We start from the raw sequence: 72,089 nt of genomic DNA on the forward strand, positions 1-72,089 counted from the left end.
ACCAACATAACCAAACCAAATTTTGGTGATGAAGGGTTATCACATTATCCTCCCCTTTAATTAACACCGTCCTCAGTGTTTTTTGTCTAGGTTTATATTTTTTTATGTCTCCATGAAATCTTGCTGCATGACTTTTATTGTTTCCATATTTTAGCTTTTATGCATCATTCACGAGGACTTCACTCATGAACCTCTAACATATCCCGTGCATTCGTGGAATACTAAACAATGCCCCTAATTTGACTACATATTTCAAAATTCCTTTAAAAATCACATTATTTAACCCCCTATGAATATAAATCCAATACACCTTCTCAATTTAAAAAACCCATACCTTCAGTAGATACTTTAGGTATCCATTTTTTCATTAAATTTTTTTATACCGCTTCATATTTTTTCATTAATTTTGAGCTCCATTTTTTACACCTACCAATATAAAAAAACCGTTAACACCCTATATATCCCCCATTATATTATGTCATTTTTTCCTCAATATATATACCCCAATATGAATGCACGTGATATGATATTTCTCCCACAGTGAAGCCCGTGAAGCCCTTGTGGCATCATTGCACCTTTATTTTGAGCAACAACTTGCTTACGACTCCCTTTTTTTCTAGATACCTTTTTGATGTTATCTAAAAGAAAATTAAATCAACTAGAATGAGAGTTGTCATGTACTTTTTAACATGTAATAATCTTTTATGAAAACATTATAATTTTAAATATGACTAGAAAATACTAGTTAGCATGCTACAATGCCAATTCCACTAGTTCTATGCAGTTTTAGTATCCTACAAAACCCTTTGCATTATCTGAGAACATTCCTCTTCTCTTCATGAATAAATTTTATTTTCTTTCATTTGGGTGACAACCCAATTAAGTTGCACCAATATTTTTGCAATCCTTCCATGCCCTCTCTAGCATATATTTTGAATATGTGTTGCATAACTTCCATCTCCACTCAACATATTGTTTACATGTAGCGAATAAGGTCAACATTATTAATATATACTACCTTAATAGACCTGAGGCTGTGTACATTATCATAATTATGCCTCATTTATAAACCTCAAGATGCATTATGGTATTTTTCTTTGCACATTTCTCATAGGAAAATATCAATGAACATTGAAATATTAATAACAGGTTATAATTTAGCTATAATTTTTTCCACTTACACATTTATGGTTTCCGCTATATTTTTAGGTTATTATTATTATTATCATATCATGTAGGTGGACCCTACAATGCCCATTCAACAGTAATCTAGGTTTCAAATACTAGTGGTTAATCGGTAACTCATTGTTCACCCACAATCAACATCATGTGTTTCACACTTTATAATACCTTGTTTTCTTTATTCCCTTAACACAAAAAATTTCTAGTTTCAATTTTTTTTAGGTTGTTCCACTCTTATCTCTTCCACTAATTTAAGTTGGTTAGCTCTTATTAGTAGCTAATATCCCTTTTACTCATTAGTTTGATATTCCACTTTTGCTTCACTGCGATTTTATATATTTAAAAGTAGAACATTCTACACATAGATATCTTATTGATTTCCTTCCAAGGTTGGTTTGAGCCACTTCTGATATTATTGTCATGCATTTCCTCGCCTAGACTTTGCTATTGTTTCCCTTATATGTCTCAAATGATAATTATTTTTATAACTCCTTAACTCGACGAGCTTACTTATTCCAACTATCTCATTTTATTTTCTATATAGGTTTATATATGACAATGACTTATCTTTTATCATTGTGTTGTATTCTCCTCTCTTGCTTAATAAATTTTCCAACAAAATACTAAGTATTCCCTATTGCAATTTACATCGTTTGTTATATTATTGCGAGAACCTATAATATATTCTATGTGTTACCCACATGAGATAGCATTGATTTTATAAGGTTATGAATTCTCATTGCGACTTATTAATGGTTCCTACCTTTGGTAGATTTATTATGCATTTCTAGTGTATTTCAGCCTTCATTTCTCCTGCATAAATCTATCCAACACCCTTATCTCTTTAAAATAACATTTTTCACAGCCGATTTCATGGAGTTGAGGGATTCTCTTCACTCTTTAACATTAGGTGACTTATATTTCTTGACCCTTCACCCTTACTCAAGACTCTAGATACACATGGTGCCTCGATTTTTTTTTTCATTTAGATCCAAATGCCAACATTTTTTTTATAGTTAGATATATTTATATCAAACATTATCCCACACTTCCCTAGACATAGCATTCGGATATAATGCTCTAATAAACTTATTCTCGTATAAGGTAAATCATATACTCAATTAGTCAGAAAGAATAATGATTGTCACCTTTAATAATAAGAGATTATATTTCCATAATTTGTCATAGGTGGGAGTTAAGCTTCCCTTAAATCTAGCAAGTATCTTCCTTGTGATTGAATTCAAGCCCATGTATTTCCAAATTTTGATATTTGTGATATTCTCAAACAAAAAAATCCCATTTATAGGTTTTTATTTCAAACCTTGATCTAAGTTAAATTTATTTCCTGTAACATTTGTTAACTCCTAGATCCCTTGTCCTTCTACTAATACCGGTCAATTGGTAGTGGAAAGATTGATACTTTGTGCAAAATATGTTAATAATATTGTTTTTTATTATTCAGAGCCTATTACCTCTCTACGCATATAGTAAGTCTAAATATTTTCTTCCTTGGTTTTGGTTTACCATTTACACTTATCTCTCAAAGGTTTATTATTCCTCTAAACTAGTCCTATGTTTGCCTATCAGCATTCTTCCTTTATCGAGTGATATTGTTACAATTCACCATCGCATAATTATTTTTAATTCATTTATCTTCCAATATTGGAAGTTTATAGTAGGTTCACACTAATAATTGTAATCATCATTTTATTACATCTCGTGTGAGGTTCCCTTTTTAAAGCAGTCATACTATTGCAACTAGCACAAATTGGTACACATGTTAAATATGTGCTACTTAATTTTCACCTGCATTCACATCTTATCCACATGCTTTCAATATCTTCAATAAAATTAATATAAATAAAAAATGTGCCACCGTCATGGAATTTGCTTATTTAGGAACTGTACGACAATTAAACTTTTTTTTCTAATATAAATAATGTCGCATGTCCCTTTTTCATGGTCAAGATTATCAGTAGCTAAATATTGTATAAAATAGACAAATATTCTTCCTTTCCAATTCGATGTGCATTGTTGGGTTTCACACCCGGATGTGTTTATATACCTTAAAACATCCATACAAGTTGTTATGAATTGTTTTCTTCTATTTTGAATGATGAATCCTATGTGATGGCTCACTTATATAAAAGTAATATTGACTCACTCGATTCTACATTGTATCTTGCAAATCTCCCTTCAACTTCACCAACTTTGTTCCACACCTGGATTTCACCCTTCATAATTTCACACTTAACTCCTACGTCTTGACTAATTTATTTTTACAGTTTCTGGACTATGTAATGTCAATATTTCTGCATCCATATCACCCACTTTATAGATCCTTAACTCCTGTGATTATCCATTCCTTTCCATTCTTCTTCCTTTCCAATATATAGGTTGGAAAAATATGTTAGCAATGATATTCTATTCTGTATATGTTAATAGCTTAGGAAATATTTTGTTATGAACCATTGGACATGCTATAACCTTGATATAGATTTCCTTATGCTCAAGTTTTAATAATTTTATCTTCTATATGCTTTTACTTTCAAGTTTTAATCCTTTATATTCTCACCATGAAGCAATATTCCCAATGCCCAAGTTAAATTATCCTTCACTGTTTTCATGAACTCACAGATTTCTTAACACATCTCTAAAACTATATGGTTATATTAAATTTTGAAGTAATTATACTGAATCATACTTATATACTCCATTTAATTCTTATCAGGTTCTCTCACTCGATGTCTACTGCTTCACATTACTTCCCATTAGACCATACTTTATAGAGACATGATTTTAATGCCACTATATATATACATTGTTTTATTTTGATATGACAAAAAAATATATTATTTTGTATCTATCACTAGATGCATTATAATGCTCTATATTTTAAAGATAAACTGCACACTTCCTCCCTCCTAACCCCAAAACTTTTGTTAGTTTTTTATTTCAATACTTGGCACATTTCACCTTCTAATTTTAGTTCTTACCTTTTCACTGCCACTGACTTCCTACTAATATTGGACATCCTTAACTGCATAGATTACCTACCTATTCATTCTAACATGAATCACTTTGTACACAATGTAATTTACACATACATTACCTTTCTTGTAGATACATTTATGTACTATACTAGTACAGCATCTGTACCCTAAGCCCCTTAGGTCCAAGGGTTGATCCTATGCTTTAATACCACTTTTCATGTACCTCAATTATACAATTTTGTTTTTAAATCCACTATCTAATTCATTTGTGCTTATTGGGTTTATAGTAACAAGGAATTGCATTTGATTCACATCATTCTACTATGTTACCTTTATGCTTGTCCTACTATAAGCCTCATTAGAATTGATATTTTGATACCTCACCCTAAGGCTCATATGATAATTTTATTGGCTTTGGTACAACCTTAGTAATGTATAGCCATTACTCATTTATGATCACAATGCATAGTTTCTAGGCTTAAGAACCATAGTCCATAAAACTTATGTGAGTTCTGCTTGTTGTTTATTCTCACAAATGTGAAGTATTTAATGTTTCCTACCAATCCTAGAATGAAAATATCGCATACATTACTTCATACACTTATGTTACAAATTCTTTCGTTATCCACCTTGATTGAACATCCACAAAGACCCTATGGCTTACCTCTACTCTAAATGAAAGCTATAACACCAAGGATAATTATTGTAAGATTTACAATTGGAGATGGCTTGATCCATGAGATTAATACTGATGAAAACATTATGTTTTTTCGTATTTACTACCCTTACATTATAAGGTTGAACTAAACTTGATTTTTTTATTAACGTGACGTTTTCTTGGGTACTATAATTTATTGTAGCATACAACCATTGAGCGTGCATCTCCCAAGGTTCTCATGGAATAATCATTCTTCTCTTTATTACAAACATAGTTAATTCGAAACATGAATGTATAAACGTGTAATGTGCTTCCCTAAGATTAGTATTTCTCTGGTATGTATTACAAGCTCCACCACACAAAGTACCAAAAGGCATAAAACACTTTATACCTCGAAGGACTAACTGGCAATCCCTCTTGGAAAGCTCATTGAATGTCATGTGCACATCACATGGGTGTTGAGTCATGGATTTGTTGGTTTAGGTCGATGGCCACGATGCGTCGAATGGATATATTCCCCCACCTTTATCACTATATGTAGTTCTTTTTTATCCAAATAGATATTTTAGCTATGTTTACTCCTGTTACTTTTACAGGTAAACCCTTATTACTGTTACCTCATCGAATATGACCCTAAATAAGTTTTTTTTTCCAATGATACATCACTTCCAACTTAATTTTTACTCCTATGATTGATGTGATTACTCTAGGAATCATTCCATTTACAGATTTGGGGATTTGTGGTGGAGAGGTGGTTGGTACATGGAGGCGTACAGGTACTCTCTAATTCACAATTTATATTTCCATTAGACAATTTTTTTGGTCTAAAATAGGCCTCCTAAGAAAAATATACAAAAAAATAAAATTTATAAGAACCAATAGGATTCAAGATGGTGATTTCAACCATGGGGGATGATTCACCATTTTTGGGGTAAAAATGTAAAAAATTAGAAATAATAAAATAATAAAATTACTTTTTCAACTTATCTCACTAAGGTTTTACTCAATTTTTAAGAGGATTACTTGTTGGATGAAAATATAAATCCTCATCGAAGGAGTACCCATGTTGCACACTTTCAATGGACCCTACTATAGGAAAAGTGAGAAATACATGACAAAACGTTATTGCAATCACGTTTTTCATGTGTTTTTCATGTATTTCTCATTTTGTGTAGTAGGTCCATCAAAAGTATGCAACATCGGTACTCCTTCAATGAGGAATAAAATTATGCATCCAAAGAGTGTTCTGGCTCGAAATTTGAGTAAACCCATAGGGAGATAAGTTGAAAATATGAGTTGAAAAAGTAGTTTTTTTTATTTTTTCCCTCTAAAATTTGATGATCTAATATAATCTTATTTCATTATTTCCACTATTATTTTATAATTTCCTTAGGAGGCCCATTTCAAACCTCAAAACTACCCTAATGTCTTGAATGTATTTTAGCTATACCCTATCTTAAAGGACTAAATTCCATCATCACTAATGATTTGTTCCAATAATATAGGAGGGACAAAGATGTTAATCAAGAAACTCTTTTCACTAGGTAACCTGTATAGTTTCTCAAGTTTTATTTTCTCTCCAGTTATTCCTAATCCATTTCTCTCATGTGATTTCTCTTCTATCACATTCATGGTTGCAGCGAATTCCATTCATATGTCCACGTAGTCATCTTCATTCGAAGTCAATCCAAAAATCAACACTCCTTTTGGCATACTAACCTTCTTCTAGTCACTTTGGTAATTTATAGCCTCCTCTACTACTGACAAAAGTTATGCAGGCATATGTAGATAACTTCTTTTCGACTTTGTTTGCTTCACTGTTCAATTTCTATGTTGCCTCACATAGACGCAACACTAGGTATTGGGCTTCCTATGCTTATTAAATTTTTCATATTTTCACATATTAATAGGTTTACAATTGATACCAGCAATATGGGTTACCATGATGTGCGACATTCTTCTCAAAATTTCTGAGGTTTACAAATTCGGACGAGATTTCTATCACACTGTATGTATTTGGTGTAATGAATTTATAAAATTTGTCTCTCAGACAGAAATTTTACTTTGATATTGTAATTGCTCTTTATAATGGCTTACAATTGATATATTCTCATTTGTATTCTGAATTCACTCAATGTTTGGCATTCTACGAAAATACACGGTATCAATTTAGTTTGTTTTCCTTATACATTAGTTTCGTTACTGACACCGCCACTCTGTCATATGGCCGGGTTGTAGGAAATTTCATTCTGGTTATTTAAAGATACCTTGAGGAGTTTGTCACCCGCTTTGTAATGGATCTCATTCAATTCCCAACTCACACACTATAATTTTGAATTATGTTGGCATTCTAAAATTTAGTCATGTAACTCCCTCTCTACTTATCTCATTTTCTGTTTGGCCTCAAAACGTTTTTCCTTTTTGTATATTCCATAAATAAAGGAGTGGTTTTAGGTTTACCATTTCATATATCAGACACCCGGTTTAGGTGAACCATTATGGTTCCTCGGTAACAAAGCCACCCAATATTTTCTCCATATCATCTTATTTTATTGTCTTTTTCCAATAAATTGAAATAATTTAATAATCATATTAACTAAAGGGCTAATCTATACCCCTACACTGGTTATTTTCCATTAAGAGAATAAAATTTCATGAATAACCATTTTGAATCCTTACTCCCTGACCTATCACTTTTACATAGGAATACTCGCACTATACGAATAAAATTGGAACTTAATAACTATTTTTATTTTGTGTTATTTTCACACTACAATTCATAGCATTTAAAAATAATAAACACTATTCCCATCATACTTTCACTTCATCCTATTGCATTACTATTATCAACACAATATATATATACACACGGAGAGAGTAAAATTCTTATCTTCAGTGCGTCTATCTTGCTAAAATTAAAATAACAACTATATATATATATATATATATATATATATATATATATATATACAAAGATAACAATTAATTCTCATCAAATCAAGTACTTGGAATTATCACACCTGTTTTCCACCCAACCAAGAACTGCTTCCCCTAGTTCACCCCCCAACTGCAACAACCCCCTTGTTGATCCCTTTAACACATATTTAATACCTTTCTTTCATGATAAGGTTTCCTTTAGTGGTGTCCCGCTTTATGGATTTTCTTATCCATTGCCTAGTCATTTCCATCAAAGCCCACCTTTTTCTCACAAGGTGATTTTATACTTTTCCAAGATTACCATCTTTATCTAGCCAAGAAAATCTATCGATATTTCTCTCCCATCCATTAAGCTTATCTAGAATTTAATTCTAGAATCCTTATCATGAATTCTTACCCAATCTCATTTTCAAATGAGATTTTATTCTTTGTTTTGGCAATAATCTCGTCTATAGTTGTATGATTCCCACGTACACACATTTCATGTATTTATTCTCTAACAATTAGTTAATTACATTATTGTTCCTATATTATTCATGGATTTTCCACCAACCTAACCAAACAATATTTTTTTGATGGAGTGCTATTACAGTTTGACAATGGTTAACTATGTTAACCATGTTGAACGTAGGAGAGCATCATTTAACAATGTTTATCTTGGTTGACCACAACTTCTATGGTTTTTTTTTTGTTGATAATGGATGAAAATCTTGACCATGTTCAACCACATTAGTAAAGGTTGTTAACCATGATTGACCAACTAATGTATGTAAGGCCATGGTGAGCATGGTTGACTATATTTTAGCCGAATTGAGCTTATTGACTTACGTAGCCCTAGTAAACCTAGGTAAACTTAGTAGACCTTTTAAATAATAAAAAAATAGGTACACCTATGTCAACATAGAAAAACTTAGTCAACTTGGTAAACTAATAAAAGTAGGTTAACCTAGTAAACCTAATAAATCTTGTTCATCCAAGTAAACTTAAGTCAACTTAGTAAGCCTAGGTGAATAGAGTAAATATAATAAACTTAGGAAAATCAACCAAATCATGGTTAAGCTATAGAATTTAGTCAACCTAGTAAATTTAGGTAAAACTAATAAACATATATCAACCTATTAAACAGATGTAACCATAGGTTAACCTAGTAAGCCTAGGTTAACATAGTAGATATAGGTCAACTAAGTAAACCTTATAAAGAGAGGTCAATGTAGTAAACATAGCAAGCTAAGGTCAACCTACTTGACCATGGTTGGATATCAATTATTACTGTGTTTATGACATTACACCATTTTTTGTTCTTCATGTTGTTGTGATGTCATTTTTTTTTTGAAATCATAACCTTTTTTTCTTATTCGTCATATTATGACATTATTTTTTTCTATAATTGTGACATTGTTTGTCGTTTATCACTTTATAAATTTGTTTGTACTCATCATGTTAAGACGTTTATTCTTTTTTTCTTACATTGAGAACAATATTGATGTTAATTCCCATGGTTTTCTAAGGTAACCATGTTGATTATTGTTAACATTGATGGTCATGTTGAGTATGGTTGACCATGTTAACCATAAGCAATAAACCTTGTAAACCTTGGTTAACCTAGTAGACAATGGTTTATTAATGTGGTTACCACCATATAACATTTTTTGTCAATGATGACATTGCAATGTCATTTCTTTTTTGTCAAATCACAATATTGTTTCTTGTTCATCACATTGCAACATCATTGTTTTTCCCAATTGTGACATCATTTATCATTCGCCACATTAAAACTTTATTGTTTGTCACATTGGGGAATGCTTATTGTTCATATTGTGATTTTGTTTGTTATTTTTCATGTTGGGAACAATATTAAATTTAATGTCCATGGTGATTTATAGGAATTTACACGGTAAGTTCCTCAGATGGAACACCAAAGGACAACGCTCACAACTAGATCACAAATCAATACACGAGTATTCTTAATGTGGTTAAAACTCTCAAAGAGGGAAATATTCCATGGCTTGACCCAACACGACCAGTTTAGGAAATTTATTAATTTAAAAGAAAGAAAATTTACATGAGCTTCTCTCATGAATGGCCACCTTACAAATGACCCTCCATGCTCTTTAAATAGAGATCATGGAACAATCAAGTGTTAAGCGACCGATCAAGTTTTGGTAATGCCGAGGAGAGAAGGAACCTTCAGATCACTTCATGTCTAGAACATATCGTGACCATAATATTGTAAGTTACAAAAGCACATAGTAAAGAAACACACTTTTACCTAGCTCTACCCTAGACCAAGTTATACTTAACTATTTCCTATGTGTCGGAATATCCTAACATCCCTCCTTAAGAACAACTTGGGATGGGATTGAGGGATGTACACATATGACACAATAGGATAAGGAAGGAGGAATTAGATCATATGCCCCCCTAGTGACATCTTCTTGAACTACAACCATAAATCGAAGTTTAGTAAACTTCGCCTCTGTGAAAGCCTTTGTAAAGATGTCTGCTACTTGATCATCGGTGGAAAAATATTGCACTTCAAGAACATCGTCATGAATGAGATTTCAGATAAAGAGCATGTGTACTTCAATGTGTTTGATGCATTGATTATGGACTGGATCTTTGCATAGTTGAGTGACACTTTGATTATCACATGGAAGTGTAGTAAGATGCTACTATTGAAAGCCAAACTCTCACAGGATCTTATGAAGCCACAGGGCTTCCTTACTAGCTTCTACGACACCATGATACTCTACTTCTACCGAAGAAAGAGAAATGGCACTTTTTTTCTTAAAAGCCCATGGAATAGGTCCAGAACTAAGAGTGAACACATAACCTATAGTAGACATTCGATCATCATGGTCACTAGCCCAATCAGAATCAACAAAACCAACCAATAGAGAAGATGCTTCTGCATTATAATGAATTCCAAACCGAATTGTACCTCAAACATAATGAAGCATTCTTTTAGCTTATTTCCGATTAATTTCATGTGGGTTTTGCATAAACCAACAAATAAGGCCAACAACAAAGGAAAGGTTAGGGTGAGTATGGGTTAGATACATAATTTTTCCTACAATTTGACTATATAAGGTAGCATCATCTTCAATGGAATTACAAGTGACTGAATGTTTGACTCCAGATTGAAAGGGAGAAGAGGATGGATTACAGTCTTCCATGTGAAAGTGGCGTAGAAGATCGCATGCATACTTAGAATGGGAAAGGGAAATACCTTCCTTGGATTGCAAGACTTGAAGGCCAAGCAAATAATGCAAGTGTCCTAAGTCTATCATTTGAAACTTAATTTTAAGGGTATAATTTACATGGTTTATAAGGTTAGGATCACTACGAGTAAGGATAAGATCATCAAAAGAAAGAACAAAAATGATAAGAGACTTACCCACTTTCTTGGTGTAGACAACATTATTAGAATGAAACCTAGAAAAGTCGGTATCTAAAAGAAAGCTATCTTTTTTGGCATACCAAGCCCGAGGGGCTTGCTTGAGACCGTAAAGGGATTTCTTAAGCTGACATGCAAGGTTGGAGTCTGTTTGTATCAAGCCAAGAGGTTCTTCCATATAGAGTTCTTCATGCAAGTCCCCATGTAAGATGGCATATTTAACATCCATCTGATGGACTTCCCATTCGAAAGAGGAAGCAAGGGAAAGAACAAGGTTGGTAGAGTTCATTTTTGCAACATGGGAGAAGGTTTTAGTATAGTCAATGCCTTCAACTTGTGAAAAACCCTTAGCAACAAAATGAGCTTTATTTTTATCAACTTTTTCATCTGGTCCAAACTTGGTTCTATAAACCCATTTTCATGTAACAAGTTTTCATCCCTTTGGAGGTGGAACAAGATCCCATGTATCATTTTCCAGTAATGAATTATATTATTCATTCATAGGTGCATCCCAATGTGGATGGCCTGAAGCTTCTGCAAAGGTATGAAGATCACAATTCACTAAAGCTTGAGCTAGTAAATAAGAGGCTGTATGAAATTAAGAATGTGTATGTCGCTGATCTATAAGATCACCTGGAAGAGCACTTGTTGCATCGAGAGTACCATGGAACCATTTTGGAAATTAAGGAGATGAAGCAGGATCTTCAGAAAGTTCATCCTCACTGTCATCATCTAAAGAAGAAATATTTTTAAAGTAGAAGGGATAGAGAGAGGTGACACATCCACCGCAGTAGGCTCGTAGGCTGATATATTTTCAACAAACATTACATCTCTTCTAATGATAACAATTTTGGACTTAGGTGAAATAAGTCTATATCCTTTGACATCTTCAGAATATCCAACAAAAATACATTTTTCACTCTTAGGTTCTAAAGCTTTATGTTTCTCATCTGGAATATGGTCCCATACTTCACTTCTAAAAACACGAAAGTGACTTGCATCTCATTTAACTAAGCTCTATGCTTCTTCTGGAGTGATATACTTTAAAACCTTAGTAGGAGTGCGATTTACTATGTAATTTTCACAATTAGTTTCTTCTGCCCAAAAAATTAAGAGTAAGTCCTTTAGATTGAAGCGTACAATTACCCATTTCCTTTAAGTTGTGATTCTTCCTTTCAGCTACACCATTTTTTTGTGGAGTATATGGAAAAATATTTTTATTTGAATTACATGCTTAGTGAAAAAGTTGATGAAATTGTTGTTAACATATTCTTCTCCATTATCAGATCTTAGCTTAAGAATTTGGTGTCCAAATTTTTTCTCAACAAAGGCCTTAAAGGCCAAGAACATGTTAAATACTTCACTCTTGAGTTTTAAGTAGTATACCTAATTGTATCTCGAGAAATCATCAATGAAAGTTAAGATATACGTGTAACCAAAGAATTGAACAACTCGAAGGGGACCACATAAATCACTATGGGCAAGGCGTAAAGGGGTTGAGGCATGCCAAGAGGCACACTTTTTAAAACTATCCCAGTGATTTTTTCAGAGTACACATCTAGAAAAAGCACCACCTCTGCAAGATACCATAGGAATACCTATCATCATATTTTCTTTACATATATTTTGAAGGGAGTGATAGTTTAAGTGACCCAATCGCTCATACCAATGTTTGCTCACTTCATCATTATGAGCAACAAATACCGATGGAAGAGTTGATGACCCAATGTTGTTATACTTATATAACCTTGTAGAATCATTAGTAATGTCAGTAGATAAAATAAGTCTAGGATCTCTTAAGTCCTTAATTACAACATCGCACGGTTAAAATTCAAATATTTTACCTTCACTTGAATGAGCTATCTGATATACAGAGAGAAGGCTGCAGGATAAGGATGGAACACATAATACATCATTAAATTGACCATTTTATAGATGAAACATTCCATTCCCTACAACACTAAGAGATCTATCATCACCAACATATATATTTTTGGTGTTACAATCATTTAAAGAAAAAAACATGGCTTTGTTTCTGGTCATGTGAGAAGAAGCTCCATAATCAATGAGCCACTCATGAGAATGAGAAGAAGATGATACATTTAGTGCATAGACAAACCAAGATGCTTGACAACCACATGCATAAAAGTGTTATTCCTGAAGATGAAGTTGAAGTTGAAGAGTGCTCCAAATGGATGTTATGCTTCTTCATTGTTGCTTCCAAGGCTTCCATCTTCTTAAATCATTTGGATTCTAAGTGGCCATCTCATTTACAAAAGTTGGGATGTCTATCAATCTTATTTCCTTTGTTTTTATTTTCCTTATCATTTTGTTGAATTGATTTTTCATTTTGAGACTAAAATTGCTTAGGACCCTTGCTTGGTTTAGGAACATTGTTTTTAGGATACTGCTTCTTAGGTTCTTTGAGTTTGGTTGTTGTTGGGTGGCTAAGGCTTTCTTAGAAGAGTTTACAAGATTAAGAAAACTAAGATGTAAGAGTTTTTCTTGTTCTCTTATTAAAGAGTCATAAGAGGTATCTAAATATGGGGACTTTTAGTGTGTCCCTTGAGAAATGAAGACTTCTCTAGTAGAATGGAAGGTGGAAACAAACACATAGTATGTTTTTCCCAACTAAGTAAGAATGGAATAGATAAGGCTGCGATCTTCTTTATTAACCTTAACACCTTCCACGAGAAGTCTAAGCGCCTTGAACTTGGACAAAAAATCTTCAATGGAAGAAAAATTATCGGTGTCCAACGTAACCAACTCATTTTCAAATTGATGGGCTCTAATTTCGTTTTTAATTCCAAAAACTTTATTGAGTTGTTTCACTGCTTCATTAGGGGTATCAAGTTTTGCAATATGGAATTTAAGGTCTGGGGAAATAGACATCTATCAACCCACATTCTTGATCTTGCCTATTTCTCCATTTGACTGCCTTATCTTCATATTTAAGTTTAGTTTCTTGGCCCGAGGCTATTCTGTAAAGACCTTTACTTACAAGTAAATCCACAATGTAGGACAACCATTGGAAGTAGGTTGTGCTGTCAAGAATAACTTTGTATGCACTTTCAATTTTAAAAGAAACTGAAGCTGTAGATGTTGAAACTAAGTGTTCCAATGGAATTATTTAGAAAAATTATGCCAATTAAAGAAAAACGGCCCTGAAAACAGCTTCTGTATGAAGAAGTTATGGCTTTTTAAAGAAACGTTGTTGAAGATTCCTATGAAGTGCGTGAATGTGCGAAAGTGAATGATAATGTTATATTTTAGAAAAAAATCCGCCCCACCCATCATTTCCAAACATAATCTCATTACCTCACTTTAGAAAAAAAATTATGTGACCCACTTTTATAAATAAGTGAAAGTCATTCTTACAATGGTACTTTATGAGCTACCCACTAAATTGTAACTTAAATAAAATATAAAGAGACTTTAGAATTATAAGTGACTTACTTTTTATAATGGGTAAGAACACGTTTACATAAAGTAAGTTTAAAACAAATGTTACATGTGCTTTTTGAAAAATTAAATCAATAAAAAAAGGCTTCAACTCGATACCTCTATTATCATAAAGTAACTTTGGACCAAGTGAGCAAGTTTAAAAGGTTAGTAATTTTTGGAAACGAGGAGGGTTTTTTTTTTTGTCAGTGAATCTTTGGGGTGCTTTCTTACTTGAAAATTATATTTTTTCCTACAAAACAAAAACACACACAACCCAACATGGACATACAAGAAAACTAAACCTTATGTCTTGAAGTTAGCTTTCACAAGAAACTAAGTTTTTCCTTCAATGTTTCTAACTTTCCGAGATCACACTAATGCACAGCAAAAAAGAGAATATGCAAGCGAAAAATCTTTCCTTTATATTTCTGATTTGTCCAGACCATATAGAGTCACGGGGAAAAGACCATATATAGAAATGAAAGGTATAAATCCGGTAATAAAAAACAAAGAGATAAATAAATCAAAACAGATAGAGAGATAAATAACGAAAACTGCAAATAAAGATTGTATACCTCCAGATCTTAAAAATGATGTGGCTAGGGCTACTGGAAACCTTTTTGTGTGAAACAAAAGGGGTTCCTCTTTGGAATAGATGCTCGTAACAAAATAGAGTAGTACTCTCAGCCCAAAAGTGGTCAAAAACAATAGATCTAGGAAATGACAGTCAGATGTAGTTGTATCGGCTTCCGATTTGGATCACCAATGGATGCATACCTCAAATAGATCTAATACCATGTAGGAATTTACAGGATAAGTTCCTCAGATCGAACACCAAAGGACACTGCTCAGTCCACGGCCTCAGCCAACGAGGCCACTTTAAGAAATTTATTAATGTAAAAGAAAGAAAATTTACATAAGCTTCTCTCATGAATGTTCTCCTTACAAATGAACCTCCATGCTATTTAAATAGAGATCATGGACCAATTGGGTGCTAAGCCATGAATCAAGTGTTAGTAAAATCGAGGAGAGAATGAACCATTAGATCACTTAATGTCTAGAACATATCGTGACCTTTAGATTGTAAAATACAAAATTACAGAGTAAAGAAACACACTTTACCTAACTCTACACTAGACCAAGTTATATTAACTATTTCATATGTGTGGGAAGATCCTAACATGGTTATCATTTTCCATGGCACCCATGTTGATTATGGTTGAGTTTAGTGCTCTTGTTGAATATGGTAGACCTTTTTAACCATAAGAAACCAAAGTTAACCATAGTTGAAATGTTTTAATGTTGACCATGTTAACCATAAGAAACCATAGTTAAACATAGGTGACATGTCTTAATGTATTGATTAATGTATAGTCATATCTTTCTCACCAACCGGGACCAGCAGGATTTGGCGGCATCATAAGAAATCACGAAGGCTCACTCATACAGGCCTACTTCGGAAACATGGGGTGGGACACCAACAATTCGGCGGAGTTGGAAGGCATGTGGCAGGGGATCCTGGTAGCAAAACGACTCAATCTTCAACCGCTAATCGTAGAGGGAGATTCTCAAATCCTCATAAACATGGCTACTCGCATTCAGAATGGCTCTCAAGCCAGGAAGGTAGCAGACAGTTGGAGATTAGAGGCCAGGTTGAGCAATATTGCCCATGAATTGCGCAGTCACAATGCCCTCTCCTTCAATCACACCAAAAGAGAAGGTAACAAGATCGCGGATCTCATGGCAAACATTGGCGTAGATTGCAACCAGGCCTTCCAAGAAGGTAAACTGGACATCATCTTAAACAACCAACAGAAACAGGAATGTGAAAACATACTCCACAAGGATGTTGAATCCCCGGATGCGGGTGATGACGTGTTGAGGAAGGACGAGCCACATGCCCAGCATGTGCCGCCTCGTGGTGATCTTTATGGAGCTGGTTCGACCGTCAATGTTTAACAGTTCAGCATACATGCGATGGAATTCATTGCAGTTAATGCGCCGGGGCAGAATGCAGTTAATGCTCTGGGGAAGAGGAAGCTCAGAACTCGATTTCAGCAAACAATGCGGGAGCCTTGGCAAGTTAAATTCAGACGGATGTGGGAGCAGAGGAATTGTGAGCCGAGGGAGGCCAGGAACTCAGCTGCAGTGCAAGTTCTGGTTTGCCGCTGCAACTTGGGGTGTGGCAAAAAGCAGGGGGGGCAATTCGAAGGATTTCTGGTTCAGTGGGAGGCACGAAGGGTCAATTCGAACGCAGAAGGAGGGTGCTCGGAAATTGAATTGGTCTGGGCATACGAGGGTGGCAACGAAGAAAACATGGTTAAACTACGGGAGCGACAGCCGAGTAGACGAGGACCAGGGAGAGGGTCCTCCTCTAGAACTCCTGCAGCAGACGAACACCATCATTGCTATTGTTGCTACTGTCACAGGAGAGCCAGAGCCACACAGCTCCCATGTGGGCAATTTCTGGAGGTTGGCAGTTCGAGCGAGGGAGGGCCATTGCTGCCCGCGTTTGGCTCTGTGGTATTCACTTTGGGTGGCTCACGGGATACCACAGGAGTCAATGCCCATATCTCTGTTTTATTTACAAAAATTCCTGAAGGATTCGAGGCAGGCGCACCGGAGGGCATGGTGGAGAAACCTTCAGAAGGTTCGGGCACAAAAGCAATGGAGAAGCCACCAGAAAGTTCGGGCAAAGAGGACGCTGGCAAGGGTAGCACGGAGGAGCTGCCGTCGGTTAAGCCAGGAGATTTGGGGAAGGAAACGGACAAAGACACCGGACCATACTTGGGGCCGGCACCTCCGGGCGTGGACGAGGACAAATGGAAAGCCATGTGGGCAGGTGTCCCGGAGGGAAGGGGATGGTGCTATGTGATGGAAGACCCAAGCCTCTGCGAGGATCCGGACAGCGAGCCCCAAATCCACTCAGTTCCTCCTCTCTCCACCAGAAACGAGGACCAAGGCCCCTGCGGGTAAGTCGGTTACGGATTCAACTGTGCGTCGGTCCAGTTGGAATTTTCTGAGTCTGTCTATTTGGCCCATGTATGTCGGGTTTAGCTTTAATTTTCTTTACTGTTGTGTTCAGTCAGTCACGGTTGATAGCCCCTGCGTGGGCAGACATGATTTTGTTCAAAGCAATGAAGCTCCATAGCTTGTTGATTCTCTCTTCTTCTGGGCCTCCAGAAGCAAATAGTTTTTTGGAAAAACTCTGTTAGTTTGGTTAGTCGTCTAAGGGATAATTTTGGAAGTTTAGTCGGTGCTGCCCCTGCGAGGGAGCTTCTTGTTTCAAAGTCTAACCTTTCCAGGGTGCATCTGTTGGCCCTGGAATGCCTGCATTACTGTCTGTAATATGTTTTTGTAAATATAATAGAAAATCTTAGATAGTCTTTTAACGACAAATTTTTTTTTATCTTTCTCACCAAATTAGAACAATGTTTGTTGTTTATCACATTGAGACGTTGTTGTTTTCATGTCACATTGCAACTTCGTTGTTTGTCACATTGCAATGTTGTGTATTATTTGTTACATTGTGATGTTTGTTGTTTGTAACTTTCAAATCAATATTAAAGTTAATGCTGAGGGTGACTATGGTTCGCTATGGCACTGATGTTGGTTATGGTTGACTTTGATGGCCATGTAAACTATGGTTGACCATGTGCACCATAACTAACCATAGTCAACCACAAGCTAATGTCTTAATATGTTATCAACGAATTAATGTATAAATTTATATGATATTCATGTCTTGCAATTGTGTTAATGTGTAGATTAATATCTAGGGCAGTGTATAGATTAATGTTTATTAATATCCATGATTATTGGTTTCTAGATTAATATCCTTAATCTCTTTCATGACGTTTTGGAAAAATATATTTACAAAATGATTAACAATCATTTTTCGATACATTGTGACAATGATATTTATTTGTGATATTGGAATGTCAATTTCTGAACATTTTTATGTATGGCCAACACCAGTTGACAATGAGTGAACATTGCTAACCATGGTTGTCAATGCTTATTTATAAATGGATATGGTGGACAATATTAATCATAAATGAACATAGTGACCATGGTTTCCCATCACTTAGTTAGTTTGACCATGTATAAAATGGTTATACTATTAAAAAAATGTTATAAAAGTATTATTATTAGTAAACCTTATTAAACTATCTTATTTAAATATTAGTATTAATAATATTATTATTATTAAAAAATCAATATTTAATTATAATTATTAAAGTGTGTTAATAAATTTTATAATATTAACATTATTAGTAAATTTTGTTAACCTCAAATAATAATAATAATAATAATAATAATAATAATAATAATTATTATTATTATTATTATTATTATTATTATTATTAAAGATACATATATTTAATTATAATCAGTAGAATTTATTAATAAATCCTACATTTTATTATTAAAATTATTAATAAATGTTATTAAAATTTTCAATTTCACAACATTACTCTAATATATCGATTACCATTTCCCGCATAGTTGAAAATGTAATGTGTATTAAATTTTAAATAGATCCATAAAAATAGAGTATAAGGAAACTTCAAAACGTAATGTGTATTATATTTAAAATAAATCCGAAACGATAATATAATGGGTAAATCTAACATCGAGAGTGGACAGTGATTGGAAGGCAACATCTCATGTCCTAGGATGTGGAGGGAAGGTGACATCTCATGGTTTGGGATGTGGAGAATTTTTTGGTAGGCTACTTTGCATCTAGTAGAAGACTATCACTATGGAGGTGTCCAAGAAGATCTTGGGAGCTTAGAGCATGAAATAAAGAGGTGGTGACAACCCATAGGGTTTGGGTGGTGTATTGGGTCTGAGCAACATGTTACATTAGCAGGGTTGTACTCCTTGTAGACAGGGTCCATGGGACCAACGAGCCATTCACTATGAAGCTAATAGTGACGTAGTGGAAGAGGTTGAAAAATTAGAGGTATTTTCTCTTGGTCGAGTCTAGATGCATTCTCCTTGTGATACATCACATGAGTTCCTTAAGCCAATTACAATTATTTTGGAGGAGCTGGCTCTGAATAAGGACAAGGATATGAATGAAGCTACAAGATTCATGAACGATCTCCAACAAAACCAATGGTGGATTTTGTTTATGATGGCATCCACTGAGAGATAAAAAATGAATCCATAACATATTCATGAACCTTGAAGGTATAATGAGCATAAAAAAGGTCATGTCCATGAGGATTTCCTCTAGTTAATCAGCAGCATGGGCCAATTCCTACTCTTCATCTTCAAGAATGATGAAAATGGATTATTTTGAGATACTCAAGATTTTTTTATTATATTTGCCTATCATAATATGGCTTGATCTTGTCATTAGCTTGTTTGTAATGTTCTTTTGTTTCCATATTTTTGCCATCAAGTATAATAATAATAAGCCCTTTAGGTTTGTTTTATGGAGCCTATCATGATGTAACGTGAATGTGAATTAATAGAGAATTTTGATTTACAAAAAATAAGGGTTAGGGAAAGTAAGTCCAACATACTTGTCAATGTATTTCATTTGTTCCTAAGAATAATGTTCCCTTCCTATATCAAACATTATACTACTATATTAATCTCCTAGCCACACAAGTTTCATGGAAAACTTCAACAAAGGTGCAGGTGCTTAGGAGCTTGAACAAACCTTAAAGGGTGAGAGCTCTAGGATGACTAGGGTTAATCGTGTTCATGTCCATTGAAATTGCACTCAGCCCTCAATTAAGGGTTAATTGGTGGAACAATGCCTGGAACATGGCCTCTTAAAACACTAGGATCCTAGACATAAAATCTATATTGTTGTTATAGAATGTAAGTCTTCAGTAAAGCACATTTTATATTGAATAATTTTCTTGGTTACATAATTGTTAGGATTACAAAATGATAGAAGTGATGGTGTTTAAAGAAAGAGTTGTCTAGGATATCAATGGTCACTAAACAAATTTATTTGGAGTTTTTGTCCCAATCATTCATCAACCATCTCATTTTTTCGTGAGCTTTGATACTAGTTATTAGGGACCATAAAACACTAAGAGAAGTACTGGTTTCTAAAGACACCCATGATTGGTATCCCAATGGAGGATAAATATATTCATAGTTTTTTTGCCTTTAAATAGTGATTTCAACATGAATACCATGGGAAAATCCATACATTCTCACAAACCTGAAGTCCAAAAACCAAAATTTTGTTCACTACCATGATAAAAGAAGCCCTTTATGTATAATGCAAAGTGGCAACATCAAGGACTAAAAACTTGTGAAGTACATGAGTTTGAAAAAAATGTTAATAGATAGGTCAATAATGTATTAGTAGTGATAGTGCTAATATGGTAAATGTTTGAAGTTATAAAGTTTTTTAAATATTCTCAGAACATCCTTATTAATACTTATGAATAGCATTTAATGGAAAATTATTTCAAGAAAGAAATAAAATTCCTAAAAGTTATAAGATAACTCACCAAAAGAAATACCATAAATTCTCACAAACCTATACTCCAAAACCCAAAATTTTATTTACCACAATGGTTAAAAAGGCCTTTCATGCATAATGCAAAGTGGAAACTCCAAGGGCTAAAATAATATGAAGTACATCTGTTGATTTTTTTTTAATAGATAGGTAGTTTACCACGCATGTAATGGAGGTGATAGTGCTAATATGAGAAATGTTTGAAGTTATTAAAAAAGAGTTATACATTCTGAGAATATCCTTTTTAATAGTCCTACATAGAATTTAAAGCAAAATTATTTCCAACAATAAATAAAAGTCCTAAAGATTATAAGAGCACTCACCAAAAAGAAAATTCTTAAACATTAGTAGCATTGGTAAATCCCAGAAATGAGACAAATCATGTCAATTTCAACTTTTCCTAATCACACTACTCAATTGAAACACATAGTGAAAATGAATGATGATGATGTATCTATATAGAGTCGAGATACCTTTTCTCTCTTATACATAGGATGAGAGCCTTCACCAAATTGCATTTTTTTAGAGAAATTGGCTATGGACAAGCAAAGGCATAGGAATGAAGCTACAATGTTTATGAACAATCTCCAATAGAACCAGTGGTGGATTTTGTGAATAATGGCATCCACTGAGAGGATAAAAATAAATCCATGACAAATTAGTGAACGTTGAAGGTAGCTTGGATCATATAGAAGGTCATGTCCATGAGGCTTTCCATCATCCTTTGCCTTGAGTTAATGAGCAAGGTGGGTCAATTTTTGCTCTCCATCTTGAACATTGATCAATATTGATTGTTTTGAGCTACTTTTGATTTTTTGGCTATAATGAGTTATTAGAGTATGGCTTTATAGTGTCATTAGATTTTCGTAATGTGGTTATGTTTCCATCATTGGGACATCAAGTATAATTAGAATGAGGCCTTTAGGATTTTTTATGGATCCCATCCAACATACTTGTCAATGTATTTGAGTTGTTCCTAAGAATAATATTCCCTTCTTATATCAGATGTTATAGTTAGATATTAATCTCCTAGCCACACAAGTTTCATGGGAAATCGAATGAAGGTGTAGATGCTTAGGATCTTGAAAAAACCTTAAAGAGTGAGAGCTCTATGATGAGTAGGGTTAAGCATGTATGTGTCCATCGAAATTTCACTTAGCCCTGAATTAAGGATTAATTGGTGGAACAATTCCTCGTGCTTGACCTCTAATAGAAATAGGCTCCTAAACATAAAATCCATATTGTTGTTAGAGAATGTAAGGGTCTTCACTAAAGCAAGTTTTATAATCAATAATTTTCTTGGTTACCTAATTGTTAGGATTGAAAAATGATAGATGTGATGGTGTTTAAAGACATAGTTGTCTGGGATCTCAATGGTCACTAAACAAATTTATTTGGAGTTTTGGTTGCAATCATTCATAAACCATCTCATAATTTCTAAGCTTTTATACCACTTATTAGGGACAACAAAACACTAAGAGTAGTGGTTGTGTCTAAGGACACCCATGATTGGGATCCCAATGGAGGATACATTTATCCATAGTTTTTATTCCTTTAAATAGTGATTTTCAACATGAATACCATGATAAAAAATTAACATTCTCACAAACAAGAAGTCCAAAAACAAAAAATTTGTACACTACCATGATTAAAGAATCCCTTGATGTATAATTCAAAGTGGAAAGATCGGATACTAAAAACTTGTGAATTACATGAGTTTGAAAAAATGGTTAATAGTTAGGTCAATCATGTATTACTAGGTATAGTGCTAAAATGGTAAATGTTTGAAGTTATTAAAATATTTAAATATTGTGACAATATCCTTATTAATATTTATGAATAGAATTTAATGGAAAACAATTTCAGGAAAGAAATAAAATTCCTAGAAAATTTATAGCATCACTAACCAAAAGAAAAACCATAAATACAATGAAATCTACAATTCAAAACCCAAAACTTTATTCACCACCATGGTTAAAAATTCCTTTCACGCATAATGAAAAGTGGGAATATCAAGGGCTTAAAACTTCTAAAGTACAATACTTGAAAAACTGTTAATAAAAGACACGCATTTTATCACTCATGTATTAGAGGTGATAGTGCTAATATGTGAAATGTTTTAAGTTATTAAAAAATATTTAAACATTCTCATAATATCGTTATTAATAATATTGTTATTAATATTCCTACATTGCATTTAATACAAAATTATTTCAACCAATAAACAGAGTTCCTAAAGATTATAAGAGGACTCTGCAAAAAAAAATACTTGAATATTAATAACACTCGTAAAGCCCATAAATGAGACAAAGTGTGTCTATTTCAAACTTTCTTAATCACACTATGGAATTGACACAGCTAGTGAAAATGAATGATGATGATGTATCCAGGTAGAGTCATGATTCCTTTTCCCTTTCATGCATAGGATGATAGCTTTCATCAAATTAAATTTTTTTTCGAGCAACATTCTCGAGACAAGCACAAGGATAGGAACTAACTATAAGGTTCATGAATGGTCTCCAGCAGAACCAATGGTGGATTTTGTGCATGATGGAATCCATTAAGAGGTAAGAGATGAATCTGTGACAGATTAGTGAACCTTGAAGGTAGAAGGAGCATATATAAGGTCATGTCCATGAGGCTTTCCATCATCTTCTTCCTCGAGTTAATGAGAAAGGTACACCATTTCTGTGTCTCCATCTAGAACAATGATGAAAATGGATTTTTTGAACTACCTTGGACTTGTTGGTTATTAGGTTATCAAAATATGTCTTCCAAGTGTTATTAGCTTATTTTTAATGTGGTTTTGTTTCCATCTTTGGGCCATCAAGTATAAAAAAAATTATGTTCCCATAGGTTCATTTTATGGAGAGAGTAATGATGTAACAAGAATGTGAATTAATCGAACAATTTTATTTACAGAAAATAATGGTGAGGGAAAGTAAATCCAACATACTAGTCAATGTATTTTAGTTTCCCATATTAATAATGTTCCCTTCTTACATAAAATATTATAGTTCTATATTAATCTCCTAGCCACACAAGTTTCCTATCAAACATGAATGAATGTGGAGATTCTTAAGTGCTTGAGCAATCCCTAAAGAGTGAGAGATCTAGGATGAGTAGGGTTAAGCATGCTTGTGTCCATAGAAATTGCACTCCTCCCAAAATTGAGGGTTGATTTGTGAAACAATATCTAGCGCTTGGCCTCCAATAGCAATAGGCTCCTGAAAATAAAATCTATATTGTTGTTAGAGAATGTAAGAGTCTTCACTAAAGCAAGTTTTCTATTGAAGAATTTTCTTGGTTAAATAATTGTTGGAATTACAAAATGATAGGAGTTATGGTGTTTAAAGACATAGTTGTTTGGGATCTTAAAGGTCACTAAACATATTAATTTGGAGTTTTTGTCCCAATCATTCGTCAACCATCTCAATTTTTCATGAGCTTTGATATGAGAACATAAAACTTTAAGAGAAGTGGTGGTGTCTAAAGACACCCATTATTGGGATCCCCATGGAGGATAAATTTGTCCATAGCTTTTATTATTTTAAATAATGATTTTCCACATGAATGTCATTGGAAAACCCATAAATTCTCACAAACCTAAAGTCCGAAAACAAAAATTTTATTTAGTTTTATCATTAAAGAATCCCTTGATGTATAATGCAAAGTACCAACATCAAGGACTAAAACCTTGTGAAATACATGATCTTCAAAAAACTATTGAGAGATAGGTCAATCATGCATTAATAGCCATAATGCTAATGTGGTAAATTTTTTAAGATATTAAAATATTTAAATATTCTTAGAATATCCTTATTAATACTTATGAATATGATTTAATGGAAAATTATTTCGAGAAACAAATAAAATTCTTGAAAATTATAAGATAAAACCATAAATTCTCACCAACCTATAGTACAAAACCCAAAATTTTATTCACCGCCATGGTTGAAAAGGCCTTTCATGCATAATTCAAAGTGGCAACATCAAGGGCTAAAAACTTTTGAATTACATGACTTGAAATTTTTTTAATATACACACATTTTATCACTCATGTATGAGAGGTGATAGTGCTAATATGAGAAATGTTTGAAGTAAAAAAGAGTTAAACATTCTCAAAATATCCTTAGTGACAGTCCTACATAGCCTAATAGAAAATTATTTCAAGAAATAAATAAAATTCCTAAATATTATAAAATCACTTAGAAAAAGTAAAATAAAATTCTTAAATATTAGTAGCATTGATAAAGCCATGAAATGAGGCAAAGCATGTCTATCTCAACTTTTCTTAATCTCACTACTTCATTGACACACTCAGTGAAAATAACTGATGATAATTTATTGAGATAGAGTTGAGACAACTTTTCCCCTTGATACATAGGATGAGAGGCTTTAGAAAATTACAATTTTTTTAGAGCAACTGACTGGAAACAATCACAAGGATACGAATGAAGCTATAAGGTTCATGAACGATCTCCAATAGAACCAATGGTTTGGTTTTGTGCATGATGGCATCTAGTGAAAGGTCAAAATTGAATCCATGATACATTAGTGAACCTTGAAGGTCGAATGAAGCATATAGAAGGTCATTCCATGAGGCTTTCCATCATCCGTACCTCAAGTTAATGAGAAAGGTGGGCCAATTCTGGCTCTCCATCTCGAGCAATGATGAAAATGGATTTCTTTTAGCTACTTGGGATTTTTTTGGTTATTCTGGGTTATCAAAATATGGATTTCTAGTTTCATTAATTTATTTGTAATGTGGGATTTTTCCCATATTTGGGGCATCAACTCTTATAAGAATGAGGCCTTTAGTTTTGTTTTATGGAGCCTATCACGAGGTAACCTGAATGGGAATTGATAGAAAATTTTGATTTACAGAAAATAAGGGTGAGGGAATTAAATCCAACATAATTTTTAAGGTATTTTAGTTGCTCCTAAATATTTATCCCCTATTATATAAAACATTACATTTCTATATTAATCTCCTAGCCAAACTCGTTTCTGTTGATCAATGGTTGTCATTGAAGTCAATCCAAGCAGCACGAGGGGTTACCCTAATATTTCATCGAAATTTTGACTTGTAAACTTACTATATTTTGAGTCAAGGATCTTCTATATGGATTCTACTTGTCGATATGTTTCCATTGATATATGGTTTTCCACGTAATTTCTGACGGTTTGAGATATATTCGTGTTTGAAGTTAGTAACCTTAGTTAGTGGGCTAAAACTCTATGGGGTTGTGGCATGGCACTCATAATTGGTTGTTTTCATTGCATAGTTAATAATTAATATTTTTTTTTCTCCTAAAATCCCTCTAATGTTCACCTGTTGAGGATCCTCTCAACTCAACACATTCATATAAATAGTGACCCTCATATCCTCCTCTAGTTGAGATTTTGTGGCTTCAAACAAGTCATCATGGAATTTCCACTATAACTTATTTTCTGTGCAGGTTTAGAAGCTTAACTTAAAAGTCATTTGAGCTGAAATCATTGTGAACCATGTGACCAAATTTCAGATCTTGTTTCGCTATATTTTCAAAGATATGATCAGAGGAGGTTATGGTTTTTGCAGGCTCCTGAATTCCATCTCAAACAGGTGATGTTGAGAAAATATTCATACGTTCTCTCTGAGCATTGGATTCAAATTTCGTAAATATTCATAGACATAGGATGGATTGTAGTTTGTTGAGTAGTATTTTTAGGGCCATAGGTCACAACTATGATACGTGGAACTTCGTACACATTCACTCTACTGAACTAGTTTATAATCCCGTCATCGTTAGAGATTGGGCACAACTCTTTCACGAAAAATCCAATATTGATCGGACCTATGGGGTTAGAAAGAGGATGCAAAGGGATGCCATAGGACAAAATTTGAGATGGTGGAGGTCTAAAATGACATAGATACAACACATTAAATATCGAGCTCCTAGAAGGCAAGAAAAAGCACACATTCAAGGATCACTACAATAAGGACCATAATCAACAGTCAAGGTTAAGTCTCTGATAGGAAGCTATGTATGATTAGTGTTTACATTTGAAATATGTGTATCATATTTGACATATGTTTTTCCAAGAAAACGTAAGTATATACAGGGTATCGATTATATCTCTATGTCTCTATATGTCACAGTTAGTTTTGATACCACATTTTAGATGTCCTAATCTTGATACTACACATTTGGTGCTACATATTCTTGATGCTACACCGAGTATGATAAATATATATGACGTTGTAAGTTCATCTTACTTGTCTTTTCATAGTTTATAGAATGGTCTATGTAGTCGTACTTAGAACTTGGTCCATCACAAGTCTAGGGTCTATCATCATTTTTTATTATATATATTTTTATGTTAGTTTTGGCTATATTCTTTCTTGCATAGAACTGAGGCCTATATCAAAAGTTCGAGTACTTTTCTACTGTTGCAAAGTAAACCAAAAATGTGGCAAGCACACTTCAGGTACACATTGTAATTTTAATTTGTATTTGCTCATTATTATGAACTTACATGTGTTTTGTATGCAGAGGTAAATTGAAGGGTATTTTGTTTTCTTGGGATTGGTTTCACTGGGAAAATTTTGCATGTAGGTAGAAGAAGATTCAAGTACAACTTCAAGCAAGAATTCAAGAGCATAAGTATCAAATGAAAGGAAGCATTGTAATAGGACATCCTTTGAAGACATGACAGCCATCCGTATACTGTGAAGAAGTTTCAAGGCCAAGAGTCATCATTGTAAAGTTGTAAAAGAGTCATTTGTAAAAGTATCATCATTGGAAGAGTCATTATTATAGAAGATTCAATCTACCTAGACTTGAAAAAGAATTATTGGGAGATATAGGAGTCTCTGTTGGGATGATGTCATGGTTGGGTTGTACATCATAATGGGATTTGGTGTTGAGTAAAAATCATTGTAAATCATATTGTATCATGCATCATTGTCCCTTATATGGGAATCCACACTATTGTCTCATTTCAATCATTACAGGGTGGCAGGGAGGTGCTAGGCTAGTGCATCAAGTTGCCTACAGGTTGGAGCTTGTGAAAACTTCAGGGTGATAAGTTTATCTAGGATGATAAGGCATCCATTCAGTTGACTACTAAAGAAACCAAGGCATTGGGGCATCCTTCCAGTGGGAGCTGGAGAAGAATACCTTTCTAGAATTCTAGGAAGTTATTTCTTTCATTTGAGTTGGAGCTGAAGATTAAATAATTTATTAGAAAAGCGTTCGGTGGTTTTTGACGAGGAGGGGTTTTCCACCTAAAATTCTTGTGTCTACTGTGTTCTTTTATTTACCACATTAACATTAATAATAATTGAAGATTAACTAATTCTGTGAAAATACTTAAAAGTGTTAATTGCTAGAGAATCTTAATTTCGCCCCCCAGAGTATTTCCAACAGTTTCATAACAAACTTGAATGAATGTGGGGATTCTTAGTAGCTTGAACAAACCTTAAAGGGTGAGAGCTCTAGCATGAGTAGGGTTAGGCATGTCTTGTTTCCATCGAAATTGCACTCAGCCTTGAATTAAGGGTTAATTGGTGGAACAAAGTTTGGTCATCGGCCTCTAATAGAAATATGCTCCTAAACATAAAATCTATATTGTTGTTAGATAGTGTAAGAGTCTTCACTAAAGCAACTTTTCTATTGAACAATTTTCTTGGATACATAATTGTTACAATTACAAAATGATAGAAGCGATGATGTTTAAAGACAAAGTTTTCTGGGATCTCAATGGTCACTAACCAAATTTATTTGGAGTTTTCGTCCCAATCATTCATCAACCATCTCATTTTCTCCTGAGCCTTGATACCAATTATTAGGGACCATAAAACACTAAGCGAAGTGGTGGTATCTAAAGACACCCATGATGAGGATCCCAATAGAAAATATATTCATCCATAGTTTTTCTTCCTTTAAATAGTGATCTTCAACATGAATATGGTTGGTGGCGAGATTTTCATTTTTTCACTCACCTTTTTACCGTATTCCTTTTATCCATTTCACTCCAATAGTGGTTAATCGAAATCTTAAAATGCACAGGTATACCTCTTGTCACGTCTTTATGGATTATTGGTCAATTAAGCATATTTATAAGGAATTATTACCTAAGTGGATTGCTAATTTAGTTATTTCTGCATATTTGAAGGGAGAATGACCAGGACCATGATTCAGTGGATGATATCGTCAAAGATGGGAGCGATATACTTGGATACTCGCTGCAATAGTGAATCAAACTTTTGATGGACACACTGCTATATTTTACATTCTCTTTCATTCTGAAAACCAACATGTAAGTAATGGAAGACAATGTCATGATTCTAGGAGCTGTATTAATGACAAATTGTATAAATTAGAGTCACGGGTTGTGAAATCTATCGTTGTTAAGAGTCGTTAGTGTTACAGGAGAAATTCTCTAACTTAGAGTCTATAATAGTACACATTTAATATTTATTTGATTAATGACAATTTGATGTTGTGAGCATATTTTGATTTGTTGATCTAGCCACAACCCTGATCAGGGAGTTGGGCCCACTCTCCTGACCAGGTGCTACTAGATTAGATGTGTGTTTAGGTTTATTTATGTGAGTTTATTATTTTCTATGAATGCTTATGAGTGTGTTGTTGTGAGTCCTAATTGTTGTTACTCTTAGTTGTTGTTACAATTGTTATTTTTGTTACTCATACTTGTGGTTACAATATTGCTTGTTGTTACACATTGATGAATTTATAGCTAATGTCCAATGTTGGGTAGGGAAAATGTGGCTCGCACATACAGTGCACGATCACCTCGAAATATCTAGTAGAACCCTCGGTTGAAAATTAAATGTGGATTGGGTGAACAGCATGATTCATACTTGGACACCAACATTTTGGCACCATTTTTGGGGAGGCTATCAAAGGCATGAATGTACGACCAGTATTGACCATAGGAATGATCTCTCATCCTGGGAAAGGGAGCTTACACCTTGCGTTAGGTCTTGAGTACTAGGTCTTTTGGTTCTTTGGTTTCTTTTTTCATGTCTTCTTAGGATTGTTCTCTCGTCCTAGGGAAGGAAATTTTTACCACCTTGCTCCAAGTCTGGAGGTTTAGATTTCTTTGTTATTCTTTCTGAAGTATTTTTCTTTCATCCTTGAAAGGGAAGTTTTATTCTTCACCCTGTTTCAGGTCATGAGCTTGACTTTGGTGATTTGTTTATTTTCTTTCCTTTGTTTTCTTTAGTGGCCACTCTCTCATCATATTGAGGGAAGTTCTTATCCTACTCCAAGTATTGAGCTTTTAATTTTCTTGAATTTTTTCCTTCTATTCCTTGATTGTATGAACAGAGACACCGATAAAAGGGAAAGAGGGAGACCCTTGAAAAGAAAAGGGGTTGACTTGGGCAGAAAAACATACAGCCAAGAGATTATCTCAAGGGATGGGTCTGGAGCATCGTTATGCATTGCTGCTAGGGTAATATCTCATACGAGATCTGGGGGACAATACATTTCACCACCAAAATCTCCCTCAATATCAGAAGAGAAACCCAAGGAAGAAGAAGCAAGTAGAGGATCTGAGGAGCTTCATATTTCAAGTTCAAAGGAAGAATATTTGAGGGAATTCATGGAACATTTGATCAAGGGAGTGTTGTTAAACAACTTGAAACACCTGTTACACAACAGCTAGAGCTAGAGCCTGTTGAGGTTCAAAATGGGTATTGGCATATATACATGGCGCCCAAAACTTCTTCGATTGAATTTCCAATTGGAGATATGAGAGGTGATCTGCCTATGAAGCCTATTCCTGTGACAACACTACCTAATTTCCATGGTCTTTCTTCTAAGGATCCAGACACATTCCTTTCTTAATTCGACATTGTCTATTGGGGGTATGATTATAATTCTAATGCTTATAAATTCAAGGTATTGCCTGCTACCTTGAAGGGCACAACTTTGAGATGTTTTATGGGATTAGAAGGAGAATATATTACTACATGGGATGATATGAAGATGATTTTCATTGAAAAATATTAGGACTACTGCAATTCCTAATATGTGAAGGAAGATATTTTTAAGATTATGCATAAAGAGGATGAAAATATGGAAGATTTTATGGAACATTCTCAATGTAGTCTGCAAAGATTAGGCCACAGTGACTTGGATAAGAATATCTTGAAGATTATCTTTCTCAAAGCACTGGGGGAGGAATCTCTGGAGCTATTGAGCGTAGTAGGAAAAGGAGATATATGAAAGGAGGAACTTGATACCATCTTTGAATTATGTATCAAGTTCTCACGAGGGGCTACGAGACATAGGTAGGGATTGTAAGCTCTAAAAACATATATCGCAGTGGAGTTACAAAGGTTGAACTTTGAAATCTATTACACAACCTGAGAACCAATATTCTGAGTACATTATCATCACAACTAGAATTGTTGCAGGAGAAACAGAAATAGATGGAAGCATAGAAGGCTATTTCTATTTTGTACCCTCAATGTAGGAAGAAGCATCTGTTGAAGGAATGTTCATTAAATTCTGTGGAGACTTATGCGATATGTGAACAAAGTCATTCCACTAGTACTTGTCCGTCTCTTTTTGGATTGAAAGCAATCCCAAGAAGCATATCAGATTTATTTTGTGGGATCATGGAAACCATGGAAACCACGACCGTCAACCATGAATCAAGTTATGCCTCAATACTTGTCTCAGTATTTTAAAATATGAATTCTTGTAAGCAGTCTATACCTTTCTCACCTTCTTGGCTCTAGTCATACCAATATCCAATGCCGTGGAAACCCTCATACCCTCAATCTAGTCCAAATTCTTCATGGTCCCAGAATTTGCATGGAATTCCTCGTCTTCCCTTAAGAAAATTCTCCCAACACATACCACAACTGTAGCTACAACTTCCTCCCAATGCACCCACTGGTATTCCTCCTCTTCATGCTCAACTCCCTATCTAACCCAATCCAAATCAAATAATAGAGGGGATCAACAAGTTGAGACACTTAACCTCTATGTATATAGTATTTCCACCATGGAATGTAATGAATTAAATCTTCGATTTGGTCGGGTGGTCAATACTTAGAATTCCCCAGTAAATGTTGAACATACTAATGATAAAGTCTCAGAACGAGAACATAGAAAATATAGGATGAGCCAGCATAGATTCCTATAGAAAAACAAACCCCTTCAAAAACTATTGTCACTAGAGGATGTTATATTGGTCCACCCTATCCAGGAAGATAATCTTTGAGTAGAAAAAATCATCATCGTGAATTCAACTTTTTAGGGGACCTGTAGAATTTAATTTTCAAAGTTTTGTTACTTTAGGCTATGAAGGACATATTAATTTATGCCAAGACAATTAAAGAATATTGTTCTAAGAAATATAGTTAAAAACTGTTATGAAACCAGCTCACACAAAGATAGAAAAGATAGTTGAACACCTTAGAATTCAGCCTCTTTGAGGGGGCAACCTCCTTTAAATTACACAAAAGAACAATTCTTCTATGATTCAAATGAAAAAACCTCCTTTCTATATATAGGAGTCCAACGGGTCACAATATAACCAAGCCGACCTAACAATAATAATATAAAGGCACAAAAATAACAATACACGGATTCTATGGGGCACAATAATAACAATATGGGTGTTAACACCCAGGTTGTTCCCTTTGACTCCCAAGGGAATACGGCCGGGGTAACCACTAACCAAGCTTTGGATTATAGGTCCTAGCCTACCTATAATCAGAGAGGGCTCTCTCTTTAAGTTTTAGCTCTGTTTGTGAAGAATTTAGGCTAGTTGTGAGTTTCAGTTTTTGTTCAAGGTTTTGGTTGAATGATGTCTTTCAGTACCCAGGGTGGAAATATTCAGATAGAATTAGTTCATTGGGCAATGGAGTCTGTGGCTACATTTTGTTTTAAATATTGAGTGGGGATGTTGAAACTGCAGGGCCATTTAAATATTTCATGAAACAAACTTGAAATTGTGATGGTGAAACATGTTTAACCAGTGAAAAGCAATTAAGAATTTTCCACTAAGCTCGGGAGTGAGAAAGAGATCTATTGCACAGGAGAAGATTTGAATTCTTGAAGAACAGACCATGTGAAACATCTAGTTTGAAGATCCAGCAATTAAGAATTACACCTTTATAACTATAACTGAAGAAAACATTTATAACAGCGTAGATTGAGTTCAGGGTATTCTATGAATAAATCCTAGAACTATTCTTTTTCTCTGCCATTAAATGTGAAACATAGCACATGATTGGGTTATGAAGAAGTAATAAGAACACATAACGAAGAGTTTAGAGGAAACTTATTGAGCCATGAAATACGTAGGAATCCTGTAGCATTCAGCAAACACACTACAACGCCTGAGACAACACAGAAATTCAGAAATTCCATCAGCCTTTGTATTAATCCACTGAAAATTTACAGCATAAGATCTCTAGAAGAGAAAATCCACAACCCCTGCAAGCTTATGCGAGGGGGAATATATACAATCGGTTACACAAAATATCTGAACCGTTGAGTCACTTGAGAAGTAAATATGTTTACCAACTTTACAGAATAGCAGATAAGGAAGTTATTGCTGCTCTAAATACAAAATCAATGCTTTTTAATTCTGTCAGAAGACCTTTTGACCTTTGGAGGCCACTGAGTCGGTTGAGAGTTCTGCATAAATGCTGAATGATGTGTCTTTATGCTCTGTCATGCTGTAGTTGTCTGGGCCCTGTCATTTGTAACTGTCAGTGCTGCTCTGGTGGCCGAATTGGTTTGCTGAGTTGGCTCAGTCCATTCTTCTCCATACCTACTGAATGCATCAAATTTTCCTGTACATGATAACTTATGTTTTTTGATGAAAAAACTTGATGAGAGGCTCTTGTTCACAGTATCAACTGTATCATTTTGGTCCACCATTCCTTTGTGGGCAATTGATGTCTCAAAATTGCATCTAAGGTCTCATCTACCTCTGTATATTTGTAGAAGTTTGGAGGCACTTCAAACAAATGTTTGATCTCATTCGTAATGAAAAATAAGTTCTCTACTATGTTATAGAGACTTTGCCCAGATGCTGGCCCTGTTTCTTCTGAAGTACTTGGCCTTTCATTGATCTGATTGGTAGCAAATGTATTGACCCTTTTAGCATAGTTCTCATGTGAAAGTAGTTTCCCTCCACTGTTCAGTAAGCCAGGGAGACCTCTCCTTTGTAATGCTGCAAACTTGTCCATAAATCTGTTTACTTCTATCTGCATGTCCTAGCTTCTCCTTTCCAGTGTTTGTACTAGGCTTCTCAATCTAAGGACCCTCTTTATCAGTAGAATAGTTTCGGTTCTGTTAGGGATTCCTATTGCTGCCAGCTGAGGACCTGTACGGTTATTTAGCACGTTAATCATTCTATTGGCTATCTCAGGCATATTTCCTAGAGATGCCCTTGCTCTCTGGACTTCCCTGTGTGCTTTGCCTATGAGCTCCATTTGCTCATGAATGGTCTCTATATACTGCCACTGATCTGTGATTGATTGGCCAATGTTGGCCCATAAGACTGTTTTGAGCTGAGCCACCACTTTGTCAAGGGTGAGCTCTTTCTCCAGCTCTTTTATCTTCTCTTTGAGAGCCTTCACTTCTCTTCCCTTTTCAGCTATGCTTTGCTTTGACTTGTCATATTTTTCATTGAGCTTAGCCAAATTCTCCCTGGCTTCATTTAGCTCTGCCATTTGGGCTTCTAAGGCCTGAATTTCATTCTTCAGCTTCTGCATATCAAGGCTTGGAGCCTGCTCTGTTGTTGGTGCTAGTGCTGATGTAGAGGGCGCTGTTTGAGTTGTCTGCTCTGTAGGAGGGGCAGTAGTTTGAGGAGATTCCTCAAGGTTGATTATTTGTGGAGGGGGCTGTGATGTTTGGCCTCCTTCCTTCTGTTGTAGGGCTGCTTGCAGCGCAGCCTCTGACTCTCCCAATTTCTCCTGTGTCTGGATCAGTTGTTTGTATAATGATACCAGCATAGCTGTTGCATCTTGGTCATGCCTTAGTTGGGAAACCTCTTCTATCTGAGGATGAAGAGTTGCTGGGATCTTGATCATTTTTCTCAGTGCTGCCATGTCTGCATCTCTTAATTTCAATAGCGCTTGTATAGCCTTGGTGTCCTTGGGATCATGCCCAAGCTCTATGATGATATCCTCCAATGCTTTGATTCGGTTGTCCTTTGCCTAGGAGGGTGCTTTCTCCAACTCAAGTTGGGCAGCTGTGTTGTTTAGGCTATTTTCCAGCCTATAATTTACCAATGTTTTGTCTGCTAGAGTGGCATATACCATCTCACCCGTTTGCTTGTGTAATTCAATCTGATCCATGGGGTGGATGTCTTTTGCAAGGACCTCAAGGTTGGTTCTTATGTAGTCTGCTGCTGACTGTGGCTGCAGCATGGTTAGCATGAAATGACTCATTATCATTTTTCCCTCATGTACATCATATGCAGACATCAATCTCTGCTTATTTGTAGGAGCCATCTTTAATAAGTGGTTATAGAGCTGCACCTTGAGTGGCTCATTCCTCTTTTTGATATCAATAAATTGTTGTTTGATGCCTGTTTCAGCTCCCCTTTGGTGGCTTGAGGAGCTGACTTCTCCTCCAACTGTTCTTTCTTGTTCCTGCTGAAAGGAACTTGCAGATGCTTCCATGCTTGGTGGGCCCATGCACAAAGATTGCCCAATAGGCATTTCTTCTTCTGAGAGGGGATTCATTCTGTGCCTTTTCTCCCCTTGATTTGTGGATGTGGTGAGGGGAGTCTCCTGCTCTCTATCCCTCTTCTTTCCCTTTTCTTCTTTTTGTGGAGTTTGTAGCACTGAGGCCTCCACTGTCTTTTCTTGCATAGGAGGCACATTCTCTTGAGCCTGTTGCTCAGTGGATATTGGGGGTTCAGCTGTTTGTTCTTGCTGTTGTATTGGCTGCCCCTCTTTTTGTTGTTCTTTTTGCTGCTGTACTTCTTCATGAGGTGGCTGTTCTGGCTCCATCTCTTTCTCTTTGCCTTTGCTGGAAGCCTGATCAGTAGCTTTGGCTGCTTGCTGATGTGCTGTAGAAGATGAGGCAGCTGCTCCAAGTTGCCTTTGATATGAAGAGGAAACCTATCCACAAGTTTCCAAGTCAGCCTCCTTTTCAATATTCTTTGCATTTCTTTGTATCATTTTCTCTCTAGTAATTGCCTCTTCTAGGGTGCCCTCTTTCCAACTGAATAAGTTGGCATACTTCTCAATGTGAGGAAATCTGACATGAGCATAGCCACCCAATTTATGTTTTACCCTCCTGAGAGAAATGAAATGATTAGGGTCATAAGGTACCCAGTGAAAGTTGGTTTCCAATCGGAGGCATTCTAACATGCCACCTCCTTCCTTCCATCCCTCCTCCCTTATGTTGTAAATAAAAGGGCCTAGCTGGTTCCTGACTTTTAGTTGCACTTTATTGTTTTTACTATGGAAATTGACCATGTCTGCATTTCCAAACTGCCTGAAATACTCCAAGGCAAATAGTCTTATAGGGACATATCTTGGCAGCCTATAAGGGTCCAACTCACAGCCATATATTCTGATTACTGTATGGTGTTGGTAAAAGTAATAATCACCAATGCTGTAGGACTTATAGAGATGGAGAATTCTTTGCATTTCATCAGTCAATCTTGGAGGAGGAACACCATATAACAAGGTCAAAGCTGGATGAATGAAAAGGTCTATGAATTCACAGTATGTGTATGGTGAGCAAGAGGTGTGATGAAAAACTGAATTCCAAAACACAACCGACCTTGGATTTCCCTGGGCATCAAGTTTCTTGAGAGGAATAGGGAAACTGTCAGGTTGATAGAATAAGAACAGATGATATATGTATGAGTTGTATCTAAACACCTTTTCCCTTTCTAGATTCATCAGTTGCTCATGAATCTTGTTTGCAATGTATTCAGCATAGTCATAGTGCACAGCAGGAGGCTTCCCAGGAGAAAATATGGACAGCATGGCCATAATGGTGTCATCAACATCCTCAACTCCCTTGTAGCCCAGGACATAGCTAATCAAGTCTACAAGCATTTTGCCCAAGTCATTGAGATATGGGTTTCCAATAGGAGGCATTCTTACAGCTTCAGAGCTTGGCTTAATGAATAACTGATTAATTTTGTTGATTTGGGCACTAGACAGGCTGCCCCCCTTCTTTAATAAGTCCAACATGGAGAGAGGAGTCAATGGTCTTGCAGTGTGAAAGTGCAACATCTCCTTTATGGCCTCAGGGGTAATATGGAACAAGACTGAGCCTATGGGATTGAGAACAACTCTCTGACATGGATCATAGCATTCACAGCATCTATGGATCAAGTCTGGAAGGGAATTGACTTGAGGAAGGTTAAAAATGGACAAATTTGAGTCCCAAATCCCCAAGATATCAGCTCCACTGAGGTGTTGGGCCTTTAACTCATTCAGGAGATGGATGTTAAATTTGGAATTCATTGGAAATGAGTCTATCATCTGATAATCTTTATCCCCCAGGGCCTTCCATTCTAACTCTCTCTGTGGGGCATTGAGGGGTGCTATATTTAGTGCTATTGGTGTTTCCATGGCTAATAAGGCCTCTGATTTGTATGTGAACCGGTGTTACTGAACAGAGCAACAAAGGGGTATTTCTGGAACAAAGAGGTGAATTGCAAAGGAACAGAGGGTAACTGGTAGTGACAGCAATTGAAATACTGCACAGAGGACTGATAGAACAAATCCCAGGACTGGTAAACTCCCTCCAAGGTGAATTAGTGGAGATCGGGTCTTTTAAGTTCACGAATGCGCGAACTAACTGTGAATTTAGGTAAGTTTGACTAAATGCAGGTTCTGTAGATGAATTTTGACCCAACTACTGAAAATAGGCCTGGTTACTGGGATTTGCTGGTAGGTACAGTGTTCTTCACTGGTTTTAAGCTATCTTTGGAGAATTATGGACAAAACCAGGCACGAAGGGAATGATTCGGATAAATACCTTGTGAACTGCCGGCAATGGTCATAAATGCAGGTAGATTGGATGCGCCCACTGTCTTTGTAGCGATTTCTGCAGGTTGGCGACGGATTGGTCGTAAAATGCATGCAGAGCAAAGCAATAGTCTTTTTGGCAAAAGTGACAAAAACATGGTTTTTTGGTGAAAATATGGAATTTTTGGGATATTGGCACTTTTTTGGGTGACGTCAGCATGACGTCATCAGGTGGGGTCAGGGTCGGGTGATGTCGGCATGATGTCATCGGGTGACGTGGTGGCTTGTGAGTGGTCCACGGGGACTGGTGAGGTGGCGGACAGGTCGGAGCATTGTCGGACGGGGGCGCTAATGCGGCGGCGATGTGGCATGACATGTGCAAGACATGGCGGTGATGAGGACATGACGTGGGCACGACTGGTCAGCGGTAAACGGTAGGCGGTAAATGGTTTTCTCGGACCGCTCCGGATACGGAAGCAGTATTGTCAGAGGGCGGCCCGAGAGAATGTGGGGGTTACGCGTGGCAGAGGCCTGACGTCACCCTCTGACAGTTTCTCGGGCAATAAAGGTAGTACATCGGGACCACCCGATATGGATAAGGGTTGTCGGATGGGAGGGCCCAGATCCGACGGTCGACGGGTCATCAACCTGTCAGGGCGATACAACAGCGGGGGGAGAATATAATAATTTTTTTTGTGAAATGTGCGCCCGGCGGAAACTTTAGAAAAGTGGGTTTTCAAGCTGTGTTACGGGCAAAATGCATTATGTGCGGGTTTATTAACAAAGCCGGATTAAGGTTATTAATCCAAGCGGATCTTGGATTAATCCCAGGATTAATGTATGAGCGCTCTTTGGGTCGCGCTCTAATTTTTTAGCGCTTAAATCATTTAAAACCCAACTTAGAGCTATAATGCTCGGGGAAGGGGATACATAGGTATTTTTGGGATTTTTTGCATAATTTACATAATAATAGGGGAATAGGGGGTATAGGGAGTTAAATAGTAGAAGTTAGGGGTTAATATGAGTGGAAGAGGTGGATGAGGAGTGGAAACACTAAGTTTTATATGGAATCAACTTAGTTTAGGGAGTAGATCAAAATGAAAAGAATTTTACACAAGAAATGTGGCTTTTAAAGAAACAAGAACCACCATAAGACCTCAACTTTCTTCCATGAACACAACTGGTAATGGGATGTTAGCAATGAATGTGAGGGGGGAAAACAGGAAGTTAGACATGCTCCTTTGTATTGCTGCAAGATGATGGAGAAGAGGAACTTCTCTATCCACTGATGTTTCCTTTATGTCAGACCATCAAAATTCCATTGAAAGGAATGACATTTCTGCAACCCCCTCTACCTACCCATTAGCTTGCCTAGCATTTTTTGTTTCTTCATGGAGGGTGCACTTAGACTTGCAGACCCTCATGTGCCTTTTCTTTTCTTTTGGCTTTTTCCTTTTGATTTGCTATCTAGAACTACCCTTATTGCTTCCAAGGTCCCAGATTAAGCAGTTGGGAACCTTAATTCTCTACCTAACTACTGGTCTGCCAAGATTGAACAGTTTGGACAGACTTCTTTCTCTATTCTACAACAATAAATTGAAAAATGGCATGATCCAGATTAAGCTGTTGGATCACCCATCCAAAATTGAGTCAATATCAAGCTATGTACACATATTACCTTCTCTTGAAAATATGGGATGCTTGCATCACCAAAGCAGAGCATATATGGAACTTCCTTTGACAATCATGAAATATGAAACCTATTGGTATAGGTATCTAACAGTGGCTCCACATGGGGATGGTTTTTCCATTTGAAAGACCAAGAACAGCAGGTCAGAAAGCCTTGGCCCTAGATTTCTTTTACCAAAACTTGGAGTTGTCCTCCTTGAAATCTCAAAATTGTGCTCAGTCATACTTGTGCGACTTGCTGAACTAAAAGCCTTTTCTTGGTTCTGCAGGACCTTTCAAACTGGGCTATTCACATGTTGAAAGAAAACATTATATACAACAGATTATATACAGGGGAACAACCATGCTATGTTCATGGAAAGTAGTCAAAATAGTGCTTCAACATCCTGCCATTCACAGGACCTTCATCCAAGTCAGTTTCATCCAGATTTTTTAGGAAGTAAGTGTTATTTCCTTGCACTGCCTGGATGACAAATGGTCCTCTCCAAAGGGAATCAATTTTTCCATGTTTTCCTTTATCTTCCCTTCTTGAATCCCACTTAAGGACTTTGTCACCCATGTTGAAATCTTCGGCCTTAGTTCTTCTATCAAAAGCTTTCTTTAACTTTTCTTGTAAAACTTGAACTCTGCTATAAACTTGGTCTCTAGTTTGCTGCAAACATATTATTTGATTGATCCTTCTTTGCATATCATTTGGTTCAGCCTGGCTTTCTTGAAGAAGTTTCATGACAAGGATCCCTAGTGATGAAGGAAATTCGGCTTCTAATTCATAGACTAACTCATATGGGCTGACCCCAATGGATCTCTTGGTTGTTAGTCTATCTGCCCATAAGGCATTCACAAGCTTCTTATGCCAATTCTTCTTATTTTCTTCCAACACCTTCTTTATGATGTTTACAAGGCTTTTATTTGAGGATTCAGCAAGGCCATTTCCTTGGGGATAGTATGCAGTAGAATAGCCCAAGGTCATGTGGTATTTGTGGCAGAAGTTCACCATCTTCTTGGATCTAAAGGCAACAACATTGTCTGTTATGATCTTATCAGGACAACCAAATCTAGACAATATGTTATTCTCCAAAAACTGAATGATTGTTGAATCATTTGCCTGTCTACATGGGATGGCCTCAATCCATTTGGTGAAGTAGTTTGTGGCTGTGAGGATCCATCTATGTTGGCCTGAAGATGAGGGATGAATTTCCCCAATGAAATCCAAGCCCCATTGTTGAAAAGGTCTCTCTGTTGCAATAGGCCTCAAAGGAAGTGGCAGTAACTTTCTCTTTCCCTCAAAGACTTGGCATTTATGACATGAAGTGGTAAATTTTTTGACATCAAAGAAAACAGTGGGCCAATAGTAACCATCCCTCAGTATTTTGTCCACAGTGGACTTCCAATAGAGGTGTCCACCACAGTCACCTGCATGGAATTCTTTCATGACATTGTTAGTCTCATTCTCAATTAAGCAGTTTAACAATATACCCTCATGGTTTTTCCAAAGCAAATTGCCATCCATGACATAAAATCTTGAAGCTTTCATTTTTAGGAACCTACATTTAGTTCTGGACAATCCTGGGGGAGCACACAGGTTTTGCAATATATAACAGATGTCAGAATACCACAAAGATTGTTCAAAGGCTACATTGATCTTTGGAGTCGCCAGCTCCGGTTCACTGTCCAGTTGGTTGATGTCCAAGGCTTGGAAATTTGTTTCAGACATTAATTTGGCCAAACCTTGCCCTTTTATCAGTTTTGTAGGTTTTATTTCAATGTCAAATTCTAAAATGTTGGCAATCCATTTTCCTCTTCTGCCCTCTAAGTTCTCTTGAGTAAGTATGTCTTTCACAATGGGACTTCGTACATAAGCTATAACATGGGAGTATAGGATATAAATCCTAAAGTCTTTGATGGCTTTGACCAAAGCATATGCTTGCTTTTCCATGATCTGATATTTCAGGGGTGCATCTCTGAGAGCTCTACTAAAGAAAGCAATAGGTCTCTCATTTCCTTGGTCATCTTTCTGTAATAAGAAAGCAGCAATGGTATGCTGGGAGGCAAAAGAGAAAACGATAAATTCTTTGTCAAATTGTGGATTTGTTAAGACTCGAGTTTGGGTAAGGGCCAATTTTATTCCTTCAAAAGCTTGATTTTCTTCTACTGTCCATTTTACTTTTGAATCCTTTTTAAGCATGTTATTGAGTAATCTGCTCAATTCTGCCAAATTTGGGATAAATCTCCTTAGGAAGTTGATCTTCCCCAAGAATGCTTGTAATTCTTTGATGTTTCTTGGGTGGGGCATTTGCAAGATGGCTTGTATTTTATCTGGGTCAATCCTAATGCCATCCTTTGAAATAATATGACCCAATAACTTGCCTTCTACCAAACCAAACATGGATTTCTTGGGATTTAAAGAAATTCCATACTTCCTACAAGTTATGAATATTTGCCTTAGATGTTTCAAATGTTCTTGGTTAGATTTTGAGAAAGGTGTGAGGTCATCTAAGTAGATGACAAGGAAATCATGAATCTCTTTGGCAAAAGCAATATCCATTGCTCTTTGAAAGGTAGCTCCTGCATTTTTTAACCCAAAACGCATTTTGACATATTTGAAGGTTCCCCATGGGGTTGTGAATGTTGTTTTGTCCTGATCATCAGGGTGAACTAAGATCTGGTTGAAACCTGAGAATCCATCAAGTAGAGAAATTCTTGAGGCCCCCACTACTTTTTGCAAGATGTGATCCATCTTGGGTAAGGGGTAATTATATTTTAGGGACACTTGATTTAAGTTCCTTAGATCAACACAAAGCCTTATTTCACCAGTTTTCTTTCTTGTAGGGACCAAATTTGAAATCCAATCAGAAAACCTGATTGGTGCTATGATGCCAGCTTTAAACATCTTTTGCACTTCTTTTTCAATTGAAGGGAGAAGCATAAGATTGATTCTCCTAAATTTCTGTTTAAAGGGTTTTTGATTGGGCTTAAGAGGGATTGTGTGTTGGATCACAGAGGTGTCATAGGCTTTTAAATCCTCATAACTCCATGCAAAGACATCTTGAAACTCTTTGAAGAGGTCAATGTATTTAGGCTTCTGATCAGGAGGTAATGATGCAGACAATTTTATTATCTTGGGCTTCTCAATAGTTCCAATGTTGCACTCTTCAATGGCAGCATTAAGAGGCTGCAATTTTGGTTTTCTAGGGACATCATTTGAGTCAAATATGTCCTCTAATGGAGCTAGGCCTGTTGGAAGAAAATTGTCTTTCAATTGTATAACTTCTTCTTCAGCATCAGCTATTTCCACAGAATGTAATTGTTCAAGTTCTTGTATTTTCTCCTGGTCAAAGTTTGTTGGACAAAGCATTTGATTTGCTGTTTCGAGTGAGATTTTTGTTTGGTGTTGTTCACCTAGTATTTGTGAATCACTTGCAGCCTCAGTATCAATATTTAGTCCTGAAAATTCTTGCTGCAAAGTCAAGGAATTTTTTATTTGGGTATCATCCTCAAACACTTGCCAATCCTTGACATTGTTTGGGACATAAGGTATGTGTTTTATCTCAGCTGTAATGTTGGGTTGTGTTATATTATTTCCACGACTAACCTACGTAGTTAAACGGGGGGTTAGAGGGGGGTGGTAGCCCCCCTTCGTTGCGCCGATTGCGCAGCGGGGGGGTCACAAGGGGGGCGGCAGCCCCCCCTGTCCGGGGGGTTTGAGGGGGCCGGGTAGCCCCCCTCTACGGGGTCCAGGGCAGCACCCCGGGAATTTTTTTTTTGGACCCTATAATAGGTTGGGCGAACCTACCTATGGTTTTGTGCATGATTTTCGCACATGGTATTGGACGCGATGGTTTTTCGGTCCATGGTATTGGATGCTTCGGCATGTATAAATATGTATTGTAACATTGAAAGGAACATAATGAAAAATGAAGCTGGTAGTCCCAGTTTTGGGATCGAGGGAAAAATCTCTGTGCATATGTGTTTTATGGGTTATGCTCTCGCATTGTTTATTTTCTTTGTTTAAGAATTCGTATGCAGGTAATTTTTGTACAGGGTTAAAACCTACATTTGGCATCAGAGCTGTTTTGGCTTCAAGGGGACGCCTTTGTTGCTGAGGGGTTTCGCTCGGGCCTGTGGTAGACCCTGTTCAGTGGGAGATTTGCGAGATCGATTTTGGTGGTGAAAGAAGATGGCGAGCAGTGGAAAGATCAAGATTGAGAAGTTCAATGGTTAGAGTTTTGAGTTGTAGAAACTCAAGATGGAGGATCTGTTGGTTGATAAAGATCAGTGGATTGTGGTAGATCCGGGTAATAAACCATCGGGAGTGACCGATGAAGAATGGAAGAAATTGGATCGGAAGGCGAAGAGCACAATACGATTGTGTGTCTCAGATTCAGTATTGCTGAATGTATGAGGGGAAGCTACGGCAAAGGCTTTGTGGGTCAAGTTAGGGACTTTGTACCAATCTAAGTCTCTGGTGAATAAACTGTTCCTGCAAAAAAAGCTGTATAACTTGAGGATGAAAGATGGAGACTCGGTGACAGAGCATCAGAATGCGTTTAATATTGTGGTAAGTCAATTATTATCTGTTGATATTAAAATTTCAGATGAAGATAAGTGCATCAGTCTATTGTGTTCTCTACCAGATTCGTGGGATAGTCTGGTTATTGCAATAGGTAGCAATGCAACTACGTTGTAGTTTGATGAAATAGTCTCAGCCTTGCTGACGGAGGAGATGAGACGAAAGAATATGGACAACCAGAATGGTGATGCCTTGTCTGTACGAGGACGTTCCCAAAATAGAAACAAAAATAAGTCATCGAGTGGGAGATCTAAATCTCCAGGAAAACCTACAAAGGTGGTGTGCTGGAAATGCGGAAAGGAAGGGCACTTCAGAAGGGATTGTAAATCTAAAGCTCCTGATAAAGGAAAGGGATCTGATGATGCTCCTTCTACAGAGGCGAAAACCACCTCAGATGAAGGTGGGGATGTGTACTTGGCTTCTTCAAGTACACATGTAGATCATGAGGCATGGTTGATTGACTTGGGTGCCTCCTTTCACTTCACTCCCCATAGAGAGTGGTTCTGCGAGTATGAGAAATACGATGGTGGTGATGTCTTCTTAGGAGATGATAGGAAGGCTAGAATCATTGGTCGGGGAAAAGTAAAGTTGAAGTTGCAAGGTGGAAGGGTTAGAACACTTCCGGGTGTTCTACATATTCCTGCATTGGCCAGAAATCTGATTTCTGTAAGCAAGTTGGATGATGCAGGTGTAAAGACGGTGTTCGAGAAAGATACCTACAAGATGGTTCGAGGAGCACTGATATTGATGTGGGGAGTTCGGATTGGAACTCTGTACGAGCTACAAGGTAGCACTGTTGTTGATGGGTGCAATAGTTCTATGGTTCCTGAAAATGGACTAGAAAATCTAGTGGTCTCTGGAGAGAAGACCATGTTGTGGCATCAAAGGCTTGGACATATTGGAGAGAAGGGCCTTCGAATACTTCATGGTAAAGGTATGGTAGAAGGTATGAATGATAGCTGTCTGGATTTTGATTTCTGTGAAAATTGTGTGTATGGGAAGCAGAATCGAGTGAGTTTCCCCTCTAGTGGTAAGAGGACGAAACAGATATTAGAGCTTGTGCACAGTGATGTGTTTGGACCTGTGAAGGTTCCATCACTGGGTAAGTCTGTGTACTATGTATCATTCATAGATGACTTCTCAAGGAATACATGGATATATTTCCTTAAGAAGAAATCTGAAGTCTTTGACATGTTTAAAGAATTTAAGGCTCTGGTGGAAAATCAGACAGAGAAGAAGATAAAGGTGCTGAGGACAGATAATGTTGGAGAATTTTGCAGCAAGGAATTTGAAGAATTTTGTAAGAAGTGTGGTATAGCACGGGAGAAGACTACTCCATATACACCTCAGCAAAATGGAGTCGCAGAAAGAATGAACAAGACGTTGATGGAAAGGGAAAGAAGCATGCTCAGTGGTGCCGGGTTAGGACAGGAATTCTAGGCAGAGGCGGTGGATACTGCACGTTACCTAATCAACAGATCACCCTCATCAGCGTTGGACAATAAGACTCCACAAGAAGTATGGGCTGGTAAGAAACCTTCTCTTTCACATCTGAGGGTATTTGGATGTGATGCATATGTACATGTTCCAAAGGAGAAACGAACCAAGTTGGATAGTAAATCTGAAAAAGTGCATCTTTATTGGGTATAAGGATGGTTTAAAGGGTTATAAGCTTTGGAACCCAGTCACACGGAAGGTTGTGTACATCCGAGATGTGGTGTTCAAAGAGGTAAAAGATGTTATTCAATCTAAAGTCCAACCAAAGGAACCTGAGAAGATAGAGTTTGAGCCAAAGGAGGAAGAATCAGACTCTGCAACAGAGGAGGAATCAGAAGATGAAGAGCCACAAACTCCAGCTGTGAGAAGATCAGGTCGAGAAAGAAGGCAGCCAGAAAGGTACCATATGCTTTCAGTTCAAATTTTTCTTTGTCTGTTACTGATGATGATCCCAGAACTGTGAAGGAAGCAGTGGATTCAGAGGATGGAAAACTCTGGAAAGAGGCCATGGTTGATGAAATGGCATCTTTGCACAAAAATGAGGCTTGGGATTTGGTAGATTTGCCGGCTGGAAGGAAACCCATTGGCAGCAAATGGGTGTTCAAGAAGAAGACTAATGCAGAAGGAAAGGTGGAGAAATACAAAGCTCAGTTGGTAGAAAAAGGTTATTCCCAGGTGCCGGGAATTGATTTTGGTGATATTTTTTCTCCTGTTGCCAAGGTAGCTTCTATTAGATTACTTTTATCTGTTGCTGCTGCTTTTGATTTTGAGGTAGAACAGATGGATGTGAAGACAGCATTTCTTCATGGGGGTTTGGAAGAGGAAATCTACATGAGGCAACCTGAAGGCTTTGCGGTGAAGAGTAAGAAAGAACTTGTATGCAAGTTAAAGAAGTCTCTGTATGGGTTAAAACAGTCACCAAGGATGTGGTATCAGAAATTTGATACATTTATACGGGGACTTGGTTTCACCAGAAGCAAAGCAGATCATTGTGTGTATTTTAAATTAATTGGTGACCGTGTTATTTATCTGGTCTTGTATGTGGATGATATGTTGCTGGTTGGAAATGACAAAGAAATTATCCAGGATTTGAAGACCCAATTGTCCTCCAAATTTGACATGAAAGATCTTGGTGCTGCAAACTATATTTTGGGCATGGAAATTAAAAGAGATCGGGCAAAGAGGAAGCTCTGGTTAAACCAGAGGAAGTATGTCGAGACAATACTGCAGAGGTTTAATATGCAGGATAGTAAACCGGTGAAAGTTCCTATTCCTGTAGGTGTGAGGTTATCTGCTGAACAGTGTCCCAAGACACAAGAAGAGGAAGAGGACATGTCCCGTGTTCCATATGCAAGTGCAGTCGGTAGCCTGATGTATGCAATGGTCTGTACTAGACCAGACATTGCACATGCAGTGGGAGTATTTAGCAGGTTTATGTCAAAACCTGGGAAGGAGCACTGGACAGCAGTGAAGCGGGTTTTCAGGTATTTGCGTGGCACTAGTGATTATGGTTTGTGCTACCAAGGAAGACCAAGATTGGACAGAGTGTTGGATATTCATGGTTTTGTTGATGCAGACTGGGCTGGAGATCTGGATCAAAGAAGATCTACAAGTGGGTATGTGTTTAACCTATTTGGAGGTGCAGTCAGTTGGATGAGTAAGAAACAATCTGTAGTGGCACTATCAACTATAGAGGCAGAATACATGGCAGCCACTCATGCAAGCAAGGAAGCAGTTTGGTTGTAGAGATTGTGTTCAAGTATGGGGTTAGTACAGGGAGCTATAAGAATAGACTGTGACAGCCAAAGTGCAATTTTCTTGGAAAAGAACCCTGCTTATCATTCAAAGATAAAGCACATTGATGTTCAGTATCACTTTGTGAGGGATATGATAGAAGACAAAAAGGTGTTGCTGGTAAAGGTGGACACTTTGAAGAATACTGCAGATGCATTGACAAAATCTGTGAGCTCTGAGAAGTTCTCTTGGTGTAGAGAAACAATGGGTGTTTCAGGGCTGGAAAAATGACTAAGCTCTCCTGTGGCCCCCTGTGGAAAGAAAACAACAAGTGGGAGATTGTTGGGTTGTGTTATATTCTTTCCACGACTAACCTACGTAAAAAAAATTTGGACCCTATATTAGGTTGGGGGAACCTACCTATGGTTTTGTGCATGATTTTCGCACATGGTATTGGACACGATGGTTTTTCGGTCCATGGTATTGGATGCTTCGGCATGTATAAATATGTATTGTAACATTGAAAGGAACATAATGAAAAATCAAGCTGGTAGTCCCAGTTTTGGGATCCAGGGAAAAATCTCTGTGCATATGTGTTTTATGGGTTATGCTCTCGCATTGTTTATTTTCTTTGTTTAAGAATTCGTATGCAGGTAATTTCTGTACAGGGTTAAAACCTACATGTAAAGCAATGGTGGGGTTCAAAAGGTAGTTTACAAGTGCTTGCAAATGTAGCCAAACTATGAGCATGAAGATTATGGGTTCTAGGAATCTTGGTAATTTGAAATTCAGTGAAGGAATTTGGTATTTCAGCAGCAGCAGACCTATAAGATCTCAGTATTTTGTCATTAGTGACAAAATGTCCCTTTACTTGTTGGATAATTAGGTCTGAGTCTCCCATGATTGAAACTTTTATGGCTTGTAAGGATTTTACTAGCTTGAGGCCTAGTAAGAGAGCTTCATATTCCGCCATATTGTTGGTGCACCTGAAGTTTAACCTGTAGGCTCGGCCCTCTGCATGACTGTTTTGTTTGTTATGTATCCAAATCCCCGCTCTTGCCCCTAATTTGTTGACTGATCCATCAAACTCAAGGAACCATAATATCTCCTGTTTTAAGGGGTTTTCAACATTCTTACTATAATTTGGGATTATAAGTTGGAGTTCTTGTTTTTCATCTGGTTTATCTTTTAGGAGAGACTCATCAATTGGTTTCTCAATTTGGATCTCTTGGGGACTTGGTTGCTTACTCTCATGCATGTTTTGTTCAAGTGTGACTGATTTATTATCACTCTCAGGGCTTGTATCATCATTGAATAGAATAAAGGAATCCATATCTGAATGGACTGCATAAATGGGGAAGTTCTGAGGCTTTTCTTCACTGCTCACCATGTATTTCATAAGTGACTCTCTGTATAGCCTCTTGGGTTGACCAAATACTGAGATGGTTGCATATGACATGTCTAATTGTAGGGAACCTTGGAGTTTAGCCCCCCATGATCTTGATAACAACATTCCATATTTGGGTGGGATATCGGCAACTACAACATCCATTAAGATTGTTTTGTTTGGATATTGGACCAGGGATACACAGATCTTTTATCAATCCTAAACACTTAACTTGGCTGGAGTCAAATGAAAATAGGTCCTTATAGGGTCTTGTAATGTCTAAGTTGAGTCTCTCCATCACTGATTTAGGCATAAGGTTATGAGATGCACCTGAATCAAACATTGCATTGTGTAATATCTTATCATGAACATGCAAGCTGACATAAAAAGTTAAGATCCCTGTAACTGTTGTCTTTCCATCAACCTCTGGGCCGAAAAGTAGTTCTGGGGTATCATCCAACACGTTGAAATCATCTTTATTATGGGTAAGTTCAAGGGACTTTTTGATTTGTTGTTTGTAAATGTCATGCTTGGCTAGCTCTGAAAGAGGAATGACTATCTTCAATTTTCCTATTTCAGCTTCTAAGTCAAAGGGTTTTTCAGCTTGGACCTTGGTGTTGTGGTTGACAACCCTTTCTTTGTTGTTCAAGTTTTCTTCTTGGTTTTCACTCTGATCTTGAGGCTTGTCCTTCTTACTCATCTTCTGCAAAGTAATGCTTGGATTAGGTTACAAGGGTGATGTAGCCATTACTTGTTGTTTTGGGGAAGATATTTAAGTTATTTCTTCAACTGTTACTTCCTTTGTAATGGAATCAGTTTTGTCAATTGGCTCTGTGACCATGGTTTTTTTAGGGAAAGGAGTGTCCTTTGTTTTCTCAGGCTGTGTCACATTTATGGTTCTTCTCCTTAGCTTGTATTGTTTATGAACTTCATAAACAACTGTGTCATAGCCTTGTTTAAAGTCAAATGACTCACTTGACTTGGTTTGAAACTGTTTAATATCATCATCCTTATGATCTTCTTGACTTAGGAAAACTTGTTGATCATCATTCAGGCCCATTAGGTTAATGTGGGTGTCATCTATTTGTTCGTTAGAAGTGGATGCTTCTGTATAATTTTCTTGGAACGGAGGCCTGATCTCTGGTTCAGAATTAGCTTTACCAACATTAAGATTTTGGTTTCTTCTGAAATTAGGATTCCTAATAGGATTATTCTGTGGTGCTTCCCATGATGACTTCCTCTCAACTGATTCTACTCTGTCACCTAATCTCTGCATACCAGTGATTATTGCATCCAGTTTTTGATCCCAGCCTGAAGGCTCTTCTTTGAAAGTGGTCTTTCTCTTAGTTCTTGTCCTATTTCTCTTGGCTATCAGATTAGCTTCCACACTTACTGCTATATCTTGCATTTCAGCTAAAGTTATGGGAGCCCTTTCCCTTAATTGATATGCCATATCTGAATCAAATCAATCAGGGAAGTTATATAAAGCTAGATCCGGTGGGGGTCTAAGATTTTGGGGAATAACATTGTAGACATTATTAAACTGAGCACAGTAGTCCAGGACAGTTTCTTGGGGACCTCTTTTGATAGTGTTGTATTCAGATAATATATGGAGTAGGTCCTTCTTATTCTCCCATCTGTTGATAAATGTTTGATAGAGGGCTTCAGGGTCAGCTATGGAATTTGGTGTAAGTGACCTAAACCATGTTCTTACATCCCCCGTTAAGCTTTGCACAAAAATTTTCATCCTAACCCCATCATCATCTATTTCGTAGTTTTCAAAGTAGTCCTGCATTTTCTTAGTATGTTGAAGGGTTGGATATGAGCCAGTACCATCAAAGTATGAGATCTTGCTTTGGTACTCTTGAGGCAGAGGAGCTAGATTGGTCGGTAACTGCAGTGGGGCATATCTATTAGCCATGTTTGGTGGGAAAACATGGATAACAGGGATGAATGGGACAAGTGGAGGAAATGGGATGAAAGGGGTGTGTGTATTTGATGGAGTGGTTGAAAGGATACCTGGTAAAGTGGATGAACAACTAGGAGACTGTGGGCCAGTTGTATGAGGATGTAGAGAAGCCTTAGTAGGGGTTGGAATGTCAGTTTGGAGACCTGCTTCCGAACTTGAATCTGATAAGGTTCCTTCTCATTTGTGTCTCTTGAGGATTCTTGCAATCAAGTTTGGATTTTGAAACTCAAGTGCTGGATCAGGATCTGGGTTTGATCTTGTGTAACGAGTTTTCTTCTTAGAAGGCCAGCTTCTATAAATTTCTTTCTGAGAATTTTTAAGGAAGTAGTGATCTTTTGATAAGGACTGGTTAGTTATAGCACAACTATATGAGAATTAATACTGAATAAAGATTGACTGAGGCAGCTTTTATATATTCCTGCAAATGCAAAGCAGAGGCAGTTTCTAAGGCTAACTGGCTGTCACTCAGGCTTTATCTACAGCATTAAGAATCAGGTAAGAGGTTTCGAAGTTCATCCAGGTCCCCAGCGGAGTCGCCATTTATGTTAACACCCAAGTTGTTCCCTTTGACTCCCAAGGGAATACGGTCGGGGTAACCACTAACCAAGCTTTGGATTATAGGTCCTAGCCTACCTATAATCAGATAGGGCTCTCTCTTTAAGTTTTAGCTCTGTTTGTGAAGAATTTAGGCTAGTTGTGAGTTTCAGTTTTTGTTCAAGGTTTTGGTTGAATGATGTCTTTCAGTACCCAGGGTGGAAATCTTCAGATAGTATTAGTTCATTGGGCGATGGAGTCTGTGGCTACAGGTTGTTTGAAATATTGAGTGGGGATGTTGAAACTGCATGGCCATTTAAATATTTCATGAAACAAACTTGAAATTGTGATGGTGAAACATGTTTAACCAGTGAAAAGCAATTAAGAATTTTCCACTATGCTGTGGAGTGAGAAAGAGATCTATTGCACAGGAGCAGATTTGAATTCTTGAAGAATAGACCATGTGAAAGATATAGTTTGAAGATGCAGAAATTAAGAATTACACCTTTATAACTATAACTGAAGAAAACATTTATAACAACATAGATTGAGTTCAGGGTATTCTATGAATAAATCCTAGAACTATTCTTTTTCTCTGCCATTAAATGTGAAACATAGCACATGATTGGGTTATGAAGAAGTAATAAGAACACATAATGAAGAGTTTAAAGGAAACCTATTGAGCCATGAAATACGTAGGAATCCTGTAGCATTCAGCAAACACACTACAACGCCTCAGACAACACAAAAATTTGGAAATTCCATCAGCCTTTGTATTAATCCACTGAAAATTTACAGCATAAGATCTCTAGAAGAGAAAATCCACAACCCCTGCAAGCTTATGCGAGGGGGAATATATACAATCAGTTACACAAAATATCTGAACCGCTGAGTCACTTGAGAATTAAATATGTTTACCAACTTTACAGAGTAGCAGATAAGGAAGTTATTGCTGCTCTAAATACAAAATGAATGCTTTTTAATTCTGTCAGAAGACTTTTTGACCTTTGGAGGCCACTGAGTCGGTTGAGCATTCTGCATAAATGTTGAATGATGTGTCTTTATGCTCTGTCATGCTGTAGCTGTCTCGGCCCTGTCATCTGTAACTGTCAGTGCTGCTCTGGTGGCCGAATTGGTTTGCTGAGTTGGCTCAGTCCATTCTTCTCCATACGTACTGAATGCATCAAATTTTCCTGTACATGATAACTTATGTTTTTTTATGAAAAAACTTGATGAGAGGCTCTTTTTCATAGTATCAACTGTATCATTTTGGTCCACCATTCCTGTGTGGGCAATTGATGTCTCAAAATTGCATCTAAGGTCTCATCTGCCTCTGTATATTTGTAGAAGTTTGGAGGCACTTCAAACAAATGTTTGATCTCATTCATAATGAAAAATAAGTTCTCTACTCTGTTATAGAGACTTTGGCCAGATTCTGGCCCTGTTTCTTCTGAAGTACTTGGCCTTTCAGTGATCTGATTGGTAGCAAATGTATTGACCCTTTTAGCATAGTTCTCATGTGAAAGTAGTTTCCCTGCACTGTTGAGTAAGCCAGGGAGACCTCTGCTTTGTAATGCTGCAAACTTGTCCATAAATCTGTTTACTTCTGTCTGCATGTCCTTGCTTCTCCTTTCCAGTGTTTGTACTAGGCTTCTCAATGTAAGGACCCTCTTTATCAGCATAATAGTTTCGGTTCTGTTAGGGATTCCTATTGCTGCCAGCTGAGGACCTGTACGGTTATTTAGCATGTTAATCATTCTATTGGCTATCTCAGGCATATTGCCTAGAGATGCCCTTGCTCTCTGGACTTCCCTGTGTGCTTTGCCTATGAGCTCCATTTGCTCATGAATGGTCTCTATATACTGCCATTGATATGTGATTGATTGGCCAATGTTGGCCCATAAGACTGTTTTGAGCTGAGCCACCACTTTGTCAAGGGTGAGCTCTTTCTCCAGCTCTTTTATCTTCTCTTTGAGAGCCTTCACTTCTCTTCCCTTTTCAGCTATGCTTTGCTTTGACTTGTCATATTTTTCATTGAGCTTAGCCAAATTCTCCCTGGCTTCATTTAACTCTGCCATTTGGGCTTCTAAGGCCTGAATTTCATTCTTCAGCTTCTGCATATCAAGGCTTGGAGCCTGCTCTGTTGTTGGTGCTGGTGCTGATGTAGAGGGCGTTGTTTGAGCTGTCTGCTCTGTAGGAGGGGCAGTAGTTTGACGAGATTCCTCAAGGTTGATTACTTGTGGAGGGGGCTGTGATGTTTGGCCTCCTTCGTTCTGTTGTAGGGCTGCTTGCAGCACAGCCTCTGACTCTCCCAATTTCTCCTGTGTCTAGATCAGTTGTTTGTATAATGATACCAGCATAGCTGCTGCATCTTGGTCATGCCTTAGCTGGGCAACCTCTTCTGTCTGAGGATGAAGAGTTGCTGGGATCTTGATCATTTTTCTCAGTGCCGCCATGTCTGCATCTCTTAATTTCAACAGCGCTTGTATAGCCTTGGTGTCCTTGGGATCATGCCCAATCTCTATGATGATATCCTCCAATGCTTTGATTCGGTTGTCCTTTGCCTGGGAGGATGCTTTCTCCAACTCAAGTTGGGCAGCTGTGTTGTTTAGGCTATTTTCCAGCCTATAATTTACCAATGTTTTGTCTGCCAGAGTGGCATATACCATCTCACCCGTTTGCTTGTGTAATTCAATCTGATCCATGGGGTGGATGTCTTTTGCAAGGACCTCAAGGTTGGTCCTTATGTAGTCTGCCGCTGACTGTGGCTGCAGCATGGTTGGCATGAAATGACTCATTATCATTTTTCCCTCATGTACATCATATGCATACATCAATCTCTGTTGATTTGTAGGAGCCATCTTTAATAAGTGGTTATATAGCTGCACCTTGAGTGGCTCATTCCTCTTTTTGATATCAATAAATTGTTGTTTGATGCCTGTTTCAGCTCCCCTTTGGTGGTTTGAGGAGCTGACTTCTCCTCCAACTGTCCTTTCTTGTTCTTGCTGAGAGGAACTTGCAGATGCTTCCATGCTTGGTGGGCCCATGCCCAAAGATTGCCCAAAAGGCATTTCTTCTTCTGATAGGGGATTCATTCTGTGCCTTTTCTCCCCTTGATTTGTGGATGTGGTGAGGGGAGTCTCCTGCTCTCTATCCCTCTTCTTTCCCTTTTCTTCTTTTTGTGGAGTTTGTAGCACTGAGGCCTCCACTGTCTTTTCTTGCATAGGAGGCACATTCTCTTGAGCCTGTTGCTTAGTGGATATTGGGGGTTCAGCTATTTGTTCTTGCTGCTGTATTGCCTGCCCCTCTTTTTGTTGTTCTTTTTGCTGCTGTACTTCTTCATGAGTTGGCTGTTCTGGCTCCATCTCTTTCTCTTTGCCTTTGCTGGAAGCCTGATCAGTAGCTTTGGCTGCTTGCTGATGTGCTGTAGAAGATGAGGCAGCTGCTCCAAGTTGCCTTTGATATGAAGAGGAAACCTGTCCACAAGTTTCCAAGTCAGCCTCCTTTTCAGTATTCTTTGCATTTCTTTGTATCATTTTCTCTCTAGTAACTGCCTCTTCTAGGGTGCCCTCTTTCCAACTGAATAAGTTGGCATACTTCTCAATGTGAGGCAATCTGACATGAGCATAGCCACCCAATTTATGTTTTACCCTCCTGAGAGAAATGAAATGATTAGGGTCATAAGGTACCCAGCGAAAGCTGGTTTCCAATCGGAGGCATTCTAGCATGCCATCTGCTTCCTTCCATCCCTCCTCCCTTATGTTGTAAAGAAAAGGGCCTAGTTGGTTCCTGACTTTTAGTTGCACTTTCTTGTTTTTACTATGGAAATGGACCATGTCTGCATTTCCAAACTGCCTGAAATACTCCAAGTCAAATAGTCTCATAGGGACATATCTTGGCAGCCTATAAGGGTCCAACTCACAGCCATATGTTTTGATTACTATATGGTGTAGGTAAAAGTACCAATCACCAATGCTGTAGGACTTAGAGAGATGGAGAATTCTTTGCATTTCATCAGTCAATCTTGGAGGAGGAACACCATATAACAAGGTCAAAGCTGGATGAATGAAAAGGTATATGAATTCACAGTATGTGTATGGTGAGCAAGAGGTGTGATGAAAAACTGAAGTCCAAAACACAACCGACCTTGGATTTCCCTGGGCATCAAGTTTCTTGAGAGGAATAGGGAAACTGTCAGGTTGATAGAATAAGAACAGATGATATATGTATGAGGTGTATCTAAACACCTTTTCCCTTTCTAGATTCATCAGTTGCTCATGAATCTTGTTTGCAATGTATTCAACATAGTCATAGTGCACAGCAGGAGGCTTCCCAGGAGAAAATATGGACAGCATGGCCATAATGGTGTCATCAACATCCTCAACTCCCTTGTAGCCCAGGACATAGCTAATCAAGTCTACAAGCATTTTGCCCAAGTCATTGAGATATGGGTTTCCAATAGGAGGCATTCTTACAGCTTCAGAGCTTGGCTTAATGAATAACTGATTAATTTTGTTGATTTGGGCACTAGACAGGCTGCCCCCCTTCTTTAATAAGTCCAACATGGAGAGAGGAGTCAATGGTCTTGCAGTGTGAAAGTGCAGCATCTCCTTTATGGCCTCAGGGGTAATATGGAACAAGACTGAGCCTATGGGATTGAGAACAACTCTCTGACATGGATCATAGCATTCACAGCATCTATGGATCAAGTCTGGAAGGGAATTGACTTGAGGAAGGTTAAAAATGGGCAAATTTGAGTCCCAAATCCCCAAGATATCAGCTCCACTGAGGTGTTGGGCCTTTAACTCATTCAGCAGATGGATGTTAAATTTGGAATTCATTGGAAATGAGTCTATCATCTGATAATCTTTATCCCCCAGGGCCTTCCATTCTAACTCTCTCTGTGGGGCATTGAGGGGTGCTATATTTAGTGCTATTGGTGTTTCCATGGCTAATAAGGCCTCTGATTTGTATGTGAACCGGTGTTACTGAACAAAGCAATAGAGGGGTATTTCTGGAACAGAGAGGTGAATTGCAAAGGAACAGAGGGTAACTGGTAGTGACAGCAATTGAAATACTGCACAGAGGACTGATAGAACAAATCCCAGGACTTGTAAACTCCCTCCAAGGTGAATTAGTGGAGATCAGGTCTTTTAAGTTCACGAATGCGCGAACTAACTGTGAATTTAGGTAAGTTTGACTAAATGCAGGTTCTGTAGATGAATTTTGACCCAACTACTGAAAATAGGCCTGGTTACTGGGATTTGCTGGTAGGTACAGTGTTCTTCACTGGTTTTAAGCTATCTTTGGAGAATTATGGACAAAACCAGGCACGAAGGGAATGATTTGGATAAATACCTTGTGAACTGCCGGCAATGGTCATAAATGCAGGTAGATTGGATGCGCCAACTGTCTTTGTAGCGATTTCTGCAGGTTGGCGACGGATTGGTCGTAAAATGCATGCAGAGCAAAGCAATAGTCTTTTTGGCAAAAGTGACAAAAACATGGTTATTTGGTGAAAATATGGACTTTTTGGGATATTGGCACTCTTTTTCGATGACGTCAGGATGATGTCATTAGGTGGGGTCAGGGTTGGGTGACATCGGCATGATGTCATCGGGTGACGTGGTGGCCTGTGAGTGGTCCACGGGGACTGGTGAGGTGGCGGATAGGTCGGAGCATTGTCGGACGGGTGCGCTGATGCGGCGGCGATGTGGCATGGCGTGTGCAAGACGTGGCGGTGACGAGGACATGACGTGGGCACGACTGGTCAGTGGTAAACGGTAGGCGGTAAATGGTTTTCTCGGACCGCTCCGGATACGGAAGCAGTATTGTCAGAGGGCGGCCCGAGAGAATGTGGGGGTTACGCGTGGCAGAGGCCTGACGTCACCCTCTGACAGTTTCTCAGGCAATAAAGGTAGTACATCAGGACCACCCGATATGGATAAGGGTTGTCGGATGGGAGGGCCCAGATACGACGGTCGACGGGTCATCAACCTGTCAGGGCGATACCGCAGCGGGGGGAGAATACAATAATATTTTTTGTGAAATGTGCGCCCGGCGGAAACTTTAGAAAAGTGGGTTTTCAAGCTGTGTTACGGGCAAAATGAATTATGCGCGGGTTTATTAACAAAGCCGGATTAAGGTTATTAATCCAAGCGGATCTTGGATTAATCCCAGGATTAATGTATGAGCGCTCTTTGGGTCGCGCTCTAATTTTTTAGCGCTTAAATCATTTAAAACCCAACCTAGAGCTATAATGCTCGGGGAAGGGGATACATAGGTATTTTTGGGATTTTTTGCATAATTTACATAATAATAGGGGAATAGGGGGTATAGGGAGTTAAATAGTAGAAGTTAGGGGTTAATATGAGTGGAAGAGGTGGATGAGGAGTGGAAACACTAAGTTTTATATGGAGTCAACTTAGTTTAGGGAGTATATCAAAATGAAAAGAATTTTACACAAGAAATGTGGCTTTTAAAGAAACAAGAACCACCATAAGACCTCAACTTTCTTCCATGAACACAACTGGTAATGGGATGTTAGCAATGAATGTGAGGGGGGAAAACAGGAAGTTAGACATGCTCCTTTGTATTGCTGCAAGATGATGGAGAAGAGGAACTTCTCTATCCACTGATGTTTCCTTTATGTCAGACCATCAAAATTCCATTGAAAGGAATGACATTTCTGCAACCCCCTCTACCTACCCATTAGCTTGCCTAGCATTTTTTGTTTCTTCATGGAGGGTGCACTTAGACTTGCAGACCCTCATGTGCCTTTTCTTTTCTTTTGGCTTTTTCCTTTTGATTTGCTATCTAGAACTACCCTTATTGCTTCCAAGGTCCCAGATTAAGCAGTTGGGAACCTTAATTCTCTACCTAACTACTGGTCTGCCAAGATTGAATAGTTTGGACAGACTTCTTTCTCTATTCTACAACAATAAATTGAAAAATGGCATGATCCAGATTAAGCTGTTAGATCACCCATCCAAAATTGAGTCAATATCAAGCTATGTACACATATTACCTTCTCTTGAAAATATGGGATGCTTGCATCACCAAAGCAGAGCATATTTGGAACTTCCTTTGCCAATCATGAAATATGAAACCTATTGGTATAGGTATCTAACAATGGGGACAATAGGGGCACAACAATATTAATAATGGATACAACTACAAAATTATTGGGGCCATCACTAGTATTATAGGGACCTAACATGCCCATCTCCTTCAAAAAGGGGTTCTCCTCAACGCTTGAGTAGTTCTGGATGCTTCTGTATAGAATTCCCATCCTCCCATGTGCAATCTTCAGCAGATAAGTTCTTCCACTTGATGAGATATTCTAAAATGGATCGATTTCATAGTTGTCGAGTTCTTTTTTCTATGACTGCTTCCGGTTCCAATATAATTTTTCCTTCCTCGTCAAGTTCTGGAAATATTGTTTGAACTAGGAACTTGTCGCCTATAACCTTCTTTAAACATCAAACATGGAAAACTGAGTGCACTCAAGAAGCTACAGGAAGCTCCAATTTGTATGCCATACTACCAATCTTCTGTAACACCTTGTATGGACCAGAATACTTTGGTGACAATTTTTTATCCTTCTTAGCTTGCTTGCGGGACATTTGTTTATATGGTTGTAGCCACAGGAATACCCAATCACCTACATCAAAACTTGTTTCACTATGATGTTGATCTACCTGTTGTTTCATTCTATTGTGTGCCAACATGAGGTTATCCTTTAAGAGTTGGAGAACTTGTTGTTGATGCTCGATGTGATATTCCACTGATTCAACCTTAGAATTTTCTCTTAAATATGTTGTGATGGATGATGGCTGATATCCATAAAGTTCCATAAATGGGGTCATTTGTTTTTCATTATGGAAGGAAGTTTTATACCAACATTCAGCCAGAGGCAACCATTTGACCCACTGTGTTTGTTTATCATATACAAAGCAACAAAGATATCCTTTCAAACATTTGTTTACTATCTTCATTTTCCCATCAGATTGAGGATGATAAGATGAGCTATGAGCTAGCTGAGTACCAAGACAAGAAAATAATTATGTCCAAAAATTTTCCGTAAAAATGGGATCTCTATCACTTACAATAATCTTTGGGTTTCCATTTAGCTTTTGAATTGTTTCCATAAATGCCATAGAAACTGTACTGGCTTTAAATGGATCTGATAATGCACAAAAGTGTGCATACTTTGTAAGTTTGTCAACTACCACCATGATGACACTCTTTGCCTCAGACTTGGGTAAACCTGTGATAAAATCCATTGAAACCTCCTCCCAACGTTGGCTTGGAATGGATAACGGTTGTAATAGACCTGGTGTCTTAATTGATTTAGCTTTATTTTGTTGGCATACCAACATTCCACCACAAACTTTTGAATATCCAACTTAAGGCCATCCCAAAAAAAATTCCTTCTTAACCTTGTGGTAAGATTTTAAAAATCCTTAGTGCCCTCCTAAGGGAGAAGCGTGCAATTCCAGAAGAATCTTTTGTTTGAGTTTGGAATTCTTACATAGGTATAAGTGATATTTGTACCATAACAAATCATTTTTCTAGCTAAATGTATCAGATGTACTGGAATCTTGTTGTAACTTTCGAATAAGTTCCCACACTTCTTCGTCATTCTTCCATTCCTACCTTGCTTCGTTTTTCCAATCTAGTTGGATAATAGAAATGGCGGACAATAATGCTTCCACACCCTCATCCTTTCTTGATAGTGCATCTGCCACAACATTCTGCTTCCCCTTTTTGTATATGATTTCAAAGTCATAAACCAACATCATTGTGAACCATTTTTGTTGTTCTTTAGAGGATACTTTTTTTCTAAAAAGTATTTAAGGTTATCATGATCTGTTTTTACCTTGAAGTGTCTTCCCATTAGGTATGGTCACCATTTCTTAAGTGCATGTAGTATTGCCAACATTTCCTTCTCATAAATAGCTTAGTGTAAATACTTTCCCTTTATTGGAAGACTTTCGAAAGCAATGGGTATTTCATCTTGCATTAAAACAACACCAATTCCATTTCTGGAATCATCACATTCCATAATAAAGGCTTTTGCGAAGTTTGGTGTAGCTAAGACCAGTGCTTGGCACATTTCCACTTTAAGATATTCGAAGGCCTTTGTTGATTCTGGAGTCCATGAAAATTCATCTTTCTTCAACAATGTTGTTAGATGTGCTGCTATTTTCCCATAATTATTAACAAACTTGTAATAATACCCTGTCAACTCGAGAAATCCTCGCAAATTCCTTATGGATGTGGGGATTTCCCATTCCTTAATGGCTTTAATTTTGCTAGGGTTTACCTTAAATCCTTCATGAGATACAATATGACCCGGATATTCCACCTCTTGTACTCCAAAGAAACATTTGGATCCTTTTGCATATAATTGTTTCTCCTCCAATATTTTTAGCACCCTATCAACGTGTTCAACATGATCCTTCCAAGACTTGCTATAGATAGGTATATCATCAAAAAATACTAACACAAATTTTCTAAGGAAGGGTTTGAAAATGGAATTCATCAAACCTTGAAATGTAGAAGGTGCATTGGTAAGGCCAAAAGGCATGACCAAAAACTCATAGTGACCCTCATGAGTTCTAAATGTTGTTTTTGGAATGTCTTGAGTCTTCATTCTAATTTTATGATATCCTGAACGAAGATCTAACTCGGTGAAGTAAATTGATCCATGCAATTCATCCAATAATTCATCAATGATAGGAATGGGAAACTTATCTTTAATAGTGAGCTTGTTGAGCTCCCTATAATCCAGAAACATGCGTCATGATCCATCCTTATTGTGCACCAATACTACTGGAGCAGAGAAAGAACTTTGGCTAGGTTGAATTATACCAACCTCAAGAATGTCTGCAACCATACATTCAATTTCACTCTTTTGGGCATAGGGATATCTGTACGGCCTAATGTTTGGAGGAACACATCGTGGAATCAGATGAATAGCATGATCAGGATTAAGAATAGGTGGGAGGCCTTTGGGAGTCTCAAATACCTTGGAATGATTGTCCAAGACATTTTGGAGATCTGGATAAATAGACTATTTCGATGTGGAAACATCTAGCGAACATAATTGTGCAATTACACCTCATTGTTCCTTTTTTAGAAGCTTTATCATATGGTTAGGGCTTATTATCTTTCCAATTTTTCCTGCAATACCCCTTAATTCAAATTTCTTTCCTTCCACATAAAATTTCATGAGAAGTTCTTGAAAGTTAAATTCTATTGTACCCAAGGATTGTAGCCATTGGACTCCTAGTGCAACATGAGCACCTCCCATTGGAATGGAAAGCATTAGGCTTTTCAATACATATTCTCCCATGCATAGCTTGATATTATGGAACATTCCATTGAAATTTATCGTTCCTCCATTTGAAACCATCACTTGACATTCTGGTGCTGGATATAGGAAGCAATTCAATTCTTTTTCTATCTTACAATGAATAAAATTACGGGTACTTCCTGAATCAATCAACACTATTACCATTTTCTTCTTGATTTGTCCTTCTATATTGATGGTTTGAGGAGTGGTAATTCCAGCCAATGCATTACAAGATATGGTTGGATTCATTTCTTCTTTAACTAGGCTTTGTTCCTTGTGTATATTCTCTTCTTTTGACCTTACTTGCTCCTTTTCTTCTTCCTCTTCACAATCTATGTAGAATAATTTCTTCTCAGCACACTTATGACCTTTAGTTTATTTGCTATCACAACTGTAAAAAAGTCCTTTTGCTCTTTTTTCTTCCAATTGTTGTGGTGTCAACCTTATAGGTTGTGGAAGACTAGGGGCAACAACACTTCCATATTTATAGTTGTGAGTGGTATGCTTCCTGGTTGCCATAATTTTGCTTTCCTTTTTTCTTGCTAGCTTGAATGCCTTCTCTAATGAATCAGGTTCCCAAAAGGTAAACATCATGTTGGATATTATCCTTTAAAGTCCCTATGTGCACACCAATCCTATGCTCCTGTGGAATATTTTGTTACCCTTATGTTGAATTTTTGGAACTCCTCAATGTGCTCCAATATTTAACCCTTTTGTTTGAGACTTATCAATTGGCTAAAAAAAGTGTTGCTTTTTGTATCCTCATAATGTGCTGTCAATTCTTCCATAGGAATTGCCAAAGTGATAATTTGTTTACGAGAGCAAAGCCATTCATACCATAAAAACTGATTTGGTTCCAAATATAAAGTTGCAATACGTGCCTTTTGTGTGTTTTCTACATTATTGAGATCGAAAAATTGCTCCATCTATAATATGTTGGAAATAATACTGAGAGGGGGGGGGGTGAATCAGTATTATCAGATCAATAAAACTTTGTCATTTCTATACTTAGATACATATACGCTACTTCATTCAAGGGAACCCGCGTGTATACGTAGCTGTGTCTAAAGCAACTAGCGTGTATCCAAAATACTTATGATTCAGTTAATCCATTAAATGTTGATCTTTAGTTAGTGCATCAGAACTTCATAAACCATATGAATAGTAAGCAGGTGTAGTAAAAACAGAATAAATCATCACACACAAGAAGCACACATGAACACCATGATATAAGGTGGAAACCCAATGTGGGTGAAAACCACCTGCTGCAATTCGTTTCTATCTTCCTTTATTAAGAAACTTCTTTTACAATGTACTAGTGTAGTCCTTTACCAGCACGCAGGCTACAACCTGCAGAAGGCTACAACCTTCTCTCATTCTCCAGACTCTCCTGGAAGGGAGCTCCAACCCCCTTTGCTCTTGTACTAGCTAAGATACTAGTACGTAGGTGCCGACCTACAATCTTCTCTCCTCCAGGTACCATGTTTCATACATTTTCAGACTGGATACTCTTGAAGCACAACACATAATCTGAAGGCCATGTTTCATTAAATTTTCATACTGGACCCATAAATATCACTGAAGCACAAAACAGTCAATACTAGCATCATCAATTTCTGAATCACTGAACACTGAACCCCTGTCAATAACACAGTCACCAGAACACAGAGCAGATAACAGAACTCTGCCATAACCATCAAATCCATCTACATCTTCAAATATTATCCTTCATAATGTATATGCTACTATAACAAATCAAACCCGCGTACATACGTGCTTTTGCCAAAGACAACCCGTGTACAGATCTAAAAATAATTTCTCATAACTTGCAGCTATACCAGACATCAGTCATACTCATAACACTTATAGAACAATACATGCGTCAATATGTAGATCTAGAATAAGCATCATAAAGATAGTTCATTTCAAACCATTTGATCCCGATCTCTCCTTAGATCTTGTTCTCCATCAACCGGTGAGATCCCTCCTTAGCTCATATCAAGCAATGCATCATCAACCCATAACGTGCATCCTGGATCTCATACTTCTTCAGATATTCAAGACTTTTCGGATACTCTTGCCTAATGATCTTCTTCTCCTTTTATAGTCTTAGGCCTTGCTCAATACCACGGTCCAAAACCATAATAAATCAATACCAAGAGCCCAATACTTGGGATCAACACACTTGTCGAGATACCATGGTCCGAAACCATAGGTTCAAATACCGAGGACTAACTACCACGGACCAAAAGTAATCTTTCTAACATGTACGCGCTTTTCCGTGCATGAAACTGCGTGTATACCCTACTTGGTATATAGCGAACCTGCGTATACACGACTTGGTATATAGTGAACCTGCTTGTATACCCTACTTGGTATATAGCGAACCTGCGTATACGCGACTTGGTATATAGTGAACCTGCGTGTATACCCTACTTGGTATATAGTGAACCTGCGTATATATATTTTCTCTTCATACTTGTAGTCTGATCATCAATTCCTTGTTTCTATCCTTCTGCACTATGGTTTGTCATCAGTGTGGTTTGCCATCAAGGAAAACACTTGTCTCATAATGCCAACAGTCTCCCCCTTTGGACTTGATGGCAATGCTAACTTGTCACACATAGAACTTGATCTTCTTATTCCTTTGAGCTGTCCTGCATCCCATGCATTTAGTCACATATGTAGATTGATCTAGTTATATGTAAGTGAGTTGTTCCTCTATGAGAGGGTTTCCATCAAGTACAACACATGCATCATAATGCCAACATAATATCCATGTTACGGGATCCTTGCCATCAAACTTCCTCAAATCAATTTTTTGAATATGGTGGGTCTTCAATCCAACATTAAAGTCTATGGAATCATGATTAACATTTATTTTGTTCTCATCATGAGTTTCCTTTACTAACCTTTCATCATTAGTGACCATTTCTTGTAGCAACTTATTCAAATTTATCTTCAATTCTTTCATCTTATCATCCATGCCATCCAGTTTAGCGTCCATTCCATTCATCTTAGTCTCAATGCCATTAATATTAGTTTTTGTTCCATCCATCTTAGCTTCTACGCCTTTCTTTAAACAATACATCTTAGCTTCTACACCTTTCTATAAAGCATCCATCTTAGCTTCTACATCTTTCTTTAGACCATCGATCTTAGATTCTGTTACTTTCTGTGCAAGTTACACTTGTTGTTAATCCTCTATTCTACTACTGTAACCCCTTATTGTTATTAGTACAACCCACTTTTTATATTGATGTACCCATGTAGTGCTAATATTGTTACTATTGTGCCACATAGAAGCCCACTATTGTTATATTTGTGCCCTTACATTGTTATTGTTATGTCGGCTCTGATTATGTTATGACCCCTTAGACTGCTATATATAGAAAGGAGATCTTTTCATTTGTATCATCCAAGAATTGTTCATTTATGTAATGAAAGTAGGTTGCCACCTCGAAGAGGCTGAATTCTAAGGCGTTGATCTATCTTTTCTATATTTTCTTGAATTGGTTTCATAAAATTTGGTATCAGAGCTTTGGATTTTAGGGTTTCACTGCTCCAAACAGGTCATCGTGTCATTTTCTCTATAAAAATTTTTCTGCGACGTTTCGAAAGCTAAAAAGAAACCCATTTGAGAAGAAATAGTTCTCAATCTTGGGTCCGAATTTCAAAGTTGTTCATGCTATATTTGTGGAGATATGATCTGAGGAATTTGGTCTTCTTGTAGACTCCTGAATTTCATTCCAAACAAGTGACCTGGGGAAAATCATCATAACTTTCTCTCTGGGCATCTGATTGAAATTTAATAAGAAGGTACAAAAAGAGGATGGACCCTAGTTTCTTGTATGTATTTTTTAAAGCCAAAGGTCAAAACAATGACTTGTGGCACGTCGTACAATTTCGCTCTACTGAACTAGTCTATAATCAAGTCACTGTGGACGATTTTGCATAACTCTTCCTTGGAGAATCCAATTTGGATTAGATTGGTGTCATTAGAAAGAGGACATAGAGGGCTACTGCATATCATAATTTTAGAACTAGATGATTTGAAACTACAGAGACACATCATAGGCAATATCGAGCTCATACAAAGTGAAAAAGGGTGTGTAGATTCTTTTAAATTTTTTCTTAAGATTGGTTTGAAAATTTATTTTGAAGGAATTCAAAGGGCATAGTAGATCATTATTATCGCTAAAAAATTCCCTGAGGAAAGAGAATGCAAACACCTATTAAGCAACCTGAAAGCCATAGCATGACTCATGAAGAAGAGTAAGAAATGCTACATGATATATCAAAACTACAAGAACAAGTGCAACAAATGTCACGCTCACAAAAGCTAACATAAGCTAATATAAATGGAGTGGAATCTAAGATAAAGGGCATGGAAGCTAAGATGGATGATTTGAAGATAGATTTGAAGACATATTTGAAGAGAGACATCGCAGTTTTGAAGACAGATTTGAAGACAGACATGGCAGATTTGAAGATAGATTTGACAAATTTTCTACAAGAAATACTTACTAATGGTGAAAAGCTTGTAAAGGAAACTCATGATGAAAACAAAAGACATGTTAATCATGATTTCATAGAATCCAATGTGGGATCAAAGACCCACCATATTCCAAAAATCGATATGAGGAAGTTTGATGGCAAGGATCCCACAACATGGATATTACATATGGAGCAATTTTTTGATCTCAATAATGTGCAAAACACACAAAAGTTACGTATTGAAACTTTATATTTGGAACCAAATAAGTTTGTATGGTATCAATGGCTTTGCTCTTGTAAAGAAATTATCACTTGGGAAATTTTTACGGAAGAATTGACAGCACATTATGAGTATACAAAAAGCAACACTTTTTTTAGCCAATTGATAAGTCTCAAACAAAAGGGTTCAATAATGGAGCACATTGAGGAGTTCCAAAAATTGAACACAAGGGTAAAAAATATTCCAAAGGAGCATAGGATTGATTTGTTCATAGGGTCTTTAAAGGATAATATCCAACATGATGTTCACCTTTTGGAACCTGATTCATTAAAGAAGGCATTCAGGTTAGCAAGAAAAATAGAAAGCAAAGTTATGGCAACCAGGAAGTCTTCCACAACCTATAAGGTTGACACCGCAACAATTGGAAGAAAAAAGAGCAAAAGGGATTTGTTGCAGTTGTGATAACAAATACACTAAAGGTCATAAGTGTGCTGAGAAGAAATTATTCTACATAGATTGCGAAGAGGAAGAATAAAAGGAGCAATAAAGGTCAAAAGAAGAGGATATACTCCAGGAACAAATCCTAGATAAAGAAGACATGAATCCGACCATATATTGTAATGCATTGGCTAGAATTACCACTCCTCAAACCATCAAGATAGGATGAAAAATCAAGAAGAAAAAGGTAATTGTGTTGATTGATTCAGGAATCTTACAATTTTATTGATTATAAGGTAGCAAAAGAATTGAATTTCTTCTTATATCCAGCATTTTTTGGAGTTTCAAAGGATGGTTGCAAATGGAGGAATAATAAATTTCTCTGGAAAGTGCCATAATATCAAGTTATCGATGGGAGAATATGTACTGACTAGCCCAATGCTTTCCATTCCAATTCGAGGTGTTGATGTTGTACTAGGAGTCCAATGGCTACAATCCTTGGGTACAATATCTTTTAATTTTCAAGAAATTTTCATAAAATTTTATGTGGAAGGAAAGGAAGTTGAATTAAGGGATATTGTAGGGAAACCAGGAAAGATAATCAACTCTAACAATATGACAAAGATTCTAAGAAAGGAACAAAGGGGTGTAATTGCACAATTATGCTCGCTAGATGTTTCTGTAGTGGCCAATCTAGGGTGCTAGATTAGACTAGATTTATTATCAACCAGGGTCAGTAAACTTCGAGCCATGCGTCTACAGTCTATAAACATAAAGGATTCCTAACAAAGTGTTTATTGTGATGGGTCACAATACTTCTTTACAGAAGGTTAAGATATGTTTCCTCTCACCTTAACACTCAGATCATCTAACTTGTCTAACTGTCCTAAGGATACAGTGTATCACTAGACTCAGGTTTTGATCCCCTTACAAGGATGCCATGCACAGAAATTGTGTCTAGTTAACACTTGAGAATTCATGACAAATTAAAAGCACACTGAAATCAAAAGCACACTAGAATTTAAATGCATGGAAAACAGAGTCTATGGAGATGCTTCAAAATACAACGATTGATCAAATCTCTTACAAGATATGGTTCAATGATCTCAATGATGAAATATTCAAGCTATCACCATAAATACCATTTGTGAGAATTTCAAATCAAATCGACAAAATCATAAGCATGAAAATAACATCAAACAATATGCGTTCTACTCAAATTCACAAACTACTAAGGAAATTAAATTGACAATATACCAGCTCCACGCAGGGGCCGTCCACGTTTCAATGGTACACTGAGGTAAAATCAAGCAACGAGAGATCTAACGCATAAACAATTCTGGAGTAAAGCCATGACTATATTCAAGTGCTGTAGATTGCAATTACATGCCAAAGTTCTCAAACGATATACAGAGATAGTAATCATAATTGTAATGTTAACAAAATAATACACAGTCTTATCTGCCTGTCCCTATCGGGATCGAATGTACATTCATTGAGCAGTTGTTTCTACTTTTACAAAGGAATGATTTTTGATCATTTGTAATCTAAACCGATTTCCAAAAAGAAAAAAAACAAAAGCGGTTTTGGGAAACTGTGGCTTTTACTGCCTTTGTAACCAAAACGCTGAGGTTTGACCAGCATGGACCGCGCAACTAGGAGCTTTTGATTTGCTGTAGAATCAATTTTTCACCATGCTCGTACATTCCAGTTTTCGTTCCTATCCATTGCTTTGGCTTGCCTGTCATGCCATGTGTCAGATGCTAAACCATTTATAGGATGTTGTGACTTCCTGTAACCTTTTTATTGAAAATTCCTAATTTCTAACATAAAAACTCATAAATTAACTTTAATGCAAACCAACAACTATAATGCTATTAATTAATCAATTTCAACGAATATAAGGGATCTATGGAGGAAAAAGGTAGACAAATGATGATGTTTTTAGAAGAAAAAGATGGTAATGGAATGGTACCAACATCTCCCCTAAGCTTAATGAATTATCATGTCCTCATGCTAATCCTGATGTGCTGCCTCTAAACTCTGTCCCTGCCTGCACCTCTGCTTCTTTCAACAATGCATCGATGTTCTTCTTAGCATGGGCATCTTTCTGAATGTGGAGCTCACGCTTTAGACTCTTGTATTTCTCCTTGAGGGCTTTCTTTTGGGTATACCATTTGGTTTCCCACTTTTAAATGTCAGTTTGTTCAGCCTCGAGTTCCTTGATTTGCTCCCTCAACTTCTCATTTTTCTGTTGAGTCTCTTTACTCTGTGCTCTTAGCATTTCATTCCCTTTCTTGATGACCTTCTCCAACATGTTGGCCTCCATCAGTTCTTCTTTTAACTTTTCAATTTGCTTTTCCTGCCTCCTTGTTTTCTTAATTGCGGATGGTGACTCTTTTTCTTGCCTATTGTTGCTCTCAACCTCCATTTCGGCTTCTGGTCTAGGTTCTGAGTGAGCACTGCTCTCAATGTCCATTGGTGTAGGTGTATTTGATTCTGGTTGGTCTTCTTGTGGCCAGGTCTTTTGTGCTCTCCAGGATCTTCTTGTATAAGTAGTAAAAAATTTATCTTGCTCCATTTTCTGGGCATCCTCTTGTCTCATTTTTCTCGTCCTCACACTACTAATAGGTGGAGGGACATTGCTTGATTTGCGCACAAGAATCTCTTCATCAATGTCATGCATAAATCCTGAGTACTCTTGTTGTTCTTGTTCATCCTCTTCATCTTTGATTTGGTTGGCAGCCAAAAATTCTTTCCACATTTTTCCCTTTCTCTGTAATTCAAATTCGATGAGGATTTTAATTAGCCCAAAATGACATAAGCTTTTGTCTTCATTACCCTTTCTCTTCTAAATAGTCTTTGACATCTTGGTCAAGCTCTGCAAGAGAAAATATGGTAAACTAATGGTGCACTGTCCTTTTAGATGTAATAGGAGTTTGATATGGTATAAAAAGACTATGATGTAGCGACCCTCACACGTAACAAATTTTTGGATGATATACACCATTTCGTCGCATGGATGCATCAGCCAGCTCCTAAGGACACCCTTCTTCCAGTTAACAGATGAAACCCTCGACCTGGACATGAATTGGGTCCATGATTTTTCTTTGAATTGTTTTGTTTTGGAGTATTTTTCTCCTTCCGGGCTGATCCCCAAGGATTGTGCTATGGTGTCTTCTGAGATTCTGAATGAAAAATTCCCTATCAATGCTTTCTCCCGATTAAATGTAAAGGCAAACTGTTTGGTCACTTCCTCATTGTTCCCATTAAACTTCTCCAAGAAGGGTAGCCATTGTTTTTCTTTTAAAATTGCAATGCAGTCACCGTGGTACTGAGAACTATCAAATGTGCTTGGCTCTACCCTATTAGTCATTTTGACAAGGAAACCCCTACTCTAACCCTCTTCATTTATGCTTACTAATTTAACAAGGGTATTTTGGTGTGTTACCTCTACTTTTCGCCCTACACAACTGACTTGGTGGTGCCCTCTGTTCTTCTATATCAGCTCCTTCAATGGCTTAAGCAATGACCGTGTGACTGTATTTGAATTATGGCGGAGGTCGAAACTTGCGAGGCCGGTTACTATGCTTTCCTTTCATAGCACTTTCTGTTCTTGGCCTTTGTTTTTAAAATCACACTATTTGAATTTCTTCATATGGAACACCCTTTTTACAACTGAAAATGAAATATAGTTTTAACAACCGACTTGACCGATTTCATTATAATGATAACAGAGCGTACTCATATTTTTATGATAGAGGAGTGACTGTACTGGGTTGTATGAATATTATCATGAGAATGTCGCGAGCATGTATGGAGTACTCCAGTATAACAACAGATAGTCGTTTGCATGAGTCGACTTGGTCGAACAATCATGTTATAACTAAGCCAATTCAAAACACAATGAATGAAACCGTGTAACATTTGGCTTTGTAATAGTTCACCACCTGTCCCTTGCTCATTAGTATTTGGCTGAATAAGGAGATGTTGGACCGATGGTAAAGTTTGATGGCTGATAAGGAGTTAATAACAAGCATGGGAGGGTGGTATAATAGAGGATTTGAAAATCATAGGAGGAGGAGTATGGGGATAGGCTAGAGTGTTGGGAAATGATAGGAATTAGGAATATGACTAGGGTGATGGATATGTGGGTGGTTTCGAAATTGATATCATAAGCAGTCATAGTCATCACATTTAACACTAAAGTAATATAAGAATTTAAATGTTAAAAATAAAAATTACAATAATACATTACACTTTTATTGGCTGAACAAGAATTGAGTTGGCATGCATAGATATGACTAGTCTTTCTTGTTCAGATATGACTAATCTTTGATGTGCATAACAGGTCCCTCTGAGATTTGGAGAATATGTGTGCAGCTTCTTTGAAATTTGGAAAAGAACTATATATGTGCAGGTTCCTTGATCTTTGGTGTTTGATGGAGCTTCGGTGACAAGCAACCTTTGAATCTTTGTTGAAGCTTTGTTGAAGCTTTGTTGAAGCTTTGCTGAAGTAGATTGAGATATCAGTCTCTAACAGGTCCCTTTTATTTTTGCTGAACAGGTCCCTCTAATGTTGATGCTGGTAGCATGGTCTTCCGAACAGAACAGGTCCCAGTGCATAGTGCTTTTAAACGGGTCCCTCTGATTAGAACAAAGACAAAAACAACTTCTTTATTGAAATCTGAAGTGTTGAAACAAACTCTTTAAGAATTTACAATGAGGAGATGAGATAAGAAAAAAATGTTGATGCTTCTCCCCCAGTAAAGCTTTGACTTGTCCTCAAGTGATTATTCAATCGATGAATCATACATGAAACAAAAAGAAAAGGAATTCTTACCAGCCAAAGAATTGGTTTTCAAGTAAGAATTCTGGGTTAGAGTGTGCCAGCGTCTGGTTTTCACATTTATAATTTTTTTTTTTTTTTTTTTAATTTTGTTTTTTTATTTTTTATTTCTTTTGAATTTCTAAATTGAAATGAAATGAACTAAGGCAAAGATACTATAGATGAATGCTGCAATATCTCAACCTCTGTTTGTTGAGATACAATTTGAAGAAAATTTTGCTTGCTGATGGGCCTATTGTAAATTTTCAAGC

This window comes from Pinus tabuliformis, chromosome 9 (genome assembly GCF_031772625.1).
Source record: "Pinus tabuliformis cultivar Carrire ecotype Pingquan chromosome 9, CPIR1, whole genome shotgun sequence".
Taxonomy (NCBI): Eukaryota; Viridiplantae; Streptophyta; class Pinopsida; order Pinales; family Pinaceae; genus Pinus; species Pinus tabuliformis.